Source organism: Ochotona curzoniae, unplaced genomic scaffold (assembly GCF_017591425.1).
Source record: "Ochotona curzoniae isolate NIBS_2020 unplaced genomic scaffold, NIBS_Ocur_1.0 contig_2688, whole genome shotgun sequence".
Taxonomy (NCBI): domain Eukaryota; kingdom Metazoa; phylum Chordata; class Mammalia; order Lagomorpha; family Ochotonidae; genus Ochotona; species Ochotona curzoniae.
Window position 1 is genome coordinate 15,780,119 of NW_024465553.1, and position 69,395 is coordinate 15,849,513.

A 69,395-nucleotide genomic window follows, 5' to 3' on the forward strand; every position below is an offset into this window, starting at 1 on the left:
AGAAGTTGGCTTCTACGACTCCCTACTTCCCCAGTCCCTAGTGCTTTGGATAATCATATTTTAAAATATTTGAGATATGTAAAGTTGGGAGAAAGAGAAACAGAGAGTGGGATCTCCTACCCACTGATAGATTCCCAGAAAGCCCACAATAACTCAGAGCCAGGCTGGGGCCAAAGCTGGGAGCTGGGAACTCAATCCAGGGCATTGCTAGGGGCAGCTGGAACCCAGCTCCTTGAAGCAGCCTGGCAAGGCTGCTCCTTGCGAGGCCCGGCAAGGTGCACATTAGCAGGAAGCTGGGCTCGAGGGAGGCGCTAGGACCTGATCCTAGGCAGTCTGTAAGGTGTTGCTATGTCTTAACCACTGGGCCCATTGGTTTGTTTGAAGTCTACAACTTCATCTGGAGAGCCTGGTGGGGAAACAACTAAAAGAGTATGTTAGCAGTAGCAATTCCATTCTTCGATTTGCTAAGTATACATTACTACACTAAAAAGAATTAGGGCTGCACAGGGAAAACATCTTTTCAGGCTAAGTGGGAGAGACCTTCTATAAACCAGCTGTTATTATCTGACTTGGCTTTCTTCCTCTCTTTAAAAGGATGTTATAGGGGAACCTGGCTCATTGGGTCAGGTTCTGAGAGCCACCCTCCCCTCCCCGACCATGGTGGTAGGAGGAGCCAGGGAGCAGGGCACAGTACCAACTCCTGCAGGTAGTAATTTTCATGTAGCATCTCCACCAGGCTCAAGATGCCCTCCCCCATGATGCAGTTATCTTCCAGTTCCAGCTTGATAATGCTCGTGTTGGACTGCAGCCACCACAATTGGAGGGAGAGAAAGAAACACGTGGTTGGTGAGCCGGTCAGTTCCTGCCCACCTGAGGCTAGAGCTTACCCACCCGGTTACACATAAGAGCCATGTGAGAGGGTGCCGTGATTTGGGTGTAGTCTGTGCCTCCCACCCAGGAGTGCACCTGTTGATAGCTTGGTTTCCAGGGTGATTAAGCAAGGGGCCTGCTACAGTATCGCCTCACTTTTAGCAGAGGCCCATTGTTCAGAATTGGCCTGTGTCTTACCCAGTATTCTCTTTTAATAGGAGGCTACTGGGGCCAGCATTTGCAGCACGGAGGGTTAAAGTGCTACTCTGTGATGTCGGTATCCCATAAAATGTCCATTTTAAAAAAAGATGTATTTTTATTGTACAGTCAGATATACAGAGAGGAGAAGAGACAGAGAGGAAGATCTTCCATCCAATGATTCACTCCCCAAGTGGCCGCAATGGCTGGAACTGAGCCAGTCTGAAGCAAGGAGCCCAGAGCTTCTTTCGGGTCTCCCACACAGGTACAGGGTCCTAAAGATTTGGGCTATCCTTGACTACTTTCTCAGACCACAAGCAGGGAGCTGGATGGGAAGTGGGGTTACTGGGATTAGAACTGGTGCCCATATGGGATCCTGGTGCATGTGAGGCAAGGGCTTTAGCCACTAGGCTATCACACTGGGCCCAAGAGTGTTCATTTTTAAAGTTCCGGCTGTTCCACTTCCAATCTAACTCCATGTTAATGTGCCTGGGGAAACAGTGCAAGCTGGGGTACTCAGGCTCACGGCACTCATGTGGGAGACCTGAATGGAGGTCCTGGCTCCTGGCTTCAGCCTGACCCAATCCCAACCATCCTCTCTGGGAGTAAAGTAGTGAACAGAAGATCTCTCTCTCTCTCTCCCTTTAAAATAAATGAATAAATCAGTACATAAATCTGCTTCTAAAATGTAGAGGGTTACCTCAGTGCTATTTGGGAGGACCTGGACATGAGTCTTCAAGAAATATCCACATCCAAGTGAGACTGCTCCTAATGAATACATGCTAAGGCATCCCTTAGGGGCGCTTGCTCCAGTCCTGGCTGCTCCACTTCCAATCCAGCTCCCTGCTACTGGATTTGGGAAAGCGGTGGAAGGCGGCCCAAATGCTGTGCTCATGTGGGAGACGTGGATGGAGTTCCTGGTTCCTGGCTTTGGTCTGGTCCAGGACTATTTGGACAGAGAACTTGAGGATGGAATCTCTCTCCCTCTCCTTTTCTCTCTCTGTAACCCTGATTCTAATAAATAAATGCATCCTAAGAAATGAAAAGAATTTTAGATGGAAGGGGAAGAGGAAAAAATAAATAAAACTCTGTGTCCCATGCCAACTGGGGGCTGGACTCTCTGACCGTATAGCATAAAACGTATGCCTTGAAGGATGGGTATTCTAATAAAGACTACATTATAGCAATGAACAATGACAGTATCTGAAAGATCTTCAGAAGCATCACCAACTCTAAAGTCTCCTGTTGCACAAGGCAGGCGCTGAACAGAATGATTCAGCTGTGATCCACTTACGCCGGGGTACTTAAAAAAAAAGCTAATGGGAAGATGGAATTATGGATGAGTTTATTTCCTTGCAAAAATATAAACATCCATGCATACAAGGACCTTTAAAAAGTTCATGGAAATGAATACAATAAAACTAGGCATAGGTTTCAAACTCCTCCACTACCACCCCAGTATAGCCGTCTAAATTAATTTTCATTAATTTTGCAGTTTTCTCATAGTGAGGGTGGGCTTTGGGATGGAGACTGGGCTGGTGTTTTAGCTAACACTCCTGAAAGAACTTGGGCCCAGTCCAGACCCACTCCCTGGGGGCTCCAGCCCACGTGCTTCTGCTTCCTAAATAGTCATGGACAGACTTCTAAGGCTCAGGCTTCTGGCCACCCCTTGCACGAGCAGTCCTTGCCTATTGGGGACATCAGCCAGTAACTGGGCAGAGCCCAGGTAGTATGAAGGTTGCTATGTGGGCCACCTGTGAAGGGCTTCCTGGGTCTCAGGCCTGCCACCCTGCCAACCCTCCATCTGCTTACCACTAGGGCTATGGCAATAGCCTTGGTGCCCTTGGGGCCCAGCCCATGGTGGTTGAGATTCATGTAGGGTTCTTCCATGTTCCGAAGGAAATAGGAGACAGGCACCACGCCCAACAGCTTGCAGGCCTCCAGATACAGCTCCCTTTGTCCGGTGGTGTAAAGCTTTTCATCATCTGCAGAGAAAGTCGGGAGGAAGTAAGGACCGTCTCCCACCTTCTGCCTCATCTTTCCTCTAACCCCAGGCAGGTGCCCTTAGCCTGCCTTCCATCTGCGTTGGATCTTTTTTTTTTTTTAAAGACATTTTTATTTTTATTGGAAATATTTTTTAAAGATGTATTTATTTTTATTGGAAAGATTTACAGAAAGGAGAGACAGAAAGAGCTTCCATCAACTAGTTCATTCTTCAAATGCTTGCAATGGGTTAGACCAAGCCAATCTGAAGCCAGGAGCCAAGAATCTATTCCAGATCTCCCAAATGGGTATGTGTGGTCCCAAGGCCCTGGATCATCCTCCACTGCTTCCCCAGGCTACACAAGGAGAGTTGGATGGGAAGTGGAGCATCCAGTGGACATGAACTGGCACCTATATATATGGGATGCCATGCGTGGAGGTGGAGAATTAGCCAGTTATTAATGTACCAGCCTCCTTGTGTTAAACCTTAAGGAACAGCTGAAGGCCCTGTCTCCTTGTCTGCTTTCGGGAAGCTCTGGAAGGCCAAGAGGGTAATTGACAGCTGATGACTTAATTTTTGTTGTTGTTGCTGTTAACTTTAAGATTGATAATAAAGGGAACATCTTCATCCACAATTTCACTCCTTAAATGCACACAGGGGCTGGGGCTGCATTGGGCTGAGGCCAAAGCTGGGAACTGCTTCAGCCAGTCTCTCCTTCTCTCTCCCTTTCTCTATAACTCTTTCAAATGAAAATTATTATTATTATTATTATTATTATTATTATTATTATTATTATGGAAAGGAGCTTCCAACTCAATCCAGCTCTCCCATGAAGCTGACTCCAAGAAGCTCTCAAACTCAGCTATGGAATGTGGGTCTCTTCCCCATCAAAGGCCCATCCTGATTACATATTAAAGGCAGCTTGTGATGGTGGTGTCAGCTGGGAGTGGGGGAAGAGGAAAAAGGAGACAGGAGCCCAAGTCACAGGCAGAATGCCTAGGGCTGCTCTTTGTCACCTCCTCTAGCCAAGTCAGGTCAGGTACTGAAAACAGCATTCATCCGTTACAGCCTTGATACAGGAAAAAGCCCAACAGGATGCAGGAGGAGGTCAGTGCCATAGACTGCAGTTGAATGCTGGTAGTCAAGAGGGGTCTGTGAGCTTGCTCTGTGGTGGCAAGGTTGGTTCCACAAACAACCTCCCCTCTCCTCTGTTCCCTGGACTCCCAGCCCACCCCGCTCCCTGGCTGTGAGAACATGGGAGAGGAAAGGTGCCTGGGCTAGCCTCAACTTGGGAAGTCTGAGGCTACTCCCTTCCAGTTGGATGATGTCATGCTCCCATTGCTTCACAAAGCTTCTGTGTGGTGTGCCACCTCTTTGGGGAAACTGGGAGGAAAGAGAGGGTGGAGGTGGTCTCTGTTCCAGCTCACCTGGCCTCTGAACCCCACGCAACTTGGAATTGTAAGGTGGTTGTGGGAGATGGTGGTGGGTGGGTTGGTGGGGAGAAGTGTTGTGGCATTGCTGGTGAAGCCACTGCCTGGGAAGCCAACATCTCTTTCTGATACTGTTTTGAGTCCTGGTTGTTCCACTTGTGATCCAGCTCCCTGTTCATGTGCCTGGAAAGGCAATAGATGATGGTTCAAGTATTTGGTTCCCTGTACCCATGTCAGGTCCGGGCTTTGGGCTTGAAGCCATTTGGGGAGTGATCCAGGGGATGGAAGAGTCCCCCCCCCCCTCCTTTTCAAATAAGCAAAATAAAATCTTTTTAAAGATTTATTTATTTATTGGAAAGTCAGATATACAGAGAGGAAGAGAGACAGAGAGAAAGATCTTCCATCTGATGATTCACTCCCCAAGTGAGTACAACGGCCGATGCTATGCCGATCCGAAGCCAGGATCCAGGAACCTCCTCCGGGTATCCCACATGGGTTCAGGGTCCCAAGGCCTTGGGCCATCCTCAACTGCCCTCCAAGGCTACAAGCAGGGAGCTGGATGGGAAGTGGAGCTGCCAGGATTAGAACTGGCACCCATATGGGATCCCGGCGCGTTCAAGGCAAGGACTGTAGCCGCTAGGCCCAAACAAAATAAATCTTACAAAAGGAAGAGTTAATGGGGAAAGTCACTGCAAGATGAGTCAGTTAGATGCTCCCAGACTATGGGATACAGAATACTGAGGGCAGATCATCAGGGCGATCCGAGAAGACACCAGCCAACATGATGGTCATGGGCAACTCTCACTGTCTCTTTAAGCTCCAGTTCCCTCCTCTGGAGACAGCAATGCTTACCTCCAGGACTAAAGACCAAACAGGACACCACAAGAGGGAGAACACTCAGAAACTCCTCTGGGTGGATTGATTCTGCCTCTAGCAAACTGATGCAGGGTGCTGCTCATGCCACAGGCCTCCAGCACAGCCCTGCACCTTTGCCCTCACCCACCTTGAGGATGATGAGGTGGCATGAAAGCCAGCTCAAATCTGTCTCAGTGTTTCTGCAGCATGCCTGCGTGGGCAGAGCTAGACTCCCCTGGCCTCCTCTCCCCACACCCCTCTCAGTGCCCACTCTCACCCTCAGTCTCCAGATCCGTTTCTGAATTCTCCCAGGCTGCCTTCTCCTTCTCCATAGTTGAGGGCGCATCAGCCTCACAGTAGAGTGCTTCATCACTGCTGTGCGGTACCAAGGCATTCTCTGTCTCTTCTGGGGTATGGGGAGGTGATGGATGCATTCCATTAATGTTGGAAATGAATGGGAATGAAACCTACCAAGCCCCACATCCCAGGGTCTGGCCACAACATCTCACCCCTCCCTCTAGCTCTCCAGATCCATGAGCTGCATGAGGTTCAAGGTAGCCTGTGCTGCCAGTGTGGCCTAATTCTACTATAAGGCACAGCTTCCAGATTGGAGCTGCCTAATTGGTGAATCCATGGGCTCATGTGTTAAAGATTAACTCAAATGGGCTATTCCCTCCTTGTTCCTAGTTGGGGGCTGGAGTAGGTATGGGTTCTTTGCTCTCATTTTTCCCTCATCTGGGTGAAGGAAAGAGTCCATTGTCTGGGCCATCCTCCTTGTCAAACACCAAAAGTGCTGGGAGAGGGGAGGGACACAGCAGGTGATAACTTGGGCTCAATGTAAAGGCAAACAGACCAGGAGCAGTTCTGAGGAACACAAGAGAGAAATTGATTCTAAGAATTAGATCTTCTCAACAAGAACTTCCATCCCAATACTGATCACTTTATGACCAGGGAGAGGAAGGGCTCAGAAATCATGCTTGGATTGAATTCACTGCTGTGAGAATGCTTTGTGCATCTAGTTGTTATAAGTTGCTGGAGACAGCACAGCTTCCCTTACACCAGTCCCATGCACCTGCTACTTGTGTTTTCCACCACTGGCTGCTTGTCTGGGTCCACTGTAAGACTACACGCATGATCCAGAGCTCGGTCTTGTGACATCAGCAGAGAAGTCACACTGTGCTTCTGGATCAGCCTGTTGGAATTTTGTCAGTCTGTTCTTGAGGTGGGCTGAGCATTGTGGCTGGGGCCCCAACTTTTGATCACTCAGATTCTCAGGTAATGGGATTCCCAAGGAGTCTGCACAAGGCTGTCTCTCTCTTCGTCTAAAGGCCCAGCATTTGTTTCCTAGCCTGTAAGATAAGGTCTGTGTGGTGCAGTACACAGGTAACAGTGACCTGGAAGTTGTGAGACACCTTGTTATTGAGAGGCCAAATGACTGGATGCTCTTAGAACAGGGATGAGGTCTGTCTTAGTTTCCTCATCAGACAATCATAGGATTCCATTTAAGCAGCAGAATATTGGTAAATATTTAACAGCTGCTCCCCTGGGGGGTGGGTGGGTGGGTACACCAGAAGCCTGATATATAATGTGAGCCAATTCCTACGGTGTAAATATGCCAACATGACTGAGTTCAGACTACGAGTAGGACATCAGCTAGCCCACCCAATGAAAAAGTTGATCAGGGCTGGTGGCAGATGGTGCCAGCACAGCTCTACATCCTATCCTCACTGTGTGCCAGACCCTGCGCCTAAGACCATATAACACAGTTAGTCCCAGAGGGTCCCAGGAAGCAGCAGAGTGGGCTTCTGGGTGGGTATGAGCTGTGCTGCTCAGCCTGAAAGGGCCCAGGTGGCGAGAGGTGCGAGGCTTTTCACCTTGTGTCTGGAGTTCAAGTTGTGAGTCACTGTCCATGGTGCCAGAACTCTCCTGAGGGTTGCCGTCAGCTTCTTGCCACCTTTTTCTTGCTTCCTTAAGAAGCAAGCCTGCTCATGTGCCTCTGTCTCAAACCTTGTGTATTATTCTCATCTAGGCCAGATCCCTCCAAGCAAGCCCTAGGGGGAGTGGGCTCTGGTGGCCCCTGGACATGCATGAATTGGACCCAATCTCAGCCCTGGGCTAGTCAGTCCCTTCCCCAGATCTTCAGGCAGAGTGGCCCAGCTCTATCCCTGACAGCCCTGGCCCACCCACTGGGACTTTGTGACTGAGGAGCTACTTTCATGTCATCTTCAACATTCCATGACCTCATGTACTCATTGTGATCCATGTGGGTGGACCTGGCAACGGCAGGCCTCCCACCCCCTTGGTGTCCCTGTCAGTCATCTTTTCATATGTCCACTGGGGCTAAGCCCAGGCTTGGCTGTGAGTACACAGGTGCTGTGGGGGGCCCTCTAGCCAGTTTTGTGTTTCTCTCTGAGTCAGGACCAAGCCCAAGCCCCCCCACCAGCAGGTGACTGTGAAGAGCTGCCACCATGTTCTTCTCTCAAGGTGGCTGTGCTTTGGGTACGAAGTATGTCAGTAATGGGTGAAGTCATTTTTCTTCCACCCAGTTCTTCCTTTTTGCTTCCCCCTCGGGGAGTGTCCTCAACCTTGGAGCAGAAGACCAAAAGCAAAGCACAACAAACATATGTTCTATCACTGCAGCTGGCTGCAGCCCAAGCATTGTTCAATCTGGACCACTGGGCCGTCTAACCTGAAGCCACTTGGTCATCACTTCTATGCTTGGCTGTTTTCATATGTCTTAGAGTTGAAGTCCAGTTGCAGTTTCCTGCCAACAGATTCTGGAGGCTGTTTATTCCTTCTTGGTACGCTGATAGCACTTCAACCGTCAGGTCAGTGACTGGAGGGCTTGGGGATGCAACAATCGCTCTAAGAATGACAAAGTTGTAAATTTTGTATAAAAAATTAACTGTGGCTCAAAAGATGCCTACACACTGGAGCTGCTATGGTTCTTCAGATGTTCATTCTAAATAGCACTTACTGAGCATCCAATAGGTACAAAAAACTGAGATTGGTGCTATTGTGGGGAGGGAATGCAAAGGAGATTGAGACAATGGCCTTCCAAGGCATGTGTAGTAATGATAGAAATGGATAGGGCCACTTGGGCTGTATTTTTGGGAGAATCCCTGTTCGTATAAACAAGTTGAGTCACCCAAAATCAGCAGGACAGCAGTATTTTGGTGGCCAAGGGGAGTGGTCAGCTCTTGGGGTGACCAGGTATACAGGATTCTCGGGGCATCTGACTGGGTCCATGCCAGGTAGTGAATCAGAAGTCATGAATAATCTGGCAAAGAGATCCCAGGGAGTGTGTGGGTCCTGGTCTAGGCTCTGGGTGCTCTATTTGGGCAGTACATCTAGGCCTGGGCTTTGCAGGATGAGTTAGAAAGTTTGGAGGCAGGAACTCTCCAGAGCCACTGCTCACCCATGGCTGTAGGAGCAGCACTGGCCAGTGGAAAGGGTGGTCAGTGGAATGCTCTGGAAGTTTGGGAGATGTTGAGGCTGCTTCACTCTGGGATACTTCCATGGACTCCAGGGGTAACTGGGAAAAAAGCATTTGTAGGAGTGCAGAGTGAAGGAGGACGTCAGTTATGGAAAGGTATGAGGAGTAAGAGGACTCGGTAGAGGTAGGGGCATCCAGGAGGACCAGGGCAATTTTCAGAGTAGATTTGAAGTAGTTTCAAGGGCAATTAAAAGGCAACTTGGGGATAGGTATTTGCCTTAGTGGTGAAGGTCCCTGTTTGGACATCTGAGTCCCATATGGGAATGCCAAAAGCCAAACACTCAATCTGGGTCTCCCATGTCAAGTACTTAATCCATCACCTATTGTCTTCCAGGATATATATTAGCAGGAAGCTGGAATATGGACAGAGACATTGTGATATGGGATGTGGATGTCTCGACTGACTTAAAAAAAAAGATTTATTTATTTTTATTGGAAAGTTAGATTTGAAGAGAGGAGAGACAGATCTTCCATCCACTGGTTCACTCACCCAGATGGCTGCAACGGCCAAAGCCAAGTCTATTCGAAGCCAGGAGTCAGGAGTTTCTTCCAGGTATCCTATGCAGGTGCAGGGTCCTCAGGCTTTGGGCCATTCTCTACAGCTATCCTAGACCATAAGCATGTAGCTATAAGGGAAATGGAGCAGCCGGGATATGAGTTGGCACCCACATGGGATCCCAGTGTATGCAATGAGAAAACTTTAGTGACTGGGTTACCACGCCTGGCCCATCTTCTCTTTTCTTCTCTTCTTCTCTTCTCTTCTTCTCTTTTTTCTTCTCTTCTCTTCTCTTTTCTTTTCTTTTTTCTTTTTTTCCCTTTCTTTTCTTTTTCTTTCCAGCTACAATGGCCAATCCGAACCCAGGAGTCAGGAGCTTATTTGAGGTCTCCCATGTGGATGCAGGGTCCCAAGGGTTTGGGTCATCCTCAACTGCTTTCCCAGGCCACAAGCAGGGAGCTGGATGGGAAGCGGTACTGCCGGGATTAGAACTGGCACCCATATGGAATCCCAGCATGTGCAAGGCGAGGACTTTAGCCACTAGGCTACTGTGCCCCTCTTTTTTTTTTTTTAAGACATTTATTATTGGAAAGTAAGATTTGCAAAGAGAAGAAGAGACAGAAATATCTTCTCTCTGCAGCCACTCCCCAAATGGTTGCAATGGCTGGAGCTGAACTGATCTGAAGCCAGGAACCTCTTCCGGTTCTCCCACATGGATGCATGGTCCCAAAGCATTGAGCCATCCTCCACTGCTTTCCCAGGTCATAATCTGGGAGCTGGATGCTAATGGGATCAGGCAGGATGCAAACGCTGGCATTTGAAGTGGGAAGATTAGCTAATTGAGCTATTGTGTTAGGCCTGTGACATCTTGACCCACTATGCCAAGGGTCTGTGCATAATCATGGCTTCAGATTCATAGTTAATTGTCTAATTCAAGTTCATACGGGTTTTCCCTATGTTTTACTATAGAAATGTTATGGTTTTAGCTATTACACCCAGAGCTATGATTCACTTAACAATGCTTTCTACTGCAGTAAAATACACATATGAAAAAATTAACTATTTATATTGTTATAAGTGTACAATTCAGTCTCATGAAGATATATTCACAATATTGTGCAGACATCACCACTTTCCCTAGAACTTTAAAAGATTTATCTGAAAGGCAGGGTGACAGCTTTGGCTGGAGTTGGATGAAAGAGAGATTCTAGTTCATTCTTCCAAATGGCTGCAACAGTCAGAGCTGGGTTAAATTGAAGCCAGGAGCCTGTAGCTCCTTCCAGCTCTCCCACATGGGTGGCAAGGGCCCAGGTACTATTGCTGTTTTCCACTTCCTTTGCGGGTAGTTCAGTAGGAGTTTGAAAACAGAATAGCTGTAACTCAAATTGGTGCTCTGATATGGGATGCCAGCATTGCAAGCAGTAGATTAATATGCTATACTATAACGTTGGCCCCTTCCAGAACTTTTCCTATGACCCATTTGAGGTTTTTTTTTTAAATATAAGGTATGATGCACAGGGTGAGATTCATTTGTTTTTGCATATAGACATCCAATTGCTTGAGCATTATTTGTTGAAAAAACGTTTTTAATTTCATCACCTTATCATCATCATAAAAAATCAGTTGAATTTGTGTCCTTTCAGTATTGCTGTGGAGCTAGCATTTCAGAAACCACATAACAGCTGTGTGTGTGTGTGTGTGTGTGTGTGTGTGTGTGTGTGTATCTCACCATCTGAAGAGAGTGCTCTGCTTGGAAACTTGGTGAGATAAGTGCTAGGAGGTGGTGAGAGATGACCTGAGTGTGGTTAATCCACTGGGCAGGGGCAAATGAGGCCAGGGGAGAGGGGGAACTGGGACTTGAAATGTGCCCCAGATAAGGTCACTTGGGATGGGGTCTGGATGGTGGGTACTAAGAAAATGACTGCAATCTTCCTTATCTCCAGTAGTCCAGGCTCAAGGCCGAGTGGACCCCTTACTAACCTGCCTCTTGTATCTACAGGTGCTGCTGGGTGGATTTTACATGTATGAATGCACTTAAGTTGCTCGGTAACTTTTCATACTATTATTATTCCCATTATAGAGATGAAGCAACTGAATGCAGGAAGATTAAGTACCCAGCCCAAGGTCACATAGCAGGCAGGTGGTAGTAAGTAGCAGAGCTTGGAGATAAGCATGAGCGGTGTGGCTATAAAGTCTGTGCCATCTCTCCCAGTTAGCCCCTGGCCATTCTTTGACCATCGTACTCCTCAGAGCAACTACTGCCCATGACTCAGGCGGGTTTGAGCTTAGCTGGTGTGTTACATGGCTTGTTGAGCCACAATCCAGTGGCCAAATCTGGTCCCTCGCTTGCTTTTATGAACTTCTGTTGTAACAGTTACGATCATTCATTCAGGTATTGCCCGTGAGAATACCTAAGCCACTGTTGCAAAGCCAAGGACAGCTTCAATGGTTCCTGAGAAAAAGTGATGGCTATTAACATAGGCGATTACTCAAGGTGCAAGTTCTTCAGGGGACAGAATGGAGAGAAAAGGATCAATGATGGCTGACAGGAGGCTGGCACTGTAGCACAGTGGTTAAGCTGGTGCTTGGGACACAAATACCCCATATGAGCGCAGGTTCAAATCCTGACTGCTCCACTGCTGACCCAGCTCCCTGCTAATGTGCCTGGGCAGCAACAGAAGAAGGCCTGAGTGCCCCTGTCATTCATGTGGGGGACCCAGATGGAATTCCAGGCTCCTGGCTTAGGTTTGATCCAGCCGTGGCCATTATAGCCACTTGGGGAGTGAACTAGCAGATGGAAAGGATCTCTCTCTCTAGTCTCCCTTCTTACTCTGTCTTTCCCTCTCTGCCTTTCTAATAATGATAATGATAATGATAATAATAATAATAAAATCTTAGAAAGGAAAGGGCTGGCTGGCATTGTGATGCAGTGTGTTAAGCTGCTATTTATAATGCCAGCATGCCATATGGGAGTGCCTGCTCAAGTCCCAGATGCTCCACTTCTGGTCTACCTTCCTGCTGATGCACCTGCTAAAGCAGCAGAATGTGGTCCAAGTGCTTCAGCTCCTGCTACTCAAGTGAGAGGCCGGAGTGGAGTTTCTAGCTCCTGGCTTTGGTTTGGCCAAACTCTGGCAGTTCCAGGCATTTGGGACATGAACCATTAGATAAAAGAGCTCTCTCAAACTGTGCCTCTCCCTCTCTCTTCCTCATTTTTGTAGCTCTGCCTTTCACATAAATAAATAAATGCATGAATTTTAGAACATGGAATTAAAAGGTAAGTTAACTTGGTGCAAAAACGTTTGAAATCCAAGCATAGATTTCACACATATGTATTTTCAATTAATGTTTTGAAGACTCACATGTATGGAGTTTGAAATTTTTTGTATCAAAATAAACTTTTTTAGTTTTACTTTTTATTATTATTACTATGTTTTTATGATACAGTTCCATAGGCCTTGAGATTTCCCTTAACCCCTCCCTAAGCTTCCTCCGCACCCCTCACTGAGTTCCCCTGTATTATTACTATAGCATAGTTCTTCATAAACAGTCATATGTCCATCATTGCTGGCATGGACAATGGCAAAGTGTCTAGCATCCTATGCCATCCTTTACTGCTTTGCAGCAACAAACAGGGAGCTGTATGGAAAATGGAGCAGCCGCGATAGGAACTGATGCATATATAGGATCCTGGCAGATGCAAGGCAAAAATTCAGCCCCTAGGCTATGGCACTGGTCCGATTTTCTGTAAACTCTTTGGAATAGTCTTTTACAAAGTCCCCACGACATGCTGAAGGATTCTCGAGTAGGCGGTAAGGGGCAGGATGTAATTCTTCCTGGGGGAAGATGGTGATGGAAAGAACATAATGAGTACTGGATGGGAAGGTAAATGGAGGCCCATCATGAGGGCCTTTGATGCTCTGTGTCAGAGTTTGAGTTGATTTTGCAGACAAGCAGGGGTTTATAAGGAGCAGTGGTGTGTCCTAACTGGAGGTTCATAGTAGAGAGATGGGACTGGTTGCACACAGTGTGGAAAATTGAGTCGAGGAGGATCAACACTTTTTAGGAGTGGCTGAAGAGATGAAGTGGGCTCCTGGAGTAAATATAAAGAAGGCCAAACCACTTGGGGGGTTGGGATAGATAGCATAGAGAGAGAGAAGAGGTTAATGGAGTGGAGAGTATTTCCCAAGAAAAGTTTGTAGAGTAAAAGGAGGAGAGAGGCCAAGGTGAACTCCCAGGCAGCATCAGTGGAGGAACGTGGTCAGGAGGACACAAGGGAGGGATGGGAGGACAGGAGGTCCACAAAGACAAAAGGAAAATGAGAATGTCACAGACACCAAGGGAAGAGAATCTTACAAGGAACAAGGAGGTGAGCAAAATGGCAAAATATTAAAAAAAAAAAAACAGTAAGAACAAGAGTATGTCTTTTTCTCACACCTCCCACTGTCACCAAAAGGAAGGTGTCAGCAACTTGGGGAGGGAATCCAGTGGAAGTGACAGTGGTGGAAGCTATGTTTAGGTGGAACGAGTGTGAATGAGTGACGATGAAGCAGAAAGAGCAGGTGCAGCCAACTCCTTCAGGATGCTGGCTGTGGAGAGGCTTAGAGAAAGAAGGGTGGCTGGAGGGGCCTGTGGGGCCAGGGGAGGGCCTTATAGTCCAGGGGTGGATGTGAGCACATTTCAGCATTGAGGGAAAGGAGTCAGTTCAGAAAGGGAGTGGGGAGTCGAAGGAGCAACTTGCTAACCTTTGTGCATTGATTCCTAATCTGGTTTTGGGGGACCTTTGGAGAGCTAGGACCTGAGGGTAGATCCAGGGGCTGCCAGAGCAGGTGCACAGTGTCCAGACCATCACTGACCATCTTCCTCCTTCCTCCTCCTAGCCTCTCCGTGTTACGATGTACCCAGCCGGTCCAGGATCTGGTGACTCTCCAGAGGGCTTCCCTGAACAACCAAGGCTTCAGCCACAAATCGGAAGTTGCACAGCACAGACATTGGGTACTGTGACTGGGTGGAATACTTATTCCTGGTGCAGAGGGATGGTGGGACAAGTCACTCAAAGAGGTTTGTGAGTGGCATGGAGATGCCCGGCTGACCTGCCTCGAGGGTTGGTGCAGCCAGCCAACCAGCCAGGTTGGGACGTGTGATAGACCACAAGGTAAACCAACCACCAATCAGACTTGCCCCTGACTTTGCCAAGAACACCCTTGTCTTCTGGATTAGGGAGTAAGGGTGGACTCCATTTGTGACCTAGGGGAGGGCAGTAGAAGCAGCAAAAGGGCCAAGAGCAAACTCCCATGGCGATGTGGCATGAGAAGGTCTGGAATATAGAAGTTTCGGTCAAGTATAGCCTTTGGTTTGGCGAGCTGATATGGTAGGCCCCCTCCCCGGGTGCACAAAAGTGAGAATAAACTGTGGCTTTTGAATGATACTATGAAGCTTCCGGTGAGGCCCTTCATGTGAAACCCAAGCGGTTGATGGGAGACCGGGAGCCAGGCAGCACGCACCTGTTGCCGTGGCAGCCGGTGCGTGTACTCGGGTACCCTGCGCACTCTCAATAAAGTTGTTGTTGAAGCTCGGGCGCAGGAAGCCCGCGGCGGCACCACGTGGCCGGCTGGGGGCGGGGCCTGGCGAGACGGGGCGGGGCCAAGGCCGGGGCGGACCGGGCGGACCGGGCGGGCGGCGGCGAGGAGAGCGGCGGGGCGGGCGCGCGTGGCTGGCCATGATCGCGTCTTGCCTGTGTTACCTGCTGCTGCCGGTCGCGCGCCTCTTCCGCGCCCTCTCAGGTACCGGCCCCGCGTCCTGACAGGCGGGAGCCCGGCCGGGGCCGAGGCTGTGCGGGGCTGCGGCCGGGTCTGTGCGGCAGTGGGCGACGCGCCGGGCTTGGGGCCCACTGTGCCCCCAACCCCGTCCCCGGGCAGTGCGGTCCCTGACCCGCGAGGCCCTCGTGGACGGCCCCCTCCTCACTCCGCTGTGGGCCGGTGACGTCGGGCCACGGTTAACCGGGAGTGGAGGCGGAGGAAGCGGCTCCCTTCCCTGGCCCTGGAGGTGCAGAGCCGGCCGAGGCCCGGGCTGCGGGGTCCGGGAGAGTTGTGTCAAGCGAGGCGGTGAGAGAGAGAGAGAGAGAGAGAGGCAGAGGCAGGGCGACCCTGTGGGGGCTGGAGGCCCGGACTGCACCTGCTTCACCTGGTGAACTTCACACTAGACGCTCCCCAGCTGCCTGTCAGAAATGGGAGACAGCTTCAGTGTCAGCCTGGGCCCCTTCTCGTGCCTGTGAAGCCGCCAGGCTTTTCTCCTGCGGCTTTGAGAGCAGGAGTGCGAAAGGGAGCCAGCTGTGCACTCTGTGTTTTCCTTTCTGACATTTTACATAGTGTGTGTATGTGTGTGTGCAATTGCTAGTCTGTATTTCAGGTAAAAAAAAAAAAAAAAGATGTCTTTAATCCCCGTTTTGCTGTTGTGCCTGCCGTTAGAGTACCAGCTCTGGCAGGGCAGGGCCGCGCCTGTTTTGTTCAGTGTGTCTCCAGTGCCAACACACTGCCTGGTGGTGAGTAGGTACCCAGTGAACTCGGAGCAGAATGGAAAACACTCCAGCAGTCCTGAATTACAGAGAACTAAGCCTGTTTTTTTTTTTTTCTTATTGTTTTAATTTGCTTCTCTTTTTTAAAAATTTGAGGCAGAGGTCTTCCATCAGCTGGTTTATCCCCCTCATAATACCATGACTGGGGTTGTCCCAGGGGGAGACTTGGGAGATTAAGGCTACAGCAGCAGCCCCAACCCTGTTCCTCTTGCTCTGCGGCTGCTGTTGGAGGGTGCTCAACCTGCGTGCCCCAGGGCAGGCTCAGTGAGCCAGAGGTTTCCAGATCCTGAGAGTTCTGGAGCTGCGCTTGTATTTTGCTTTTCCAGTTTTTAGGTAAGATTTTTCAAGAGGATTTATTTTTATTTGAAAAGCTGACTTGCAGAGAGAGACAGGATCTTCCATCCACTGGTTCATTCCCCAAATGACTGCAGCAGCTGGAACTGCGTGGAACCAGGAGCTTCCTCTGGGTCTCCCACATGGTGTGCAGAGTCCCAAGCATTTGGCCATCCTCCACTGCTTTCCCAGGCCACAGGCAGAGAGCTGGATGGGAAGTGGAGTGACTGGACATCGAACCAGCACCCATATGGGATGCTGGTGACTGCAGGTGGAGGGTTAACCAGCTGAGCCAATGTGCTGGCCCTGTAGATGATGATTCTTATGTTTTTAAATGAATGCATTCTTCTGAGAGACAAAGTACTAACACAAAAAAGCTGCTAACTTGTAGGAGCTGGTCACCTTGTGTCTATAAGCCCAGGAACCTCTGCCCTCTGTTGTACAGAGGGTTTCAAGGGGCAGGTTGTCAGCAGCCGCCCAACCTGGTTTTGGCACTGTGGTGAGTTGGGGCCTGATCCTTGGTTGTGGATGTTCAGCAGTGGCCCTGCCCTCTAGCCCTTGAGTACCTGTGCACTGCCCCAGTCGTGACCCTGGAGGGCAAAAGACCCCAGATGGAAAGCATTGGTGTAGCAAGACCTAAAAGCACACAGGCCATCAATAAGACATTTGAGTCATTGTTCCATATTCGAACCATTCTGATGCTCTTTTGCCTTTCAATCAAAATGCCAGGACTTATAAAACCAATCTCTAGCGATTGTGGGTCTGTGGTATGTGTGGCATTTACACTGTGCTGTGAGCGACTATGCGTGCCTTGCTGTCACCAACACCCTGTGCCTGGAGCCTGGGGACTCTAATTTTAGAGTTTTCCCGCCTGCTGCCTCGCTGGTTGGCTGTCGTGTGTGGCTGCTGTAGTGGAGAGGTGACAGCTGTCTCTTACAGTCCGTGCTTAGCACCTTCTGGTTTCCAATCTCTAGTGTGTGGTGGGATGAGAAAGCAGATAATGGCGTTTGTGAAGATTTCACAGGTGGAATAAATAGCTCTGGCAAGAAGCCTTGGGGTCTGCCTGCAGCAGAAATTGTGTGGATTTTGAGACTGCTTTTGGGCTTTAATTTTGCAGTGTGTTTGTAGATTCCGCGTTTAATAGAGCCTGCAAAACTCTTAGAGATGGTCTCGTCCCATTCTGTCTTGTTTCTATCTTAATGGTCAAGAGTAAGGCCATCGTCCCTGTAGGCTCGCTGTCTAGGGTCAGTTAATATCAGCGTTAGATTCCATAGCCTGCCGTTCTGATGTGTGGTTCCAATGTAATGTGATTCTCAGAACCAAAAAGTCGCTGTCTGGAATACTGTGTCATCCAGGTAAAAGGGCTATGCCACAGGAGGCCTGGCAGTGTCCTGGATTATGCAGGACAGTGGTTGTTTTCTTCTTGCCCTGCATGAAGGTGTATGTGTTTGCCATGTAAGTCAAGTAGGTAGTACTGGTGAAGAACTTAGGGTACATTGGGGCTGCACTTGGCTGTGATGGTGATGGGCCAGTGTTAAGGTCAGCTCACGTGTGGCTTCCATTCTCACTGAGAGAAGGTGGTGGGCTATGTAGTGCTGCCTTTAAATTGTTTTTAAAGATTTATTTATTTTTAGTGGAAAGGCAGATTTACAGAGAGAAGAAGCAAAGATCTTCAATCCACTGGTCCCCTCCCCATTGGCCAGAATGGCCAGAGTTGAGCTGATCTAAAACTGGGGGCCAGGTGCTTCTTCTTGATCTCTCACGTGGGTGCAGGGTCCCAAGGCCTTGGACAGTCTTCTGCTGTTTTCTCAGGCCATAAAAAGGGAGCTGGATCAGAAGTGGTACAGCCAGGACATGAACTGGCACCCACTGGGGTGGGGTGTGCTGATGCTTGGAGGTAGAAGATTAGCTTGCTGAGCTATTGTGCCAACCCCATGGTGCTGCCTTTTTCTAACCTGGTATTCTGCCTTTCCTCTTAGATGCTTTCTTCACATGTCGGAAAAATGCCCTCCTGGCAAAGAGCACATCCCCCCAGTTAGAGGGCGACTTTGCCATGGCCCCTCGGGGTGCCGAGCAGGAGGAGTGTGAAGGCCTGCTGCAGCAGTGGCGAGAAGAGGGGGCGAGCCAGGTGCTCTCAGCTGCGAGTGAGGGCCCCCTGGCTGACAAGGGGCTGGCGCAGAGCAGCCTGGCTCTGCTGATGGAGCCTCCTGGAGAACATGACACTGCTGCGGAGGACCAGTGGTCCAGCCGGCAGCTGAGCGACCTGCGGGCAGCCGAGAACCTGGAAGAGCCTTTTCAAACCGAGGGTCTGGGAGAAGAGCCGCTGCCCGAGGCCGAGGGCACCATGTGGGCAGCTGTCCCCATGCAGACAGGACCCCAGTATGTAGACTGTGCTGTCCTCCCAATGGGTGCACCCCCGGCTGCTGAGCAGTGGGAAGAGGACCCTGCTGTGGTGGCCTGGAGCATTGCCCCTGAGCCTCTGCCCCAGGAGGAGACCCCCATGTGGTCCTTTGATGGCTTGGGGCAATTACAGCCGCCTCCGATGGAAATACCATATCATGGTGAGTCAGGCCTCCAGAGGGCTGACGGGCCCTGGCAGAGGGCACCAGGTGTGGGAAGAGCCTCTGTGGAGGAGCAAATGCCTGGTCTGGAGCTGGGCTCCTGCTGGGCTCTGCTTTTCTCCTTTGGGCTTTCAGAGCAAATGGTGCTGGGAGGTGGTGGGGTCGTGGTGCAGTGCAGCCAGCTGTCCCAGGAGCGAGGACGAGGCCCTGGTTCTGCTCCCCACTCATGCTTCTCTGGAGGTGACTCCAGGGCTGGAGTGACTCCTGTTTTCTCTGGGGCACATGTTGGGTGGCCTTTAGTACTTGAAGCAAGGACTCAGTGGCTCACAGAGGTTTGAACTCCAGTCTGCTCCCCACATAACTAAGAAGGAGATGGGGTGGAGGTGTGCATTGTGGTCTCTGGCCCTGGTAGACTTTTTTTTAGAATTAGAGGTTTGTAAATACCCAAGGTTGAAATGACTCCAGGGATTGAACATCCAGCTGGTGCTACATCCTTGGGGAGGTGGTGCTGTGCTGATGGGCCAGGCTTCTCTTTGGTCCCAAGAATGTCCTTGGGGTCCATCCACAGAGATAGCCAGGGGTCAAGGAGACCTTTAGATATTACCAGCAGTGAGGCAGGAATGGTGCAGGAAGGGGGTGGGCTGGGCAGGGGCAGCTGTAGCACACAAGTGGCCGTGTTCTCAAACTCTAACCCACAACCCCTTTGCAGAAATCTTGTGGCGCGAATGGGAGGATTTCTCCGCGCAGCCGGACCCACAAGGCCTGGAGGCTGGGGATGGCCCTCAGTTCCAGTTCACCCTGATGTCCTATAACATCCTGGCCCAGGACCTGATGCAGCAGAGCTCTGAGCTCTACCTGCATTGCCATCCCGACATCCTCAGCTGGAGCTACCGCTTTGCTAACATCATGCAGGAGTTCCAGCACTGGGACCCGGATGTGAGTTCAGAGCGTCCTTAGCCAATGAGTCCCACCCCATGCCATGGTGGAACAGACAACAGGTGTGGGTTTGTTGGTTTGGGGCTGATGCCAGACAGAAATCTCCCGAGGAATGCACTTGCCATATCTTGATGCTTTGCAAGGGCTGTCAGGGACCAGGAGGCAGCACACATGTCTAGTCCCCTCAGCTTCAGCCTGTCCTTCCTTGCTGTGGTATCTGCAGCGGGGAGGGGAGAGTTGGTCCTGTGACCCCTCCCCCAGACCTGCAGCAGCCTCCCCCACCCCTAGGCTCAGGTCTGCTCCCAGAGGGTGCCAAGTGATCGTGGCTTTCTCTGTCTGCCTTCAGATCCTGTGTCTGCAGGAAGTCCAGGAAGATCACTACTGGGAGCAGCTAGAGCCTTCCTTGCGGATGATGGGTAAGGCAGTCCCCGGCACATGTGCCAGACATCCTGTAGGCCCCTCTGTCCCAGATTCACAGCCAGCTCCTCCCATGTGTGGGGAGTGAAGAAAGTAGAGGCTTACAGTTTTGTTTTTGAAGATTATTTATTCATTAAAAGAGTTGGGGTGGGGTGGCGTGGCGGGGAGAGACACACAGAGAGAGATATCTTCCATTTTCTGGTTCACTTCCCAGATGCTCGCAATGGCTGAGATTAGGCCAAACTAAAGCCAGGAGCCAGGACCTTCATCTGGGTCTCCTATGCGGGTGGCAGGGGCCCAAACACTTGCATCATCTTTCACTGCTTTTTCCAGGGTATTAGCAGGGAGCTGGTTTGGGACAGGAATTGGTGCCCATATGGGATGCTGGCATCACAGCAGGTAGCCTTACCTGCTATACCATAATGCAGGCCCCAACGTGTGCAGTTTTAAAGCAGTCCTGGTGTACATGGCCATTTCATCCTTGACGTACCAGCCTGGTGTGGCTGAGTGTTAATGCCCATTTGACAGGTGAAGTCAAGGTTCTAAAACTGTGTGGGCTCACAAGCACAAAGCTATAAAGACTAGTAGGAGTGGAACTGTATCTTTCTCCACATGCCCCCAATTTAATTAATTTACTTGAAAGGCAGAGTTAGAGAGGAGAGAGAGAAGGAGACATATACACACATGGAGAGTGGGGCAGGGAAGGAGGAGAGAGGTAGAGATTGAGAAATCTTGGGCTTGCTGGTTAACTCCCTAAATGGCTGCAATGGCCTGGGCTGAGTCAAGCCAAAGCCAAGAGCCAGGAACTTCTTCCGAACCTCCCACGTAGGTACAGGAGCCCAAGGACTTGGGCCATCTTCTGTTGCTTTCCCAGGCACTTTATTAGGGAGCTGGATTGGAAGTGGAACAACCAGGACAGGAATTGGTGCCAATATGGGATGCTGCCATCACAGGAGGTGGCTTTACCTGCTATACCATAATTCCTGCTTCTGGGACTCCACCTAATTGGACTGCAGAGTCCATGTTCCTCTGATAATACTATATGAATATTGCTTCATATCCTTCCTTCCCTCTTTCCCCGTCCAGCCCTCAGTTTCAGCCCTAAGGGAGCCTCTGCTGGACCTGGGAGGGTAACAAGGGCTAGGCTCCCTTACTGAGCCTAAGGTACACGGGTCTCTGCTGCCAGATAAAAAGAGCTCCAGCCTGCAGAACTCAGCATCTCCATGATAGGATTTCTTTGCAGGTTTTACCTGTTTCTATAAGAGGAGGACGGGGTGTAAAACGGATGGCTGTGCTGTGTGCTACAAGCCCACTAGATTCCGCCTGCTCTGCGCCAGCCCTGTGGAGTACTTCCGGCCGGGCCTGGAGCTCCTCAATCGGGACAACGTGGGCCTGGTGTTGCTGCTGCAGCCGCTGGTGCCAGAAGGCCTGGGGCCTGTCTCTGTGGCCCCACTATGTGTGGCAAATACCCACGTCCTATACAATCCACGCCGTGGTGATGTGAAGCTGGCCCAGATGGCCATTCTCTTGGCCGAAGTGGACAAGGTGGCCAGGTTGTCAGACGGCAGCCACTGCCCCATCATCTTGTGTGGGGACTTGAATTCTGTCCCCGATTCGCCTCTCTACAACTTCATCAGGGATGGAGAGCTCCAGTACCATGGGATGCCAGCCTGGAAGGTGAAGCGGGAGGGGCGCTGTGGGGGTGGGAACACGGGTTAGGGAGAGAGAAGCGACTGTTGCTGCCTCTGTGGTGGGGACACTGGGGACACCTGTTCTAGCTCCCACCTGCTTTTTCCTGTTAGGTGGAGTAGCTATGACCAAGCCTGGGAGGGAGGAACACTTGAGTGTCTTTGGAATTTTGCAGTCATTTCCGTTTTTGTATCATTATTTTTGGTTCACATGTAACGGATGTACTACCTTCTTATGAGAATCCAAATCTTTATGCGGCAGCACCTGCCCTGGGTAACCGGTGGTCCCTACCTTCTCCTTGTAGAGTCGAGGGGTGACTGTTCCAAGTTGGCTGGCCTTTGTCCAGTTTGCTTTTCTGCATTTACGGAGATATCCATGTTCTTGCGGTGTTGTAATCAAAATGTACATTTGTTAAGCTCTAACTGTGGATCTGCTGCTGTTTTAAGCCCTTTACTTGTCTTAATAACTTCCTCTAATGTTGTCATTGTTTCCACTTTGTGAGGAGGGAACTGGAGAAGCTAAGTCAGGTTCTGTGGCTAATGCAGCTGGTTTGTGGTGGAGTCAGAATTTTACAACCAGGTTGTCTGGCCCCAGGGATCTGACCTCTGCTGTGTTTGCTTGTGACAGCTGATATGTAACCTGTCAATGAGCTTTATAAACTTGATATACCTGGGAGGCTTGTCTGTAGCTTGTTTTCCTCTGGCTCAGCAATTTACATATGGATGGACCTCTATCTTTAACTAGTGAGTGCTGATATCATGGAGTTGTAATTGGCATGTACTTATTGTGTGTGTGTAGGTCATGGCCCTTTGTTTCCCTGTCTTGCTCTTACCAGTCCAACTTGTTGCTTAAGTTTTGGCTGGGAGAAAGGACACAGGGTGATGGGATTATGGTTCAGCACAATGGCCTTTGATTTTAATGTGGTTACTCAAGTGCCAGTGATGTCCTGGTTGCTGTGTGGATCAAAAAAGGCCTGGCCCTGCCCTAACACAGCCATAATCACTTCAGGAAAGAGACTTCACTGGATGCCTGCCTTGGGAGAGGTCCTGTTTGGCAAGGTCGAGGTTAGGCCCGACGACTCTCGGGGTGGGCACTGTCCGCCTCAGCTGTACCTCAGGGCCGTCATAAGACATGCTCTCATGGTTTTTCTTAGGGAGAGGGTGGTGTGTGGGTTAACTCGCATGGTAAGTGTTTTCCAGTGCCTGGCTCAGAGGAAACAGTCAATACTCAGTCATCGTGGTTAAGATTTTTAGCTGTGAATAGTGTTACTGTCCTGTTTGAAAGTGGAGGATATTGAACCTGAGAGGGTTAGCCAACTTGCCCACAGTCACACAGTTGGTGACAGGCAACATGCTCCAGGCTTTGGACACCGCTGAAAACACGCCCTCAACAGGCAGAGGGGTTGTGTCTGTCACTGCTCTCTGCCCAGCACGTAGCTAGTATCTTGCATGTGTTTGGCATTCAAGTGTTTGCTGCTGTTAAAGGAAGGAAGAGAATTCTATTCCATGTGCTGCAGGTGAGTGATGCAGTGAATGCCGTCCCCTTCCCGCCATGCACTGCGCACTTCCGGGCTGCTAGCAACCTAGATGTGATAAAGAGCTTTGGCGTTTGTGCCCGTTGCATTTGACCTGGTGGTCAAAGACCCCAGACCTTAGACTGTGCTCCAGAAGATACAAAGGTCAGGGTCCCTGTGTCCTGTCACAGGTAGAGACCCGGATGTTGATGCTCCCTGTGTAGCATGGGGTGTGTGTTTCTGAGATGAGGTTTCGCGGTTCACATGTTTGTGAAGATCTGTCCTCCTTGACACATGCCTCCCCGTCTTGCCCTTCATTCCTGTCTCATGGATATCTGAGCATTTCCAGTGAAAAGGTATTGGGTTTTAGCTAGCTCCTTTTTTTGTTTTTTTAAACTTTTCCCTGGGACTTACTGTGGCCTGCTGATACTTCATGTGTAGTGTATAATCACGCGTGAGGTTTACTGTGGCTTGTTCATATCTTATATGTGGTGTGTGATCACACATGAGGTTTGCCGTGACTTGCTGACACCTCGTATATAGTGTGTGATCACACATGGCTCATCTCTGTCCTTAGCATCTTCAGATTTGCTCCCTGCGTTGTCACCATCTCCTCCTTCCCACCTTCCTTTTCCCTGCAGGTGTCTGGGCAGGAAGACTTCTCCCACCAGTTTTACCAGAGGAAGCTGCAGGCCCCCCTGTGGCCCAGCTCCCTGGGCATCACAGATCGCTGTCAATATGTCACATCTTGCCATCCCAAGAGAGAAGGTGAGCGGGTGTCTCCGCTGGCTGTTTCCTGCCCACCCCCGGAGATAGCTGAAACACCTTGATGCCCAGAGCCAGGGAAGCCCCCATTCTCTCAGCAGCTCCCCTATGTCCCTCCCTGTCCCACTTCCCCATGGTCCCCAGGGAGTGGAGGACTCAGGCCTAGCTGTCAGGAGATCTGTGTCAGAGCCAGACTTCCTCCGGGTCGCTAAGCTGGAAGCTTCGTGGCAGGAAGTCCTGGCATGTGTGTGACTCCTTCCCCTTTTCTTCACTCTGTGGCTCTCCCTGGTTCACAGAAAGACGGAAGTACAGCCGAGACTTCCTGCTACGCTTCCGCTTCTGTGACATCGCCTGTCAGCGACCAGTTGGGCTAGTTTTCATGGAAGGAGTGACAGACACGAAGCCAGGTAACAGACCCAGCCATGTGCCTCACCTCTGCTGTTTGCGAGGGATGTGCTTTCTTAGTCTTGTCTTGTCTCTCTCCTTCCTTCCTTCTTTTCTTCTTCCCTCTTTCTTTTCTTTCTTTCCTCGTTTTTAAGATTTATTTTGCTTGAAAATCAGAATCAGAGAGAGAGAGAATGGTGGGAAGAGATTGTTCATCCATCCACTGGTCCACTGGTTCAGTCCCCCAAATGACCACTGTGACCAGAGCTGGGTTGGTCCAAAACTGGGAGCCAAGAGCTTCCTTCAAGTCTTGCACTTGGGTGCAAGGGCCCCAGAATTTGGGCCATCCTTTGCTGCTTTCTTCACAAGCAGGGAACTGGATCAAAAGTGGAGCAGCAGTATCTAGAACACCACCCATATGGGCTACTTACTGAGCTTCCAGCCTCTTTAGGCTGGGAGAAGTGAATGTGGACGGACCTGCACACTGCTGTGCGTGCTTCTGGGAGTGGATGCCTAGCCCTTTCCTTGGGTGAACTTCATACAAGTAGTGGTTGCAGAAAAAGCTCAGCATAAAAGGATCCTTACATAAAAGGATCAGTGTGGAATCTAGACTAAAATACTGTTTAAAAGTAGGAGGAAGGAATGGAAGACTAAAGAATCTTTAGCTTCAAAGATAAAAATGGTTCCATCGGAGCAAATGGAAATTTGATTATTTTTTTCTTACTGTTTTTTTTGCTTTTGTTTTTAAAACATTTATTTATTTTTATTGGGAAGGCAGATATATACAGAGGAGGAGAGACAGAGAGGAAGATCTTCCATCTGATGGTTCACTCCCCAAGCAACTGTAATGGCTGGAACCCGGAGCCTCTTCCGGGTCTCCCACACGGGAGCAGGGTCTCAAAGCTTTGGGCCATCCTCGACTGCTTTGCTAGGCCACAGACAGGGAGACTGATGGAAAGCAGGTCTGCTGGGATTAGAACCAGCGCCCTTATGGGATGCCAGCATGTTCAAGGTGAGGACTCTAGCCACTAGTATATTAAAAGGTGAATTATCAGCTGTAGAACTCAGAATGGGAATAAAAACAGAAAAACCTACATAAAGCGAAGAAAATGCGCCCTGCAGAACACAAGGTCAGGGTCATAAGCCAGCAAACTCACATCTAGACAGAAATCAAGCCAAACGAAAAGGAAGCTTAAAAAACCAAAAAGGAACTGGAGAGAGAACAGCAGCAGTGAAAGACAGAGGAACAGCAGTGCCGCACCAGGGCTCGTGGAGAAGAGCACCGGTTTCCTGGCAGTGAGGAATACTAGAAGATGTGATGCAAGCAAGATTCTTCCCAAAATGTATAGATTGTCTTATTAAAAGGTTGTCTTATTAAAAAAAAAATCAGGAAATTCACAGTTCCTGATGAAGTTACTAGAACTCAGAGATTTTAAAAAAAATTACACAAATTACGTTTAGTGTAAATAATCAGATTGGCTTCAGACTTTTTAAAAATTGATTTTCAGTTGACTTGAAAGGCAGAGAGAGAGAGAGAGCAAGATCTTTTAGCCATTGGTTCCCTCCTCAAATGCCTGCCACAGCTTCTGCCTAGACCAGGCCTAAAACAGGAGCCCAGAACTTAGGTCCAAGTGTCATATGTGGGTGCCAGGGACCTGTCCGTGAACCATCACCTGCTGCTCCTGGGATGTGCATTAACCCGAAACAGTCTGAAGAAGCAGATAGAGATCTTCCATCTTCTGGTTCACTTGCAAAGTGTCCATCATGGCTTCGGACTGGCTCAGCTCCGGCCATTGTGGCCGCTTGGGGACTGAATCAGCGCATGTAAAATCTTGCTCTCTGTCTCTCCTCCTCCATTATATCTGTCTTTCTAATAAAAATAATAATCTATAAACACATAAATAAATAATTGTTTAAAAAAAAAAACCAAACTTTTTCTCTCTGGTCCCTGACAGAGCGACCCGCTGGTTGGGCCGAGTCCGAGTCTATCCTTGAGGAAGACACACCTGACCTTGAGCCTGTCTTCCCCAGGTAACCTTCTCTCCATACTGCTTTTCCACCTTCAGCCCAGACCCTGCTGTTCTGTGAGAGTCCCATTGGCTGTCCTGAGATGAGAGAGCGTCTCATTGGCTGTCCTGAGACGAGAGCATCTCATTGACTGTCCTGAGACGAGAGCATCTCATTGGCTGTCCTGAGATGAGAGAGCATCTCATTGGCTGTCCTGAGACGAGAGCATCTCATTGGCTGTCTCGGGATGGTTCTGCAGGTTCAGTAGGTGCTGCTGATCCGTCTCTTCCCCTGATCCTTGCTAGGCTGATGGGGGGACATGTGGAAAGCCTGTGTGTGCCATCTTTCTCCGGGGGGAGAGCCTCACAGAAGGCCTGCTGGCTCCCAAGGAGGGTGCCCCAGGTAGCAGGACGATGGTGGGGACGAGTGTCAGGGAGTCTCGGTGTATCTGTTTTCAGGCTACTCCTAGCTGAATTCACCAGCTCTTCCCAGCAGGGGAAGATCTGCTTGGGGAACCATCCCTTAAAAAATACATACTTCCTGTCCCCCTCCAGGGACAGTGACCTGGGGAAAATGGAAGGGTTTCAGCTGACTGGCCTCTTCCTTTGCTGCCTGCTAGGACCACAGGCACCCTCCAGCACTGCCTGCACCTGAGCTCGGTGTACACCCATTTCCTGCCCCAGCACGGGCGTCCAGAAGTCACCACCATGCCCTTGGGGCTGGGAGCCACGGTGGATTACATCTTCTTCTCAGCGGAGTCCTGTGAGAATGGAAACAGAACTGGTGAGCGCAGCGCGTCCTGGGTGGGGAGGACAAAGGTGGCCTTGCCCTGGGTTGTCTGGGGTCTAAACAGCAAAGCAGTGGAACTTCCCAGCAGCCTGGGGCACTGCGCACGCTTTCCGTGCTTCCCACGGCCCACCTGGCTGCTGCAGCAGGACAGGGAGGGCATAGGATAGGCACTCTCCTACCCCTAATTTAGAGGAGGAGAGGAGACCCTGAGGAGGAGCCAGCTTCGTTCAGTTGGTGAGGGCCGAGGCTGTGCTGGAGTCCTCCCCGTGCCCAGGGGTCACGTGTACCAGCGCTGTAGCTGCATGACTCTTGGATAAAGCCAGGTGTATGAAGTGAGTAGCTTGTCTATGCTCACAAATCAGGCTTTCTAGACGACCTGGATTTCCTTCTCCTTGGCTCATCCAAGGGTGTCATGCTACTGGGGCTGGGCATGTGCTCCTATGCACTTGGCCCTCTCCTGCCTGTTTTCAGTCACTGAGGTTGTCATGGGCATCTCAGAGACCTCCTGCCCAGAGGGCACAGGAGAAGGAAGGGAGGCAAGGGGTAGGCTGCCGAGGGGGCATACAGCCCACCCACACGGAGTGCAACTCCCCGAACGCGGCCCTTGCTGGCCCTATGCCCTGTGTCCTTGCGGCTGCTCCACACTGGCGTCTGCTTTGTGCCCCAGATCCCAGGCTGTATCGAGATGGAACTCTCAAGCTCCTGGGCCGCCTCTCCCTCCTCTCGGAGGAGATCCTGTGGGCCGCCAACGGCTTACCCAACCCCTTCTGCTCTTCCGACCACCTCTGCCTGCTAGCCAGCTTCGGGATGGAAGTCACCGCCCCGTGATGGGCTCCCAGGGGACGAGCTCAGCGGATCAGAGACTTTGGAAAATACCCCATGCTTCTGGAAACTTCGTCCCCACGGCCCTCCCCTGCTGCTCCCTACCTCCCACGGTTAGGTTTTCTCCAGGACTACCCACGCTGTCTGCCTCTGGTCCCTCTCCCAACCTCTTCCTGATCCTGTGCCACACACTCAGTGCGTGGCCCTGGGAGAGGTAGAAGGGGGAGGGGGTCTCCCCCTTCCTTCTATGTATCCAGCACTCCGCCTTGATTTTTAATTACCAGGGTTGCGGGAGCTCTTGATCTCATTGGTTATTTGCTTTCAGGCTGTTTCTTGGTGGTACTTTCTGACCTGACCCCACTCCCTGCCTTCGGGAGCCGGGGCCGAGCCTCTTGGTCTGCATGCATATGTGAGCTGCCTGTGTCACATGCCCATCCTGTTGGCCTCTGCCTGGCCCACTTTGCATGCTAGAGCCATGGCCAGATCTGGGGGCACAGGATGACGGTGTGTGCGAGCGGCTGTGCACTGCTCGTGACAGCAAGGACACGGGGTCCTCCTTCCCCTCGTCCCCTGGTTATTCAGATCAGGCTCATTGGGGCTGTGAGGGTGAGGGTCCCAGAACATGGAGCAGCAGATTGAGGGATGCATTCCCACCGGGGATTAGCGGGTGGGGAGCCGATGTGATTTCCCCAGGGCACTGCTTCCCTAGGTGGCCCTGAACAAGGCAGAAGTTGAACCCCTGTGTGGAGTTCAGTGGGCTGGGGCAGCGACTGAGGTCTAAAACTCTTCAAGGATGAAGAGAAAGAACCTACATGAAACTGGTGCTTGCAGAGCACCCAGGAGGAGGAAGAGGGGTGGCCCTGCTGTGCCTCAGCCGAGGGGCTAGTCTCCTACACACCCCCCCCCACTCCCACACACACACTCCGGGGACACAGTTCCCGTTCCTCCCCTCCTACCCCTTAGCTGCCTCCTGCCTCTGCCACTCACCTTCATCTCCTCCCTTGAGGAGCCTGCCACTTAGCTCAGGTTAAATGGTCTCATGGAGAGGTGACCTGGAGTAGAACAGGTGCAAGACCTTGGGGACTCATTGTGCCTTGGGGGTTGCTCTGTGTGTCCCCTCCCCTAACCGGGAGCCATCTGGGACCTCTCCCACAGTGTCACATGCACGCCTTCTCCTGTCATTTCCTGGCGCGCCACCCCCTCATAGTAGGGGAGCGTGCGGGGTCCCTGTTGCCTTAACTTGCAGTTGCCTGCTCAACCCACAGCAAACGGAAGAGAATGGCCTTGGAGGCCCAAGTTAGGGACGGTGAGCCAGAATTTATCGCTCTTTCCTTGTTTTCTAAGCCAAAGACCCAGCTTGAATCCTCCTGCTGCGACCGTGGTTCTAAGTGTTCCATGTCTAGGTTCTGGGGAATTTCTCTGTGTATGTGTATCTTGCAAGTTTATTTCCAAGGTACTGGGCATGTGCCTGTCTGAGCCCCAGGCCTGTCTGTCCACACCCCGCCCTTCATTCTGTCCGTCCGTCCATCCCCAGCACCTTCCAAAATGGCTTCCCAACAGAGCCCTGTTGCCCCTAGGACCAGGGCCTGCCCCAGGTCCCTTCTGCCAGGAGATACAGGCTGCACGAGGCCAAAGATGGTAGAGGGCGAGCACTCGAGACATTCTGTTGTTTTTGTGTTTTGTTTTGAAATGAAATAGAGGTTTCAAATTTAAGCTCTGTTTATTGTTTATTTTTTTCCAAATAAATTTTTGCCTTTTTCCGTTTACTGTTGATCATTTTAGATGTCATGGAGTCTCCCGACAGGGCCAGTTGAATGAGGTGGGTACATGGGGAGGGAAACAGTTTGTGATCCTGGGGCGGGGGGTGCCAGGCCCTTGCTTGGGCCAAAGCCATCTGTTATGACGCTTCTCGCCACCACCCTGAGGTCTGATGGGGGCAGCTCCTCCTTGCCCCTTCCTTCCCCAGGATCACAGACTGCCCTGCACTGTGACTCCGCCTGCTGCCCCAGCACACATGCCAGCCGGAAGCGGGTATAACATCCTTCTCCGGTGGAAGCTGCAGCAGCCGTGGGAGGTGGAGCGCGGTGCAGCCGCCTCTTGCTGAGTCTATTTCTGATGATGTCTTTTGCGTTCTGGAGCCAAAGACGAGCCGTGGCCATCTGTTGCTCAGAACAGCTCCCGTCCTTCCTGTGTGGAATGTGGCTGGTTCTTGGGTGCCATGAGTGCTGCTGAGTTCTATAAACCTGCCTGAGCTGGAACCCACTTATTGGGCACAAAGAAAACTTAGCCCGGGATAAGAAGCTCGTCAGCTGGGCCTGGTTGGTTGCGGGTATTGGGTAAGTCAACCTGATTATGTTCACTTCATATCCCCTGTGAAATGGACATTAAAGTAATGGTTCCTTGACTTGTGAGCAGGTTTCAGACCCTAAACTGTATTGGGCTTTGGCAAGGAAAGGAATTCCAGAGAGACAGCAGTAGGAATGGAGGGTGTGTTAACTCTCCCTGGCCAGGAACTGGGAAGTCTTTGAAAGCTCAGGATCTTAATGTGGTAAATAAATTAGCATCATCGCTCCCGACTTTGAGGCATTTGAGTCGAATCAGCAGTGTGGAGTTAAGTCTTGGAAACTCAGGAATGACACAGCCACTACTTGGGAAAGCAGCACGTGGCAGCCTGGTCAGTGTCAGCCTTGAGGACAGGCATACCTGGCTTGGGTGTTTGCCAGGCAGAGCAGCCACATCTCACCCTTCTAGAAAATAGAGTCTGATCGCAGCCTTGCAGAGCTGCTGTGAGGGTTCAGTGTGAGCGTGCCGGGCAATGGAAGAGCAGTGTGTCCCCTGAACAGAGGGTGGCTGCTACTGGTGGTGGTGACAGTGATAGGAGCTCGGGAAGTCTGTAGAACTGCATGCATTAGAGGGCAAACCGGGGTGGGGTGGGGGGAAAGCGAGCTCTAGGCTTGGAGGCGAGGCCCTAGAAACCCCTCCCCTGGCCTGGAAGGGCAGGCTCCCTCATTGCCTGGGTCACTTACCTGTGCGTTGCACTGTTGCCAGCAGTGCACACAGCACCCCCATTTCCATTGTCAGAAACAACAGTGCCGCAAAGTGGGGGTCAGGCATTGTTCGTGGATTCCCACAGCTGAAGAAACACAAGTCCCCAATGCATACACTGACACTCCTGTGCCTTATTGTCACCCCACGTTCCTGGGAGTCCACTGCTTTGAGGGAGAGAAGTTACCTTTTAAGGTGGACAGTCATCCATGTGAGGCAGAGCCCAGGAGAGGGAGCGCAGAGACTGCTGCGAGCTGGCCTGGAGCGGGAAGGATGGTGGAGGTCCCCAGTGCACCAGTAGGTGTGCGATGAATAAAGTAGTTTTGGCTTCACTGTTCCCAGGAGGAGGATGGACCACTTCTACCTTCCACCAGGGGGCGCTGCCCTCCCTGTGCCGCCCAAACCTTGGGCGCACTCCCTCCCTCCCTTCACCCTCCTGAGCAAAAGTGTGGAACTGAGAGCATTTCTACCAGAATCAGGAAGACTGACTTTGCTGTTTGGAAGGGAACTGTGCTCTTCTGCCAAGCCCCTGTCACTCTGAGTAAGGCCTGGGCCCATAGCCAGCCGTGGAAGAGTAGTCTCCATGCTCAATTTAGTGTTTTCCCATGACCAAGTCCTTTCTGGCCAGGGGTCCGAAAGAATCTGTCCATCTGTGAGCACATTATCATCTGGTCTGAACCTCCAGCTGACCAGGGGCATCAGATGGTTCCCTCACCCCGACTGGCAAACACCAGGAGCGGCCAGGCAGCCTGTATCCAGGCCAGCCTTCCTGGACCTTGCTTATGCCCTGTACTTCCTTGTACTGCTGTGCTACCCAGTGGCAGTTAAAATGCTAGATCCCAACAGAGGGGTTGTGGCTAAGCTTCAACCTCCTCAACTTCAGAGCTTTTAAAAATGCTACCTGCATTCAGAGGTCCACATGCCTGAATTTGGCAGGCACCTGCTGTGAGCCCGAGTGACTACCCTGCCCCAGGAACTGTAACTCCCACCTTTCCCAGCCTCCATCTGTATGTGTGTGGGGAGGGGAAGGAGACTCCATGAAGCTTGGCCTCTCATTGCAACCACACACTTAGGACTCTGCACAGACAGCAGCCGGCCCAGGGAGCCTCAGCTCCTGAAAGGAGCCACATCTTAATCCATCAAGACACCTGCCCAGCAACACAGCTGGAGCTAGGGAGACTTTATTCATTTCTGGGCAGTAGTGAGAACAGGAATGAGACAAAGTGTCAGGGTGAAAGGGAGGGGCAATACTGATGCGAGGACAGGAAGTACAACATCAAGTACTCAACCGTGCGGCAACTGAACACAAGGCCTAAGGGAGGGGGCGGTCCGTTACCAGGTGCACCCAGGCTGTTGCTCTCCAGAAACCTGGGGCTTGAGAGCAGCAGTTGGGGATGGGAGGGCTGACAGTGACTCGCTTGCAGCTAGCACCACACAGCCCTGGGCGGGGAAGGCCCAGCGAGAGGCTATGGTCCCTGGGCCAAGGACGGTTCCTGCCTCTTACACCATTCCCGTGCCGGGCTCAGCAGGTGTCTCCCAGCATGAGGCTGGGGACTGGGTACAGAGGCACACTGCAGCTCAGGCAGGAAGAGCAGATGCATGTGGGCATTCCTGGGGAGCCCCTGGTCGCTCCACCAGCCAGATTTGGATCTACCCAGAGAACCAAGAAGTCAAGCCTTAAAGGGACAGATGTGCAGAGCCCATGTGCTGCCAGACATGGCTGTGAAGCAGATGTGGTCAATTTCTGGGCTCTCTCTGTTGTTCAGAACCAAGGCCCCAGCCTCATGCCTCTTGGCCATAGCAGGTAAGGTGGTAGTGGCTGGCACGGCGGGAAAGGGAAGTGTTGGCAGATGGGGTCACAGAGGATGGCTGGTGCTTAGGTGAACATAAATGCACTTTCAATCCTGCTTCCCAGATCCGAATCCTGGCCCTGCAGTCACTGCCTGCTCTGACTCACCTGCTCAGCTGGGTCTGATCTTACCCTGACCCCCTCCTTGGCTGGCAACCTTCCACCCACCAGGGACAGAGGAGCTGCCAGAAGCCCTGATCTCTGCAACCCCCTGCCCTGGGAACTGAGATGAGATGATGCCATGGATGGTGACTAAGGCCCTGAAATTCCTGCCGCTGCCTCCCCAGAAACCTGGCAGCCTGGCCAGCGCTGGGAGCAGAGCCCTGGACACATGCCCAGGAGACGGGGAGGAGCTGCTACATAGGAGGAACCCTTAGACCTACAGTAAGAAGCACCACTGAAGTCCGTAGTGGCTTCCACGGGCAAGGTCTCGGCTTGGGAGAGGAGTGTGGGGAGGGATGGGGGCCCTCCCTCACCAATAGATCAGGGGGCCAGGGCTGTGATCTGCTTCCTTCACTGGGACCCTGTGGGTCAGAGCAGCTACCTAGGGTCTTGGAGCCAGGGAGGAGCAACGTCCTCCCAGCTCCCTGACAGTCCTCCCCACATGTCATTGTTGCCTTGTGTCAATGTGACCTCCAACCCAGTGGGAACCCAGTGTGGCCTCAGGCCTGCCAAGAGAGCACATGGCAACACAGGCCTGCCCTCCCCACTGGCAGAAAGCTGGCCTGGGGCTCCTGGATCCTGCCCCTCTGATTGGTCTGGCCATGGTGGAGCCTGCAGAGGGGATGTTAGGTCCCGCTCCTCCACCCTATGTGGAACCTGGCCAGGCAGGCAAGGGACTGATCCAGCTGTGGAAGGGGATCTATCTGCCTCTGGTCTGTTGGGAAGCAGCAGGTTAACACCTCTGGTGGCTGCCTCCTGGTAGGGGAGCCTCAGGCCCACTTCTCCCTGCCCCTTCCTGCTTCCCTCCACAAAGCCCTCAGTGGACCTCTCCCTCTCCCAGCTTTCTCCAGAGTTTACAAACTGATCTCTTGCCCAGGCTAGGTTTGTCCACGTTTTGAATGGAATGACAATCTTTACAAAGCAGATTTCATAGCCTCTGGAAAAGCCACCTTTCCACATGGGGATGGCTGCCCCTTTGGGCAGGCAGGGTGGCGGGGGATATGCCCTTTAACTTGCTTCAGTCCCCACCCAGCCCTGCAGCCCTCCCTTTGAGCACACCTGAGTTCACACCTCTGAGCCTCCTTTACTCAGGCCCCAGCTACTCCATAACCTCACCTCCTACAACTGCCCCTGTTGGCAAATCCAACCTCACAGTCCAAAGAAACCATAATGCTACTCTCACCTGGCCGCCCTTTGGTAACCTGAACTCCCTTCAGCATCCTGACCAGCAGTCACGGACTCTTTGCTGTAGGGAACCCACAACTCGACAAGGCAGCCCCACCCCAAACTCTCCCACCCAATCCCTTTGTCACTTACACTCCCCAGTCCTTGCACTCCGCCCCTCTTCCAGAAACACAGAACACCCTTGCCCTACAGATAGATGCTTGAGCCTGCAGAGGTGCCCCCCAAATCTGCCAACCCCTTCACACGTGCTCTCACCCCTAGCTTTCTCATGTCTGGCAGGAGGTTGTAGACAGCTCTAGGTGCCAGGGCCTAGGGCACAGGCATCTCTGAGTTGGCCTGTTCACCCCAACAAGGGCTGAGCTGTGCCAGACAGGAGCAGCACAGCCTACTCCTAGCATGGCCAAGGGAAGGACTCATGCTTGAAGGGTCCCTGGCAGTCACCCCATGGCCAGCCATTGCTCCTGGATTGAAGCCAAGGTCTGCTTCATCCTCCTCAAGTCTTGCAGACCTTGATACAAAGCCCTCTGGCCTTCAGCAACAGGCAGAGCTGCGCCTGAGCAAACAGACCCAGTGTGGGGACCTGGGAATGCTGGGCCCATGCTTCTTTCCTGTTCCCCATTAATCCAGCCCCAGCATGGGGCAGTGCTGGCCACACTGCACCAGGGCCTGGGGGTCACCAGACCACAGGATTCCACTGTCAGCACAGAAGTAGCCGGTGCTGAGCTCCTGCTTTAGGGCCAAATGGACTTTTCTCAGATGGTTCCTACCCTGCTTCCCGAACCCTGGGTCAAGATTCTGCCAGTGTAGGCAGAATCAAAGCAACACTTCCCCACTCACACACCCCCCCACATCCCATAGTTAGGATCAGATGCCAGGGGCAGGGCCACCAGCAGCATTGGCAACCCAGCCTCAGCCAGCTCCTGCCTGCCAGCCTAGCAGCCATCAGCAGATCCATTTGATTCATTTTTCCCTAATACTTGAAGCTTCATTATAGAGTTCAAGATTCCAAATAAAATACTAACTGCCTCTTGGCCAGAAGTTAGGGGGCTGGGCTTATTAGGAGGGGAGCAACTTGGAGTAGTAGGGTGGGGCTGAGCTGGAGCCCACTCTTCCCGCAGCCCCTGACCCTGCCCCATTGTGAGCCCCTCCTTCCCCATGAGCGATGCTGGTTCCAGCAGGGAGACGCTGGTCTGCAGTAGCAGGGGAGGCCTGGGCTTCTGGCACCTGCCTCACACCCGGATCTGGTACCCGTTGAGGTCTGGCATGGCTTTGGGCTCCGAAGGCTTCTTCTCACCGGAGGGTCTGCAGGGAAGGGGAACAGAGCCAGGGTACGGGTGGTAAGTAAGTGGTCTCCTAGGCAGATGGAGGAGGAAACGGAAGTGGAAGCTGCTGCTGACATCCCTGCTCCATTCCCCAAGGCGCCAATCGCGGGGGTGGGGCTGGGGAGAATGGCCCTACAGTCCTGGCTAGCCTGTGACCTCCTGCAGGCAGGGGTCTCTGCTCTTACGTTCTGGGGATTAGCTCTTCTAGTGGCAGATGGTGGGAAACAGAATAAAGAAGTCTCCCTAGGGGACCCTGTTCATTGCAAAAACCTCCTAGATCAAAGTCAAGATGGATATTTTAGTGCTACTGCAAGCCTCACTGGAAAGAGGTGGCACCTGGGAGGTGATTGCATTTAAAGCAAGAGCCGGACTCACAAGATAGGAGAAAGGTCAGAGAGGAATACGATTTTTTTTTTATCATCATTTTTCTGCTATCTAGATTAAGACAAAAACTATAGATTTGGAGCCAGCACAATAGCCCAATCTGCTAATCCTCCACTTCCAAGTGCCAAATCCCATATGGGCACTGGTTTGTATCCTGGTTGTTCTACTTAACATCTAGCTCCTTGCTAATGGTCTGGGAAAGCCTTGGAGACCCAGAAGAAGCTCCTGGCTTCTGGCTTTGGATCAGCTCAGCGGCTGTTTGGGCAAGTGAGCCAGTGGATAAAAGATCTTTCTCTCCTTCTTTCTATAAATCTGATTTTCATATAAAATTAAATGGATCTTAAAAACAAACCAAAACACCCATAAGAACAATAAAATCAACTACAGATGCTTAGGGCCAAGGTCATGTTCAAAGCTATCTACCAAAGCTGCACTCAGCTAGTATCTGAAGTCAAACCCTTCCTTCCTTCAAGACCTTTTGTGCAGATGGAGTGTTTGGGGAGAATCGGGAGACTTTAGCACATAAACACCCACCCTCCACAACCCCAAATCTCTTTTAGAGCAGAAAAGAGAGGATGAGGGAGGGGTGAGGAAAACAGGGAGAAGAGGAGAGGAAAGGAGGATTTCTGGGCCCCCGCGCAGGTGGAAGCCCATCGCTCACCGTCTTTCACTGCGGCTGTTCCTGCGGTGGGGGCTGGACTGGCTCCGCTGTGGGGAGGAAACGTCCTTCTTCCGGTCCTTGGTGGGAGAGGGAGGGCCTGTCCCTTTGCCAATCTAGGTGGGGCAGAAAAACAACAAAAAAAACACATTACCCCAGGCTGCCCGACCTTCAGCCCAGCCACCCATGCATAGGGCCTGGGGAAACAGGTGGCATGAAGCAGAAGACCCGGGTCCATGGGAGACCTGGATAGAGTTCCAGGCTGCCGGCTTTAGCCCGGTCTGACCCTGGCCCTTGTGGCCATTTTGAAGACATGAACCAGCAGACAGAAGAGCTCCCCTAGACCTTCCCTTTTGCTCTGCTCCTCTGCCTTGCAAATAAATACACTTTAGAAAAATGACAGAAACAGATGAATCATCCTTTATGCAGTATAGTCAGCTGGAGCTTTCAAAATAGGATCCCGAGCACAACCATAGCCTGCCTAGCCACAGCTGGGGCTGGGCTGCTTGCAGGCAAGTGGAGGGACCATCAGCTCAGAAGAAAACAGCCTGCCCTGGGTGGGTGGGATTAGGGGCAGGAGGGAGGCAGGACAAGGGTAGTCCTGCGGATCCTTGCTAAAACCTTTCAGAAGCTTGGATTCCTAGCTAGTGAGCCAGCATCAGGACTTCCTGTGCTGTGAAGGTGGCTCCTGGGATTGTGGGTAAGAGTCATGGCATGACAATGCCCAGCTGGTGGCAGAGGCAGAGGCCCCAGCCTATACCCCAGGCACAGTGCAACAAGACCTGACTCAGTAGCTCAACATCTGGCAGGGGAGGGAGAGTGGGGGCTCCAAGGAGGTCACTGCCATACCAGGGAGAAGGCACAGTCCAGATGCTGGCAGGCTCTGGGGGCCATCTCTTCCACAGCTCTGCCCACCTGTTCTAGGTCCAAATAGGCTCCTTCTAAGTTCCTCCAGGACTCCGGCTCCTGGCATCATGATCGTTCAACAACTCCACAACCCCCAGGCAAAGCAAGCTCACCCATCCCCAGGCCCCACATCCCCTCCTTGCGCCTGACCTTGAGGCGCATGTCACGGGCATGACGCTCTAGCTCCTTGCGGAAGTCATCTCGGCCCAGCTTCTCCACGTCCAGGACCGAGTGCTTCCAGTCGATGCGCTCCACGCTGTGCGGGTCGTGGGACACACATTGGCCGAGCTTGACCTTGCGTAGCACGTGCCAGCAGCGGCTGTAAGCAGCCTCGTAGTCCAATACTAGCTCGCTGAGAGTGCGGAAGGCCGGCGGTTTATACATCAAGTCCTCGCGCCGACTCATGCCCAGCGCGCCGTAGCGGCCCCCAAAGTTCACTCCCAGCACAATGTGGCGGAAGTAATTCCCTGAGAAGTAGGTCTTGAAGCTGATGGGGAAGCGTTCCAGGGTGGGCATGCTGTTGGTGAGGTAACTGCCAGGCACCCCAGCTAAGGAAAGAACTAGGTGTGGCAGGTAGAAGGCTGGCCCCAGTTAGGGAGGGGGCGTCCCCTGCATAGCCCAGTTCCTAGTGCAGACCTGTAGCGCCCTTTCTGGCCAGCATACAGTAGGTATTTAATATCCAGAAGCTCCATAGGAACAGGACTGCCTGGAGTTCCTAGCTGCTGTGCCAATCAGGGCTCCCGAAATAATAATGATAATAATAGGAACTCAAAAGTTTCATGGGGAAATGGAATTAAAAGGTAAGTTTGTTTTGTTGCAAAAGATTTTGGCTTTCCAGCCATGGTTTTCCATAGGATGCTTTTCTACGCATTTATTGGAAGCCACTGCTTCTCCCAGATTGGCTCTTGGACACCAGCCTTTGTGAGATATATGCCCAGATCTGGGGCTTGGAGACCAGGGCCACTGTGTCCATGTGGCTCAAAACAGCTGCCCGCCCATTGCTTCTTGGATTTTTGGCTAAGGTCAAGTTTAAAATACCTGCCCAGCAAGTCTGGGGAAGGTAGGGGGGGTTCTGCCCCCCCACCCCAGGCTCCTCCACTTTGGGGAGGGCCGAGAGGATGACCCTGTGCAGGTGAGAGCTGGGAGAGCCCTGGCCATCCTTCAGCCCTCCCTATACAGGGCAGGAAGCCCAGCCCCAGGGAGGGCCCAGGCTGCAGGAAGGATACATTCCCAGGATCACAGCTTCCAGGCATTTGATTGGCAGAGCCTCTTTGGTCATTTCCTTGGCCAGGTCCATCAGCCTGTAGGAAAAGGACCCAGAGAGCTGTGAGGACAGCACCAGCCTGCAGTCTGTTCCGGTCGGGGAGGATCAGCAGGAGAGAGCAAGAAATGCTGGAAGGCCAGTGCCTTTCCATCTCCCAAGCTGCCTTCCTCTGGGGCATGAGGGGGATGGGGAGAGGCAGTTACTGGCTAACCGATGGAGGCCCACTCCTGCCCCTTCCCTCTCACTTTCCATTCTTGGCTGCAACTCCAGGACTTGTCAAAGGAGAACACAGTTTGGGGGCAGAACCTGGTCAGCCCTGGGCTGGGGCTTTCTGCTACAGCTGAGGAGAGATGCCCAGACGAGGGAATAGATTTTTCCCCATCAGAGCACAGTGCTCTGATGGCGTGGCCCCTCCCAAGATCTTAGTAATTGGCTGTGATGGTTCCCTTCAGGGGCCCAGGTGTGGCAGAGTGGTCTGGCAGCTCCCCTGGAAGCACTTGAACTTGGAATTCAAGCCATTTTAAGAGCCTGTGCCCAAGGCTTTTCACTGAATGCTATCCCAGGCCCGGGGTTAAGAATTAGCCTGGCCCCTGCCTTGGTCAGGAGCAGCTCCCAGCACACACAGCACTGCAGGGAGAATGAGAGCCAAGCTATAGGGTTAGGGACACCGAATTCTACCCCTTGGCTTAGAGCAGAGATAATGCAGGCATTTTGCTAATGAATCATTTAAAGCATTAAAACAAACAGAACAAAACAAAATAAGAAAGCAAACATGGCATTGCAAAATTCCTGTTAACTTTCGAACTCTGGGACTCTCAAGCCTGCGGCCTGGGCCCCCAGTCCTGGCTATGGCTTCCACTTCTCACTGTCCTCTGGTCAGTGCGTCTGGCCAAGGGTCTACCTGCATCTTTAATCCGTTTGGGATGATTCTCTGACACCGGCAGAGCAAGCTGGGCAAGGTTGACTGCCCCCACTCTCCTGGCTCAGAGGGGGTATCAGGCCTCTACTCAGTAAGGAAGCCCTGTCTGTGCACCTGCTGCTGGTATGTCTGAGTCCCAGAGTGGTAGCTGCCTCTGGAGCCTGATGGTTCTGGGAGTGTGCTTGTCAGCCTGCCCTGTGGGCTTCCACTCAAAGGCCCACCCTGGCCTGGCCTCTGCCATACTTACCCTGTCAGAGGCCTGCTCTTCTTAATTTCAAAGAACTGTGTCCCTGTGTGATTGTACCTGTGGTTGCTGGTTAAGGGCTTTCTGGTTTGGTCTGGAAAAGGTGTGGGGTCCAGCACTTCCAGGACTGCAGGCTGGGCAAGGACTCCCCCCCAAGTGCCTTAAGTTGTAGGCCCACTCAAGGCCTGGTTCTCCTGGAGGGAGAGGGGGGCTTGGCAAGGGCACTCCCTGCTTGAGTTCACCCCTGCTCTCCCCAAACTCCCTTTCTGGGTGCTGAAGGGCAGGGAAGAACAGGATTGGGAGCTAGGGTTGGGAGAGAGGCCTCAGCTGGTGAAGAGCTATGCCTCTCTGCAACACTTCATTTCTCATCCAGCTGCGAGGCAACAGGAACCCAGGGGAGACAGCTGGGGCTGAGACTTGGCTCTGAGGCATAGCCCTGTGGGTTGGAGGGGCTGATGGCAGGGACATCAGCTAGTCTGGACTCAGGGCAGAATCTGAAAAGGCTGGGCACACTAGCTCCTGATAGGCAAAAACCAGGAGAAGATTCCAGAATGTTAAGGTGACCTCCTGGGCCGTCAGCATCCTTTTTCTCCTTTATGCCTCTTCCCCTCCTTAAAACCAGGATTTTAATAGCCCCAAGGGAGTTCAGCCCTCTGCTGGGCTATGTGGATGCTGCAGAAGATCTAGGCTCACACTTCCTCCCAGCAGGAGGCTCTGGAGACATTTCTGGCTCTTTATCCCATCACATGGCAGGAGGAGGAAGCAGAGGATGGAGAGGCTGGAATGGGGCCGGCTCTCACCACACCAAACTCCTCTGACACCTGGGAGGGCGGGGGCGGGGCAAGCAGACGGCATGGGCTATGTCCCCCACAGTACCAGGGGACAGAATGATGTTACACGGATGGTACCTCTGGAGCCCTGTTGATCCCTCCCCAGCTCCACCTGGCTTTAGACGCACCGCACCGGCCAGACGGTGACCATGGCCCTAGACCAGAATGGATACTGCAGCTCCCTGATGTAGCGCTGCACGGCTTCCAGGCGTTCAGGGACAGGCGTAGACGGCTGGAAGGTAGGCACACTTGGTACAGGAATCTGGGAACAGAGAAAAGACTTGGGTCACTAGAGGCAGCCCAGTTTCCAGCCCACCTGCCCGTCAGCCTCCAGGGAAGCCGCATCTTGGGGAAGGGGCAGCTGCTGGGAACCTCTTTCTCTGGCAGCCCCACCTTCTGGAGACTCCTGGCAGCGCCCCCTCCCAACTCTTCCCTTCCAGCACAAGGCAGCATGTCTAATTTGGAACTCATGTTGACATTCCAATTTTATGTTTCTTCAATAATTTTAGAAAAACATAGGCTGATTCATAGACTGTTTTGAATTGTTAAGTATTCGTTAGCTTCAAGACCTAGCAAAAACGTCTGTTTTGGGCTAAGATCATTTGGGTTTAGGTTCTGCTGAGGTTTAGGTGCTAAATAGAAACTTCTTCAACAGGGTGTCCCACCCTCTCAGAGTGGCATCTCGGGTTAAGGGATTGGTCAGTGGCAGCAGGTTGTGGGGGGATGCAATGGGAGACAGGCCTTACTGTGCTGTATTTCTGGGTCCTTACTGTTTTTCTGGGGTCCCACAGAAAGCACGGGGGCCTCGGAGGTGGGGGGCTTCTTCAATTTCTCCCTCTGCCACCAGCTTCACATCTGAGCAGTACAAGGTACCTGGGCAACCAGACAGAAGGGCAACCAGCCCTTCTGATCAGCACAGTCTCTAGCACTGAGCCAAGGGAAGGAGCAGGTGGGTGTGTCAAGCAGGTCTCCTCACCTCCCCAGGTACCTGGGAGTTCCAGGTGTGGCTGCCAGGCTGCTGTAAGCCAGGTCAGGATCAGCAGGTGCCATGGCTGTCCATCACTTCCAGGCCACCTCTAAGGTGGGCCCCTTCTCCGGCAGGGAAAGCCCCATACCCTGGCAGCTTTGCTTGAGGCTGAAGGGTGCAGGAGATGTACTGACTAGGGAGTCTTCTGGGGACCCCAGTTCAGAACAGAATTCCTTGAGTGGAAGAACCAGACTTCCAAGGACAAGGCCCACTCCTGTGGGCTTCTTGCTCTGCTGCCCCAAGCACAGCTGGTCCCAGGCAGTCTCAGACTCCCACCTGAGAAGTCCTGCCCCATCTTCACCCCAAGGCCTCCACCTGATGGGCCAAGGCTACAGGGAGGCTGCTCACCTGGCAACAGAGTCTGAGCAGATAGGGGTGTGAGCTGAGGGGGTAGGCCGGGGCAGGGAGGAGCTGAGTGAGAGAACTGAGTCTTCTCCTCCAGTCCTTGTGGGTCACTTGGCCATAGTGGGGCAATGGGATGCGCCGCTTAGGTCATGTGGCCACAGCGGCAGGCAGGAAGTGATACTCAGTTTATCGTGGCACACTAGCGCCTGGGTTGTTGCTGACAGCAGGGGACATGGACAGTATCCACAGATGCTTCCTCACTCTAAAGGGCTGAGAGGCCAGAGGCAGGAGCCCCTGGCCTCCTGCTGACAGCTGCATGAACTTCCCCTCCTGGCTGCCCTCCCTCCTTCCTGGACAGCCAGCAGCTGACCTCAGTCTGGAGGAAGCCATTTCCCCTTCACATGTTCCTCCCCGCCTCCCTGAAAGGGTGCTGCCACTTAGGGCCCCCAGCAGGATAAAAGTCTGGGGTGGGAGCCCTCCACTTCCTAGCCAACCACCTTGCATACAGGAGGCTTTGCGTCTCTCACCGGCCAGTCCTGGCTTCCTCTAGGTTGGGGAGTTGGGAGATGGGGTTTTAGGGAGGAATTAGAGTGAGATTACTTAGTACTTTACTATATTCAGCACCACCGCATACCCATGTGGCACCTGATCCACTCAGGTGGCTGTCCCTGCAAGGCAGGATTGTCCCTACTTATTAGCTGGAGATCCAGTGGCTTCAAAGCAGAACTCCAGATTAAAGGTTGCAAGGGTACCCTCTGGTGAGAAACTCCTCATAAGCTAGGTTTGGTCCAGGTAGGACCCACACAGCAGCAGCAGCATCTGCCATCTGACAAGGGACCCAGGAATTGGCTGTCTCCAGAGCCGGAGGAGCCAGAAAAACCCTTGGCTCACCATAGCAAGCCCTTGCAAGTCCCCCTCACCGCAGTTAAGCCAGAAGTGGCTGATCACCCAGTGCCTGGCGTTGCGGGACTCCACTGTAGGCACTGCTACCTTCTTTTTTTTTTTTTTTTTTAAAGATTTATTTTTATTATTTTTTTTCATTGGAAAGGCGGATATACAGAGAGGAGAGACAGAGAGGAAGATCTTCCATCCGATGATTCACTCCCCAAGTGAGCGCAACGGGCCGATACTATGCCGATCCGAAGCCAGGAGCCTCTTCCGGGTCTCCCACGCGGGTGCAGGTTCCCAAAGCCCTGGGCCGTCCTCGACTGCCTTCCCAGGCCACAGGCAGGGAGCTGGAAGGGAAGCGGGGCTGCCGGGATTAGAACCGGCGCCCATATGGGATCCCGGGCGTGCAAAGCGAGGACTTAACCACTTGCGCCACCGCGCCGGGCCCCACTGCTACCTTCTTTATGAAAACTCATTGTCAGCCTAGACTCATTCACACAAGCACAATGAACAGAAGAGATTCTAAGGGCTGTGTTGTGGCGTAGTTATTGAAGCTACAGCCTGCCATGCTGGCAGCATCACATATGAACCCCAATTCTAGTCCTGGCTGCTCCATTTCTGATCCAGCTCTCAGCTAATGCACCTGGGAAAGCAGCAGAAGATGGCCTAATTGCTTGGACTCCTGCCCACCATACAGGAGACCCAGAGTTCCTGGCTCCTGCCTTCAGCCTTGCCCAGCCCAGTCCATTGCTGCCATTTGGGAGTCAACTAGCAAATGGAAAATCTATCACACTGCTTTTCAAATAAGTAAATCCATAAAAACAAATGATCAGGTCTATTTCAGGCATTTGCCCTCCAGTTATCACCTCTAAAACAGAAGCCAGAAAAACTTCCTCACTGTTGAGGTGTGGGTTTAGACAGGAATCCAATGGGGTCAAGTGACATCAGCTACTCAGATCTCCTTGGGACAGCTGCTTGTCCTGTGCAGACATCTATCCTGCAGGTGCCCCCTGGCCAAAAGCCAGCTGGCCCCAGTGGTAAGGGATTGTTACGCTTTCAATGGCGCTGACAGCTTGAAACATCAAGAAGAGATGTTTGCTGGGAAAGGGAAGCTGTGATGGATTGAAGATTCCTTTACAGACAGTTGTCCTTTAACATGCTAGTCACAGCCTTGGACATTCCTGCCGATGCCTCTCAGTATCCCTCTGCAGTGGGCATTGCTGTTACCCCCATTTTACAGCAGAGTCAACAGAGGCACAGAAGTTGCACACCTTGCTCACAGTGGTAGGTATGGAGGAAGGTGCATCTGACCCAAGACTACTTTCCTTTTGTAATGCCATCCTTCAGGTCCCGAGCTCACCCTATCTGCAGGGGCCAGGCCAGTGGTCAGAAAATGCATGCTGGGCAGGTAAATGGCAGGAGTTGTGCTAGACTGTGGGAGGGGAAGCACTCCCCAGTCCTGGCCACCAGCTGCCACGCGGGACTGCCATGTCTGTGTTCCCAGGTCTTTTCACACTCATGCCAGAAGTCTGGAAGCTTCATGGGAGAAATCTTCCAATTTTACATGTTAGCTCATGTGGCCTTTAGAAGCAGTGCGCAGTGCCAACAGAACACTTTCTGAGCACACCATGGTGACGTCCACGGAGTCTGTCTTGGTCCCAGCTGCAATGGCAGGGCCACTCTGGAGCCCGGGGTCGCCCACTCTGCAGCCACCAGGCCAACATCCTAACAGAGCGGCCCTCCTGCAAGGTCTCCGGGGCCTCCCAGTTCTAACTCTGCTTTGAGCGAAGTACAGGAAAACCCTCCCACAGACTATGTTTCTGAGATGATTGGGAAGTTTCAAATTTTCCTATACCTCTCACAAAAATCCCCTTCCCTTCCACACTGACAGGGGCCAAGGTGACTAATTAGTCCCCAGGAGTGGTGACTGCTGCCTACGAAACCATGCCCTCACTCCCATGGCCTGTTTTGGGCAGAAGTAAGAGGGCTGAAGTTCCAGCAGCTTCACCCTGGCTGGTTCAGTGGCAGAAGCATGGCTCTCAGGCCCAGCAGGCACAAAGGCTGTCAGTGAGACTTGACATCCCCTCGTGTTGAAGGACATGGAAGATGGTAACGGACAGCCAGTCCCCAGGGCTGGTTTGGGGTGCTGTACTCTTCCCCCACAATCAACCCATTAAGCAGATGACAAAGCTGTGGTTCATGTAGGTCCAAGACGTTTGCCTCAGGCTGGGTAGACTGGCAAACCACCCCAAAAGCAACATCACAGTTACTGCAACAGTTTCTCTTTCAGGAACTCACCCAGAGGAAATAGAGATGGACTCCAAAGTTCAAGTTTCAGAATATCCACCACAGGGTGAAAGATAAGATACTGGAAATAATGTCCAACCAGAGGGAAATAGCTGAATACACAGCAAGTCTGTCCTCAGGACAGTCAGCCAACCATTCAAAATCAATCTATTTTTTTGAGCAGTGCTTATAATTTGAGCTACATCTTTGAGCAATAGTAGCTCAAATTCCAAACTCTGACACTCACTGGAGATATCTGATTTATAGCTCTATTAAAAATCCAGCAAAAGCAAAACACAGCAGGCCATCCGTCCCCTGCCTCACCCACTCACTGCCACTCTCCCTCATCCCCATCCTCCCTGGGTTGGGCAGGCAAGACTCAGCACTGGGCTGTGCTTTGAGGGGATGGGATTTCAGGACTCTGCACTCGGGAGAACATTTCATTAGTCTTAATGTTTCTTAAAAAAAAAAAAAAATCCTGGGCATTTATTTCCACAAAGCACAGAAGTCTCCAACATCCTTTCACTGGGCAAACACACATAAGTGCCTGTTCAGTGCCAGGCACCCAGGAGACCTGGAGAAGACAAAGATGAATGAGACGCAGCCTCTGCCCTCGTGGGTGACACAACTGAAGGGCAGTGACTGTGGAAGAGCCCCAGGCCAACACAGAAAAATAATTTGACTTCATTCCCCATCCCTGACCCCAAATCTAGTGTCCGGCAGGGCAGAGAAGATATAGTTCAACCCCCTGGTCCGAGGACCTGGCTCTTCTACTTCCTAGAACTCCTATTTGAGTTATCAGCTTTCCCATCTGTAAAATGGACACTCCATTTGCACTGACTTACCAAGGCTGTTAGGAGAGCTGGCAGAGAAAAGGCATGGGAAAAAAATATATATTTTTTCCAACTTGGAAGCCCTGTATTCCCTCCCGAGTCATTGGTTCGCAGTTCTCCTGCCCAGCGTTATCAGGCCCAGAAGTGAAGGCACCGTGCTTGTTCATGCCTCTGCTGCCAGACACTCGAAACCAGCAAGGGTCAGGAGTCCCTCTCCACAGGTGTCTTTAACACCTTCCTCCAGCACCCCAGAGGACAGCGTGGTTCTGTGATCTCAGCCCCCCCCCCCCCCGTCCTGACACCCCTTCTATCCCTCACCCCCAGGCAACAAGCCTCACCTTGGGCAGGTCCGTGGCGCCACGGATGCGCTGCGCCACCTTCTCTCCATCGGGGTGGATCTTGGCCACGTGCTTCCACATCCTCTCCCAAGTGGCCTCGTCCAAGGGCAGCCCACCCCGGTTGACGAAGAAAAGGACGCCTCCATCTCGCAGGTCCTCTTCCCCCTCCTCCTCCAGGTCCTCATCTCTCTGGGCAGAGGCCCCTTCGCTGGTCTCCAAGCTTAGGGCTCCCACGGAAGAGGCCGCAGAGGCTGCAGCAGCGGCTGCAGGTGGGGCCGCGCCCCCACTACTGCTGCTGCCACCCCCGGCTGCTTTCTTCCCCCCGGGCATCCCTGAATCCTTGACAGGGGTGGGAGGAGACATGGGGAGGAGGCGGGAAAATCGGGTGGCTCACAGGAGACCTCCCACACACCGGCTGCGAGGACACCACATGGCCAGAGTGCAGGGCGCCTTTAAGAAGGCAGGGCGTGGCTCCTGTACAATGAAATACTACTGGAGAAGAAAAAGAAAAAAAAAAAAATCAGTGCCACAGCGTGAAGTGGGGCGTCGAGGGTGGGTTGTGGGGATCAGCCCAAGACGCTTTGTCTTGTTTGAAGGGAGGGATAATGTGAACAGCTCCCGACTTGGCGGTCTTCACAAAGCACCCCCATTTGGCAGGGATAACAATGCCGGCCAGCGCTCAGAGGGAAGCTGCGGCCACAAAGCTCAGACGACTCTAGACTGCACGGGGAGGCTCCGAGCGCTCCAGGCGCCCCGATGGCGCGGGGACCCGAGACCAGACCTGGAGCCAGACCTGGGGGCAGCGGGGAGGAGGCGCGCTCCGTGGCGCGCATTCCACGCCCCACGGCAACTCCCGGCACAAAGTGGGCTTTGTCTCGGCCCTGTCACCCCTCGCTCCTGGGGAAGCAGCAGCTGGAGCCCCTCGGCAGAGAGAAGGGCGCGGTGGGGAGGCGGAGGCAGGGAATTCCAAGGCCTTGCGGTCCCGAGTCAAGCGCGTCTCAGCGGGCGGACGGCAGGCACCGGGTGTCACGCTGCACCGGCTGAGCCATAGCCATGCGCGGGTCCCACACCGGGGCCCGGGGTTTGGCAGGAACCGCCGGGGCGGTGCGCAGGGGCCGAGCTGAGGTCACCGAACGGTGGACTCCGGCCGCGGGGTCGCTGTTCCCGACCGGCTGCAGCATGGGCGGTGGCGCGGGCGAAGGATGCTCCGTGGCTGTGCGCGCGGGCTCCCGCGGCCCGGTGAAGGGCTGGAGGAAGAATGACCGGGCGTGCGGGGCCAGCCCGCAGGCTTTGCGCGGTCACGGCAGATGGATGCAGCTGGCAGCGAGCGACAACGCCCGGGCGAACCCCGCGGCGCGGGCCCCGGGGGAGCAGCCCGCGATGGAGGCGCGCACGGGTAGATCGTGGCGCGCACCGGCCGATCGCCGCGCGCACCGGCCGATCGCCGCTCGGAGACGCTGCGGCCTTCCCGTCGCCACCCCAGGGCCCGGCCGCTGCCAGCCGAGTCCCCTGGCCGCCTGTAGCCCACCGGGCTCCACTCCGGCCCGCGCCGCCGCGCATGCGCCCGGTCCCCCCCTTAAAGGGCCAGCGCCTTCCCACCAGGTCCCGGTGCTCCCGCAGCCCTCCCGCCGCCCCAAGGGATCAACAGGGAGTGGGAGGCATTGGGTCCTTGCTTACCTCCGTTTGGGGGCGCGGCGGGGCAGAAGGAATCGTGTGGGATCGGACAAAGAGTAAACTCCAGGGAGCTTCCTGGCTGGAAGGGAATGCCTGTGGTCGGGACTTTCCGTGCAGGAGGTGGAGTCCCTCGCAGGGGTCCAGGGCTTGGGTGGAAGCGAGCACTGTGGCCCGGAAGACCCGGGTTTCGTTGTGGGAGGGTCAACCTATCACTTCCCTCCCGAAGGCAGCGGTGTCCCCTCTCGGCCGTAGAGGGGTCCCGCTGGGTGGCCGCGGAGCACCCCCAGGAGCTCACTGTTAGGGGAGGCGGTCCGGGGTGGGGAGGAGGAGGGAAGGGGGCGGGAGGAGGGTCACTACTCTGGGGCCCAAAGGGTTGACAGCACCCCGTGGCTCCGTGTGGCTGTTTTGGTGGAAGTTGGGTGTGAGGCTCCGGTTCCTAGTCTGCCTTGACCGGGAGGGGGGGCTCTGCGGGGTCGTAGGCGGCCTTCGCCAAGGGAGTGGGAGGCGACGGAGGGGAGCCCGGAGGACTTGGGGGAAGGGAAAGAAACTGTTGCGGACCTTGGGCTTTGTAGACTCAACTCTTCTGCCTCCCTCCCTCCCTTATTCAGTTATGGGAAAAGCGTGTAGCAGAAGCGAAGAACTTAATTAGAAATGGGAGTTAGCTGTGTGCTTGAAGATTCCTCCCCTCGGCCCTGCCAGGAGTTAGTGTGAAGAACAGCCTCCAGGGGAACGCAGACTCCTCGGGTCCCAGCGGGCACATTCCCGTTCCTTAGATTTGCCTACACGGTTCTGTTTTCTGTTGCTTGGAAAAATTTTGAAGATTCAGGCTTTCATACACACATGGGAATGGGAGGTGGGAATTGAGGGTAGGTGAGATTTATCTTCCATCTACTGGTTCGCTCCCCAAATGGCCCCAACAGCTGAACCTGGGCCGAGTTGGGAGCCTGGAAATTCATCCAAGTCTCTCCCGTGGACAGCAGGAACTGTAGTACCTGGTGCATTACCTGCTGGCTCCCAGGCGCAGGTGCCTTAGCAGGACCGGAAGTGCAGGAGCTGGAAGTGGAATGGGCTCTGGTATGGGATGCTGCTTCCGAAATCAGCAAAACCTTTCTTTCTTTCTTTCTTTCTTTCTTTCTTTCTTTCTTTCTTTCTTTCTTTCTTTCTTTCTTTCTTTCTTTCTTTCTTTCTTTCTTTCTTTCTTTCTTTCTTTCTTTCTTTCTTTCTTTCTTTCTTTCTTTCTTTCTTTCTTTCTTTCTTTCTTTCTTTCTTTCTTTCTTTCTTTCTTTCTTTCTTTCCTTCCTTCCTTCCTTCCTTCCTTCCTTCCTTCCTTCCCCTCTCTCTTTCTTCCTTTCTTTCAAGATTTATTTTTAAACATTTTTTGAAAGGCACACATACAGAGAAACAGATGGAGAAACACAGAAACATCTTCCATCAAGGCCCAGCATAGTGGCCTAGTGCCTAAAGTCCTTGCCTTGAATGCGCCAGGATCCCATGGGGCGCCACTTCTAATCCTGGCATCCCACTTCCCATCCAGCTCCCTGCTTGTGGCCTGGGAAAGCAGTCGAGGATGGCCCAAAAGCCTAGGAACGCTGCACCTGCATGGGAGACCTGGAAGAAGTTTCTGGATTCTGGCTTCAGATTGGCTCAGTTGCAGCCATCACGGTCACTTGGGGAGTAAATCATTGGACAGAACATCTTCCTCTCTGTCTATCTGACTTTGCAAATAAATAAATAAATAAATCTTCAAAAAAAAAAGGAAACATCTTCCATCCATTATTTTCCTTCCCAAATGGCTACAAAACTGGGACTGTTCCTAGGCCAGGTGGAAGCTTGGAGCCAGATGGACTCTCATGTGGGTGCAGGGGCGCAAGCACTTGGGCTGAGCTTGGCTGCTTTCCCGGGTACATTAGCAGGGAACCAGAGGGGAAGCAGAGCAGCCAGGACCAGCGCCCATTCGGGATGATGGCATCACAGGTGGCAGTTTTATCTGATATGGTGTAATGCCAGCGCCCTGTGTTTCTTGGCCAGCAGAGGTTTCCGGGCTGGGCCTGGAGGCATCTCCTGAGGTCCTCAGGGCCTCCCTGTATGTAAAGTTGTTTCTGACCTCTGGACTTTCTGGACCCAAAGTACACTAGCCGCCAGGGTGAGAAACCAAGGGAGCTCAGGGATGGGGAGGTTCTAGGAGTCAAGAAAGTGATGCAAGCTTCAATTCTGAAGCTCACCAAGGTGAAGAGAAACAGACCAGAGAAAGCCATCAGGTCTAGGGGCCAGCATTGTTGCTGCCTGGGATGTCACAGGCCACATGAACGCCAGTTCAAGTCCTGGCTCCTCCATTTCCAATCCAGCTCCCTGCTAATGCAGCTGGGACAGCAGCAGGTTACTGGAGCCCTCGGGCCGCGTGGGAAACCTGGGTGGAGTTTGAGGCCTTTGGTTTCAACCTGGTCTGTATGTACCCCGCTGTTGGAGCCACTTGAGGAGTGAACCAACAGGTGGAAGATCTCTTTTATCTGTCTCTCTCTGTAACCCTGTCTTTCAAATAATAAGTCTTTAAAAGACAAAAACTGCTAGGTCTCAGCGATTGCAACCTTCCTAGCATACACACAGGGAAGGGGAGTCTCTGCAAGGCCCCAGGCTCCCACAGCTGGTGTGGCGAGCAGCCAGGCCCACCCTTGGTTTTCACCTTGCATTTCATCTCTGGCGTTAGCCAGGTGGTGGTGATGGATTGAAAGCACACTTGCACATTCTCCCAGAGGAAGGAGTTATTCCCTTCCCATGAATATGGGCTGCACTTATGCCTTTGTTTCTGATGGGTAGCGGAAGCAAGGCAGCAAGGCTTCTAAGGTAACAGCATGGGGCAGGGGTGGGGACTTCCTCAGCTGCCACATGGGGAGGAAATGCAGGCCATGGGCAGTGGCTGCAGTGGGGGTGCTTGGCTGATGTCACCCAGGAAATGTCTGTCGATAGTTAGGCCCGAGCACCTGATGGGTGATGGCTGAGGCTACAGGTGACTCCAGCACCTCCTCTTTGACTTTGACATGGGGTGGGGAGCCCAGACACATGGGCCCAGACACATGGTGAGCCTCCTCAAGCTGAAGAGATGCGCTGCTGTTTTAAGTTGGTGAATTTCAGCATCACTCCTTCTGTGGCTTTTCAGAAATGATGAATCGTAAACTAGACTTAAGGTATTCACCCAGACGATGAACACTTCCTGAGCGCCCCCTCGTGTGTCGGGCTCTACTCCAGGTGCCAGGATAATGCAGTGAGGAAGAGGAGTCTTGGTCTTATGGGCTATTTGTTGAAGACCTTGGCTGCAGGTAAGAAGCAAGCAATACATCCAAGTTCACGGCCCTGCCCCGTGGGGGAAGGACAGGAAGGGAACCCAGACCCCTTCAAGGGGTGCCTTAATCCTTGTGCTCTGATGGCTCCCCAAGGATGTCCTGGGCCACTGGCCCTAAATATCCTTGTGCTATATTCATGGGGGAGTGCTGCACAGTAGCTGCTTCAGCTGGGTTGCGGGAGCTGGGGTTTGGTGGCAGAGAGGTTAGAATGCCCTTCCTGTCCCAGTTATGCCACGGAAAGGCTATGTTTCTGGTGGATCCTCCCCTGAAGGGATGGTTATCTGGCTAATGTGGCTGCCAACAGCCAGGAAGGGCTCCTGTGAAAGGGGCAGAGCCCACAGGACTAACATATTCCCCCCCAGCCTGGCACACTAGAGCTTGTGTTTGTGTACCTGCTGGCAGTGAGAAAACACCCTGTACCTGCAGTAGGTAGAGAGTAAATGCAGTGCTTGGGCTGGGGTCCTGAGATCCACGTTCCCTCTAACCTTAGCCCTGCTTTCTGGGGCCACTGCCCTTTGGGAAGCTTGAGGGATTTAACTCCCACAGGATCAGACCAGCAGGAATGAAGAGGGTCTAGATGACCCCGCCTCAAGGAAACGTTCCCAATGTGTGTGGCTCACAAAGGACCCTTGTTCACTCTCTTCTGGCTGTGGGAGAGACAGGGAGAGAATGAGGGAGAGACGGGGCTGCTGAACTGGTCCCTGGAGATGAGGGACAAGGGCAGCTGGCCTGTCCTCATCTATCACAGGCAGGCTATGCTTTGGGCCAAGGTTCCCACTGAGTCAGGATTAAAGCAGCATCTGGATGGTGACTGTGCCAAGGCGGGGCCTGTCCAGCTGGAGTCTGTATCAGAAGAAGGCGGGTAGGGAGAGGCTGAGCCCAGTTTCCAGAGGGTCCCGTGTGTAGGTGTAGATGAGGTCTGACAACCTGTTTTCCAGCAGATGCCCAGGTAAGGCTTCAGCCAGGCTCCACCTGGAGACTCAATGCTAAGCTATCATTTTCAGAATCATAAAATTACAGCTCTCATATAAAGTAGATGCACACAGAATATTTTAACTCCTTTAGAAAGTCATTAAAAATCACTTAAGGGGAACACTTAGTAACACTGAGATGAATCTGCCAATTGACATAAAACTGGTGGATATTCTATAGATTGAAATGGGGGGGTTATCTTTTCCAAAAATCCATGCACCTTTACTGGCCACAATTTATTTGCCTCTATGGACAAGGATAATTTGTTATGATTCATTTTTCTATAACTAGACTTCTAGTTGGTCCAGAGTTAAATAGCTTAGGCAGTAGAAAAACCTCAGTCAGTGTCTGCCGGGTGTTGCTGGGAGGACTTGTTAGAACATATACTGCTGGGTCCCCCACCAGCCCCAGCGTTGTTGATGCACTGCTCTCACAGGGATCCATGAGCCTGGGATGGAAGGATAGCAGAATCTTCTCCTTTCTGTGCTTTGTGAGGATCTTCATGTCCCCAGGACCTTGCCCTTAGCCTGTTTCTTCCTCAGACTAGTGGAAAAGGGGAAGGAAGTGACAAGCAGGCAGCGTGCAGAGTAGACCACAGGGCTGGCAGGGGCAGGTGGTGGCCAACTGGCGGCCAGCAGTGGCGCTGGCTCAGCGAGGACTGTGAGTCACTGTTCAGACAGCTGGGCTCCAATTCCAGAGGGAAGCCAGCTCTCCCTGTGATCTGCTCTGCAGCCGAGGCTGCCTGTGAAGAGAGGAGGGAGGCAAAGGGGCTCTCAGGGACGCAGCCCCACTGAGGGCCATGGGGGTTCGGGAAGATTTCCAGTGTGGGTTTCAGGAGGAACTCCTGGGTGGAAGGGGACAAGTCTCTGGTTTGGATGGAATCTTGTAGTGCTGTTTGAGACACCCCCTCCCCTGAGGCCATCTAGTGGCTGTTGGGTAAAATCAGACTTGGATTGAAAACCTTTTATTCCCCTCCAGTTTATTCCAGGCCAGCAATTCTCTTCTTGGCATCTGGCATCACTTTTGGGGTGGTGGTGGGGGGGCTATTCTGTTAGCACAGCAGTACATCTTGGTTAATCAATAGCTACTGGGAAGGAGGCCTTGAGTGTGTGTGTGTGTGTAGACTGGCTTTTCAAAATGAGCTGTGCCATGCTGTTGGTGAGAAAAATGATCTCAAATTTACTTAATGTTTTAGATTTTATAAAATACCCCATCTCCAGGTACTCAAATGAGTATCATTCGTGTTTGCCCATTACATTACTTTAAAAACACCATGCATCTAGGATTAAATCTTATAAAATGTATGCAAGACAACATCCCCGAAAATACCCTATCATTATTGAAAGAAATGAGAATCTACAAATACCCGAAGCTGGGCCATATTCATAGGAGGGATACTTAAGACTGTGAAGATGTCCACATTAATTAATCTTTACATTCAATGTAATCCTCATGGATGCAAAAGTTAATTTGATAGAAGCTGACAAGTTGATTTTCGAACTTCAGATGGAAATTCCAAGGACCAAGAACAGTCACAGTGGCATTGCAGAAGAACAAGTTGGAAGATGTGCCATGGAGGAGACAGGAGCGGCACGTTCATAGCCCCACGAAGGTGTCCCACCCCTCATCCCTGACTTTAAACTTGACCTGTTTGTGTGGTTCTGAAGGCCACAGTCTGGGAAGCTCTGAAGATTCCAGTGGATGGATCTGTTTTCCTCTTGCCTGTGTCTGGGCTGAAGTGTGTCTCATTGCAGGGTTCATGCACACGGTAGGCATTACATGGGATCCACTGGCCATGGTTCAGGATACTCAGTCAAAACACACATTTGCTTCCAGCTCTACATTGGTTTCCCATTGGAGGAAGGACATGACCCCAGCTCCTTGTCCAGGCTTCAGTAACCCTTTGCATTCGAGCTCTGCCTGCTTCTCCAGCTGTACTCTCAGCCACAGTCTCTAAAACTCTTGGACACTTACAGTTGCTTGAATGACTCAGGCCCTAGCCTTAGATTCTGAACATTGACACCTCCCCCCAGCCCAGAACATTGTTCTTTCTCCCCCTGCCCCATTTTGCTTGCTTGGCCAACTTCTACTAGCCTTTTGTATGTGAACTTGAACTTCTATTGTTTAGGAAGGCTGAGCTCCTTGGCTTCATTGACTGCCACTGTCCCCTTTGCCACACACTCTCAATGAACCCTTGGCTTTCCCTTTTCACACTTTGTATCATTACTCAGTGTCTCCCCTTCCAGCACGCTGAAGCCAGGAATCACTTCTCCTGGTCCTAAAATGGTGCCTGGCACAGAGTGGATGCCTCATTGATATTAATTAAGCATGTGAGTGAATGCCTACACCAGAAAGACAATTGTGCAAGGCTGCTTTTATAAAACCAAGCCTACAAAAAGATTGCCTAATTTCAGCTTGGCAAAGATCACCTGCCTATGGTACATTGGCTCCATAGGTGATGCGTAAAAGGAACTAATTTATGTCTTCCCATCATTCCCAGAGCCAATTTATTTATACAAATGCTTGTCAGACTGGGAGAGAGAAAGGGAAGTCAGAATGGCACCAGCTGTCTCCACCCGGGGAAACTAAGTCGCTGTGAGTTGGAGGTATCTTCTTTGTTTGTCAAGTAGCCAGAGCTACTGGATATGAACAGCAGAGGTTTCGTCCTATTGGTGGGTCCCAGCAGGGAGTCTTCTGACGGAAGGACCCAGAAGCACCCCAAACTGCCATCTGTGCCCCAAGAGGCTTTAGAGCCCCCAGAGGGTATGGTCCCAGAGGTGTACTGCCTGACAGTTTTAAGTGTTGGCCTGCATAAAATGGACCATATACAAAATACCAAGAAGTAGAATAGTGAACAGATATGGAACAAATAGGAGGACAATTAGAGTGTTCTGTGGCACAGAAGGGTGATGAGACTGTGGCAAGCTGGGATGTATTTTATAAGGAGCTCCAAGTCTCCAAATACAAGGCAATGGGGAGGAGAGGGAAATGTTGATTGGTCTGATTCAGTCAGCCAGCAGACATTGTACATCCGTACTGCAATATCACACAGAACCTTATTGTGTTCATCCAGAATAGCTTCTTTTCTAGACGAATAATTCTGAAATTTAATACTGAGGTGACTAAGAACATGACAGCCCAGGGTCTAGCATTCTGTGCATCAGGTTAAGCTGCCACTTGCTATGCATGTCTAAGCACCTGTTCCAGTTCCAGCTGCTTCACTTCTCATTTCTACTTCCTGCTAATGTTCTTAGGAAAGCAACAAAGAATTCCCCGAGTGTAAGTCCCTACCATCCATGTAGAAGACCTAGAAGAAATTCCTGGCAGGTTTGGTACAATGACTCAATTGGAAAATCCTCCACTTATAAGCACTGGGATCCCATATGGGCTCCAGTTCCCAGCTGCTCCATTTTCCATCCAGCTCCCTGCTTGTGGCCTGGAAAAGCAGTGGAGGATGGCACAAAGCCTTGGGACCCTGAACCCACATGGGAGACCTAGAAGAAGCTCATGACTCCTGGTTTAGGATTGGCTTAGCTCCGGCTGTTGCAGCCATTTGGGCAATGAGCCAGCAGATGAAAGATCTTTCTGTCTCTCCTCTCTGTAAATCTTCTTTTCCAATAAATCAATCTTTCAAGAAATAAAAAGGAAATTCCTGGCTCCTGGGCTGGCCTAGCCTTGGCTGTTTCAACCATTTGAGTAGCTAACCAATGGATAGAAGATCCCTCTTTGCATTTCAAATAAACAAATACATACATACATATTTAAAAAAGAATGTGTTGCCTCACAATACGCTACTCTGGCACATTTGACTAGTTGGAGTTAAAGGCACTTTGAAAACAGCAGGTATAAGATCCTCTTGTGTCTTAAAGCAGAAACTGAAATTTTGGGGTGAAACGAGCTTTTTTTGGAGCTGGCACCATGACACAGCAAGTTAATCCTCTACTTGTGACACTGGCATCCCATATGGGCACTGGTTTGGGTCTCAACTGCTCCACTTCTGATCCAGCTCCCTGCTGATATGCCTGGGAAAGCGGCATAGGATGGCCAAGTCCTTGGAGCCCTGCAGCCACTTGGGAGACATGGAAGAAGCTCCTGGCTCCTGGCTTCTGATTGGCCTAGCTGCAGCCACTGTAGCCATTTGTAGAGTGAACCAATGGATGGAAGATCTCTCTCTGTCTCTCCTTCTCTCCTTGAAACTCTGATTTTTCAAATAGAAATAAATCTTGAGAACAAAAAGATGCTTTTCCTCTACCGGAAGGAAAGGCATAGTCTTGTCAGCAAAAATGGGGAGCTGAGGTTGAGAGAATTCTGCACAGACCACATGGATTACACGAAGTTTCATCTTCCCAGACTGCCCTCCACTCAGACACTAGCCTACCCCTAACCCTGGTCACACTTTGATAACTCACTCTTTGTCTAGTTCAGTGTATGATTGTACCCCGTTGTGTCTTAGGAGCTTGGTTTCCTTGTGATAACTCCTGTACTGTGTGAACTTGCATTTAATAGTGTGTTTTTCTCCAATAGTCTTTTAGTTGTTGTTGTTGAGTCCCTTGACATCTCAGACCCAGCAGAAAAACTCCAGGAGGAGACGGGTAGAGTTCTGTCTGCCCTCCAATGCCTTGGACTTGGTTTCCCCATGGATGAGCCCATGTGCACCATGGGGCATTTGTGGCAATACTGGAAGGTAGCCTGGACCTCATCTTGTCATCTGCAGCACTGCAGTGGCCACTGGGAGTCTGAGGGCCCCTCGTGTCCTCAGTTCTGTCTCAGTGAGGGCACACAGTGGGAACTCAGTTGCTCTTTGGTAAATCAGAAAATGGATGAATGTAGGTTTGCTGTGAATGTTTAATTCACCAACCCAGGAGTTCCAGAATATAACTTCTGGTGCTTCCTAAGTGAACTGGGGTTGATTCCACATTGTACAGTTCTTCAAGTTCTTCTGGGACCCCCGTGTATCAGAGTGCACGGTTTCTTTGGGAACCTGGCTTCTGCTGTGTCTATGCCACATGTGGGGCAAGGAACTCGGAAAACAAGAAGCCACTGATGATCCCCACCTTTAGGTGCACCCAGCCCTCTGTCCCTTCAGACCTGACCACACAGAGACGCATGGCAGGGACTCAAGTGCTTGAGCCATCCTCCCAAGCTGCTCTAGATGCATTAGCAGGTAGCTAAGTTAGAAGCAGAGTAGGTGGGACTTGAACTCCTGGATGTGGGATGCTGGTGTTGCAAGTGAAGTTTTACCTGCTGTACCACAACTTTCCATTCCTGATGGTAGGAGTATGATCCTCTTTCTAGGATAAGACAGCATCTCTCATCTGGGCATTTCATCTGCTTTAAGAAGCAGCGCAAAGGGGCTGCCATATGGGAGCCAGTTCATATCCTGGCTACTCTACCTTTTTTTTTTTTTTTGCTGCTGCTCTACCTCTGACACAGCTCCCTGCTAATGGCCTGAAAAAGCAGTGGAGGAGTGCTCAAATGTTTGGATTCCTGTCACCCATGCGGGAGACCTGCATCAAGCTCCTGGCTTGTAGTTTTGGTTTGGTCCAACCCTGGCTGTTGTAGCCAACTGAGTAGTGAACCAGCAGATGGAAGATTCTCTCTGTGTCTGTCTTGCCTTTTCTCTTTATAACTGATTTTCAATAAACAAATACATGTTAAAGAAAGGAGAAACAGCACCTGCACCTGCTGTTTTCCAGCCTTTAGCCAAACAGTGACAGTGGCCTGTTGTGGGGAGGCACCACCTTCACTCCGTTTAGGGGTTGCGAGGCATTTGGAAGGAGTGCCCGGCTTTGAGAGGAAGCCCCCTGTCTTTGTTCTTGGTGGGCCATAAATGCACCTGCATTTCTTGCAGGGTCCTACAAAGGAACTTCCTTCTGAGGGTCAACTTATGTTGCTGAAGTCATTTGCAACCGGAGGGAAGTGTTTGAAAGCTGGGCCTTTTGTTAAAAGAACAATGTTTTATCTGGGATGAATGACAAGTCACATCCTTTGGGAAACTTTTGCTGTTGAAGCAAGCTTTGATTTTGGAAGCAAACATCTTTGGCCTGAAAGATGGCCTCTGAGGGCTGTGGCCTCTCCAAGTCCCTCTTCACTGCTGACTGCACTGCTACGACTGGTTTCTTGGGTTTGGACAAGAAAGCAACTTAGGGGAACAAGTTGCTTGCAAGCAGCCTGTCTGGATTTGCAATCCAGCACTTGTCCAAGGCAAATGGAATCTTGAACAAGTTAAATAACTGTTCCGGTCTCAGAACAACAATGCCAGGGGCCAGTGTTGGGGGTATAGTAGGCTAAGCTGCTGTCTGTGAAGTCGGCATCACATATGGGAGCTGATTGGAGCCCCAACTACCCTGCTTCTAGCTCAGCTCCATGTGAAGCTGCCTGGAAAAGCAGCAGAAAAATGGTTCAAGTGCTTGGGTCCCGTGAGGGAAACCGAGATGGAAATCCAGGTTCATGGTATTACGATGCATCAATCTGAGAAGTAAACCCTATGGATGGAAGGGTTCCTTTTTCTCTTCAGTCACTCTACCATTCAAATAAATAAATTTCTAAAAATGACACTGTGCTGTGTCTGGCATGGTAGCCGAGTGACCAAAGTCCTCACCTTGAACATGCTGGGATCCCATATGATCACCGGTTCTAATCCTGGCAGCCCTGCTCCCCATCCAGCTTCCTGCTTGTGGCCTGGGAAAGCAGTTGAGGATGGCCCAAATCCTTAGGACCCTGCACCGTGTGGGAGATTCAGAAGAAGCTTCTGGCTTCTAGCTTCGGATCAGCTCAGTTTCGGCCGTTCAGCCACTTGAGGAGTAAATGAGCGGAAACATTTTCTTTGTCTCTTCTCTGTATATCTGACTTTCCAATAAAAATAAATAAATCTTTAAAACAAGAAAAAATATATATAAAAGACACTGTGCTGTGCCATGCCAGCGCGGCCTTGCGGTTTTTGTTCTCAGCACATCTCTTGAGTGTATCATGAGTCTTTGGTGACCGAGTAACCGGCATCCTCTAGGCTTGGGCACAGATGGGCAGTGGTGCTCATATAGCAACAGCATCTCTCTGTGCCGCACTGTCCCATCATTGAGCAGCTCCTGGCTCCTGGCTTTAGATTAGCTCAGCTCTGGCCATTGTGGCCATTTGAAGAGTGAACCAATGGATGGAAGACCTCTCTCTGTCTCTCCTTCTCTCTCTATAAAATCTACCTTCCCCCAAAAAAAGAAAATAAATAAAACAAAATAAAAGCCAAAACTGCATGGCTATCAGCTAGATGAAGAGACAAGGGGGTGAGAAACGCTCTGGAAGTCTGTTTGCACACTCCTAAATTTGTTGCTATCTTTAGATGCCACCTCCTTGAGGCTCCGCCAACATCACATCAGGAGGGCCCCCACGGTCCTTGTCCTAAGGAGCTCCTGGAACTGGGCACATTTCTCTGTTTCTCCTGAGCCATTCTTAGTGCTGACCCCACTGCACAGGAGAGGAATCTTTCCTCTAGACCCATTTTGGGGTCCAATCCTGAGCTATCTGAGCTCTGAGGGTCTGAAGGCCCCTGGCTTTGTGTGGTCTCTGGGTCCTCATGGTGCTAAGTCTCTCAGGGTGCTGGAATTAGGTCCTACTTACTAAAGTCACAGGTCTCTTACAAGCTGTCCTTGGTCTTGGCCCAATTCCACCCCCTGCAGGAGTTTTAGGGAGTCACTGTCCTCCTTGGGGGCTTGCTGGAGGCATCCACAGACTTTGCCCCTAGAGCAGAATCCAGGCCCATCTTATCACTTTTGGGTTCTCATCCCGTCCTTTCCAATGCCAGCCCAGAAAAGTCTTTCCCGGGTCTCTGAGTCTTCATCTAGAACGTCCCTTACTCTTCTCAAGGGCTGAAGAATCCAGGACTGGCAGCTGGGAGTTCTCCCAAGCCAGCGCCACAGTCTGCTTCTCCACTCCCTTCTTCTGGCAATGAACGTGGAGCCTGAGTTCTGCTGAATGCAGCAAGAATGCAAGTCGGGGGTTAAGTAGAAAAAGACAAGGTCCCACTTCTGGTCACTGGCACGGGGCCCGGCATACCACAGATGACTCAAAAAAACAAACAAGGGAGAGAGAGAGAAGGAATGAATGCAGGACCCCTGGCTGGGAGCTGAGGCCTCACATTGAAGTCCCAGCCCTTCGACTGACCCCCCTCCAATGACCTCATCTGCCAAGGAACGGAAGGATGATGTCACTGCTGGGATCCTTCCAGCCCCGACACAGTAGAATTTGTATCCGTGCAGGAAGGAGAGGGAGTATTTATGTCATCAACCTGCTGAATCCCAGTGCGGAAGACCACCTCCCACGGGCCCTCTGCCAAGCTTGTGGCTGACCAAAGCCCAAGCCACCTGGGGATTCTGGTTGGGACTTTGGGTTTGGGTATAAGGTGACTCTTGGTTAGGACAGGTTAGGGTCATGGATTAATGTACTCAGCCAAAGTAGAACTTTCTAGCTCAGGGGTTCAGAGTGTGTGTGTGTGTATGGAGGGCGTGGTCAGTCCTCTGATGCTTTCTGCTTAAGATGTTGGGGTGTGTCTCTTGGAGCTCTTGGGGTGAATGGCAATGTCACTCATTCCCTTCGGCTGCCAGAAGCAGGGCGGAGCGCTTTGGATGGTGAGGCCCCACGGATGCATGCCGTAAGCTGTCTGTGATCTGACTGTCTACCGCAGCCTTGGTGGATGGTCTCGGGGAGGGATGGTCCCTTTCCCTGCTTGGTCCCTGGAGGCTGACACCTATGGGCTCCTCCACACTCTCGTGCCCTCCTTGGTCCAGCTGGTTTGGCCCACGACATGAGGGCAAAGAGTGAGGCTAGAGCCTGGGGCTCTGATCTCGCCTTTCTGGGCTGCGCAGGTCACGTCCTCCTGACTCATCCCCCTCGGTAGCCCCCTAGACTCTCCTTCTTGCACTGGGAGGGGGTGGGGGATAACACCCCTTCCACTTGCCCTTTCTGGCCAGAGGGACCCCAGCTACTGCCAGCCCTTGATGCTGTCTCCTTATTTCTTATTTCCAGGGAGTATGTGTTGCTTTTTTTTTTTTTTAAGAATATTTGTTTATTTTATTGGAAAGTCAAATATACAGAGAGGAAGAGACACAGAGAGGAAGATCTTCCATCTGTTGATTCACTCTCCAACTGGCTGCAACTGAGCCAAGCCGAAGCCAGGAACCTCTTCCAGGTCTCCCATGCGGGTGCAGAATCCCAAGACTTTGGGTCATTCTCGACTGCTTTCCCAGGCCACAAGCAGGAAGTTGGATGGGAAGGAGGACCGCTTGGGTTAGAACTGGTGATTGTATGGGATCCCAGCGCATGCAAGGCGAGGACTTTGGCCACTAGGCTACTGCACTGAGCCCTATGTGTTGCTTTTTAAAAGGCACCTCCAAAACACTGGATGTGTTTTTTGTCTTTTTAAAAAGCCCTATTTCATTTATTTGAAAGGCAGAGCTAGAGAGAGTGAGTGAGTTACGGAGAGGTAGAGATCTTCCATCTGCAGGCTCACTCCTCAGATGACTGCAATAGTCAGAGGTGTGCGGGTATTTACAAATGGAGTTCCACCATAAAGCTTTCCTTTTGGGAAAACAACAACAACAACATTTTTCTCAAAACAGCTGAAAGTCATCACCCCATGCCCAATAGCTGCAAGTTATAGAGAGAAAAATCAAGGCTCAGAGGAGAGATTGCCACGTCCCAGGGCCCAGAGCTGGCCGAAGGATCTCTGGTTGGGGACCACGGAGGTGTGTCTCTTCCTGGCTTTCCTGGGGGATGCCAAGGACTCTGCTTGGGGAGGGGCAAGCTTGGGGTGAGGGGCTGTCAGGTTGTTTTCATCTGTTGTGCTCTGGGAATCTGCTTCCATCTCTCTAATTGAGCACGGAGAGCTTCAAGCCACTGGCAAATTCAATCACGGCATTGTTCAGCTCTGTAATTACACCGTGGAGCTTGGCTTGCTTGCAGCTCAGAGGATGTTCATGAACCGTGTCGACAGGGACTCTGAGCATGTGTAAAATTTTCCGGTGTGAGTGGAAGTCCCCGGGTGGTTCTGGAGCAGTAAGGAAGCGGGTCTGCTCCCAGCTGAAGGCCGATGGAGCTCGGAGAGGGAGGCACGTGAGAGCTGTTTTTCTGTGGTCCCAGTTTGAATCTATAGCTTTCAGTCTCCACTTTCATTAGCAAGGGAGCTCTGGGGCTGAATTTTCCTGGGGACTCAGCTCCCCACATCAGTGATCTGTTCTGAGCAATGTGTAAACCTGCCCGGGTCCATCCTTGCTCTGGGTACCCCCAGACCTAGTTGCCCAAACCTCGTTTTTACCAGTGAAGCTCCTTTCAAGAGAAACAGGGTTCCATCTGGCCTGCTTCCCCCAGCATTTTGTGACCCCAAAGGGGAAAAAAAACCCACTCCCCATTCCCCAGCAGCCCCCTCCTCTGCTGTTTCATCAGCAGCCAGGAGCACAAGCCCTGCTCAGTCCCAGGGACTGGAAGGAGCTGCTCAGTGGGGAAATGGCTCCTCTTTCTTTCCAACCCCCCCAAGCTCTGCGCCCTGGGGCTGGGCCAAACCCTCACATCGGGCTGGGTTACTGCAAAAGTGGAGGCTAGGGTAGGAAAGTGGGGTAGTCTTGCCTTTATCAAAGAAGACTCTAGAAACAAAGCTATTCTTCATGCCAAGGAAGATGATAACTGTGCATTGTGACACGGGCTCTTCGCCCACCTCCCCTCCCCGCTCCCATTGTCAAGAAGCATCCTTGAGCGTTTGGCTGGGATCCTCTTCCTGAAGCCAGATTTCTCTCAAGAGGTTGGCCAGAGTTTCGTGTGCTTGGGAACCCATCTGGTTTTCTTCCAACCCTGTCCTTGCTCAGCTGCCACTGAAGAAAGAGGAAGACAGAATAAGATGGGAAAAGATTTCTGAACTTCAACAGTGAAATTTCAGCTGCCAGAAAGTCCCCAGTGACTGGCCACCCCTCTTATCAGCCCGGTCCTCTTCTACTTACAGGCTCTTCAGCCCTGATCCCTACAGGTAACTGGGGCCTTGCTCTCAGTACTCCTTCCTTCTGGGGAGGCCAACTTTTTGGCTATCTGTTGGCCACATTTTTCCATGGCAAAAATCTCTGAAACATGTACTTAAAAAGGGGTTGATTAACATTCCTAGGAAGTGAGCATAAATATTCCTGTGTGCACGCATGTATTTGTGTGTGTGCATGCACGCATGTGTACGTGTGTGCATGCATGCATTTGTGTGTATGTATGAGTGAATGTGTGTGTGTGTGTGTGTGTGTGTGTGTGTGTGTGTGTGTGTGTGTGAGTGTGTGTGCGCATGTGCTCCTTGGGGCAGCAGTTAGTGCAGTGGGGAGAGGTGCTGGAGAACTTGCTGATGAGGGGGAGAGATTGCTTCTGGGTGACAGACAGGCTGAAGGTTCCAACAGCCTCCTGGTGTTCACCCCTGCATGGCTGCAGCCAGCCAGGCCAGGGCGGTTGGGTTTAGGCAGAGCTGTAGCCTGCCAGGGTTGCTGCTGGAGGTCTCTGAGACAACGAGTCTTGTGGTTTGCAAGAGGAACCAAATCAGGAAGATTTTTTGGTTTGTGAAAGGGGAAAGGACAATGACCTAAGAGATCTGGCGGTGGGAGCCCCGAGTCCTGCCCCCGTCACAGAGGCAGGTGTTTGGTGGCAGTGGTCGCGATGCTGCTTGGGCCTCCTGTGTCTCATGTCAGGATGCCTGGACTCAGGTCATGGTTACGCCATTTCTGATGATGGCTGCCTGCTAATGCACACACGGGCAGATCACAGGTGACGATGGCGCCGGTCCCTGGGTTCCTATGGCTCACGTGGGAACGTGGGAGATGCAGATGGACTCTGAATACCTGGCTTTACGGCCTGGTCCTGCCATGGCTTTTGTGGCCATTTGGGGAGTGAATGAGCAAAGAAGGAAGATATCTGTCTTGCCTCTATTTTTCAAATAAATGAAAATGAATAAATAAAAGACTTTTAAAAATAGCTGCTAAAAATAAAGGGACATTAAAATAAAATTAGTGAACTAGTATTAGTTGCTAGATGCATGAAAGAAAACCAGCAGCTGAGACCTTGCTGTCCAGCCGTTATACAGTATTTGCGTAATGACTATTGGTGTTTTTATTTCTTTGTTAAGACTCCAGTCTCTGGGTCTGCAGTCAGTAGCAGCTATAGTTCAGTCTTCTCAGCCCAAAGTACACCCCACATCCCCGTGTTCCCTGACTAGATCATGGTACTTAGTTCAACAAGGCTAATGGAGCACATTGCTTAGTCCTGAAACTTCCCTGGCTGTCAGACTCTTGGGTTTGTCTCTCCTTCTCTTCTTTGCCATCGTACACACTACCAAGATTCACATCAAGAATACAAAACGTTCTGATTCTGAATAGTGAAAGATAAACAGCAGAGAGCTAAGAAAGGAAGAGATGAACTCTTAAAATAGTGGCTCTCCGGGGGCCCAGCACAATGGCTCAATTGGCTAATCCTCCACCTAAAAGCACAGGCATCTTATATGGGTGCTGGTTCATGTCTTGGCTGCTCCACTTCCCATCCAGCTCCCTGCTTATGGCCTAGAGAAGCAGCGGAGGTTGGTAGAAAGCCTTGGGACCTTGCCTCCACGTGGGAGACCATAAGAAGGTTCTGGCTTCTGGTTTTGGATAAGCTCAGCTCTGGCCATCGCAGCCATTTGGAGAGTAAATTCCCAGATGGAAGGTTTGTCTCTCTGCCTCTCCTTCTCTATGCAAAATATACCTTTTCCAATAAAAAATATAATAAACCCTTAGAAAAAAAACCCCAGTACCTGTAAGTCTTTTTGATCTCAGCACTCTTTAATAATTCTTACAAATGATTGAGAAACCCAAAGGATTTTTTGATTATAGGTTGATATTTGTTTCATCATATTAGAAATTGATAGAAAAATTGTAAATGTTATCAAGAAACTAAAATAACGTCAAACCCCTCACATGCTAACATACATTCCATATTTTTATAAACCATTTTCCGAAACAAAGATGGCATTGCCTTATATGTTTGCAAATCTCTCGAACCTTTGGTAGACCCTCAAATCCGCCTCTTCTTGTAATGTGCTTTTCTTACTGAGGCCAAGCGGGGGGCTGCTCCTTCCACAAGGCAGTCGGAGCGGGGAGATGGTGGCGGGGGCCTGCGGGTGGCCCGGGCACCCACCTTGAGAAATTATACATTACAGCACTCCTGGTGCTGTCCTAGACGCTGATCTTGTAGATTCCAGACTTGGAGATTCAGATGACAGTGTAGGTTCCACTTCTACTAAAAACAAAACAACAACAACAAACAAGCTCCTGGGAGGCAAGTTCCGTGGCTGATGTTGCCCTGCTGGCTTCAGGGTCTCCGCTTTGATGTACTGCCTCCCCTTTGGCAGTGTCATCTGTCTTTCTAGCAGGCAGGTGCAGGCTGGGGGGACAAGACTGAACAAGGAACCTCTGATGCCAGGATGCTCCGTAGCCAAGGCTGGCTAAGTTCCCCGAGACTCTACACAAGTACCCCACCCTGTGTGAGAATTAGTCTCTTCGCGTGTAAGCATCAATATACAGAGAAAAGCCAGGGTCTTGGGACTCCGCCTGGGTCTCCCATGTGAGTGCAGGGATACGTGCACTTGGGTCATTCTCTGCTGCTTTCCCAGGGGAATTAGCAGGGAGCTGGAATGGGACTTGAACCAGTGCCCTGATATGGCATGCTAGTGTTGCAAGCAGCCGCTGAATCTGCAGCAACACCTTGGGAGTCGCTGGTTTCTCTTTTTAAGGTGGTTTTGGGGGTGGCTTTTTAATCAAAAGATCAAAAAAGAGTGATAAAACTCTGGCTTTGAGAATTTCTGGTTTAGTGACTTGCTGTTCCGTGAACGTTAAGGTTTGATGAAAATGACAGACTCAGGAAGTTCCTGTTCACCTTTAATATTCTAGGAATATAAGTGTGTTTGGATGCTTTATGAGACTGGTTTGTTTGTCTTGCAATCATTTTTAGAAAAAAAAAATGAAAATAGGGTGAGCAAGGAAGTAAAGCAGGTAGCCTGCCACCTAGTGGTAAACATATATATTACTTTCCTCCCCATCAACCTTAAGGACTGGGTTTTAATCGGCCCACAGCTCTAGTACCTACTGCCTTTGCTGTGTTTTGATGAACAAAGAGAACACACGTGTGACTTGACTGACATACAGCCTCCTGTGTTCATAGTTAATTGCTTCAAAGCCCTGCTGCCTGTGGATTTGCCATGTGCTCAATGCACACGTGGGGATAAAATTATTATGTTTTTTCTGTTCTAACAGTCACTTCTTTTTTTTTTTTAAAGATTTATTTTATTTTTATTGGAAAGGCGGGCATACAGAGAGGAGAGACAGAGAGAAAGATCTTCCGTCCGATGATTCACTCCCCAAGTGAGCGCAACAGCCGATGCTATGCCGATCCTAAGCCAGGAGCCCCTTCCAGGTCTCCCATGCAGGTGCAGGGTCTCAAGACTTTGGGCTGTCTTCTACTGCTTTCCCGGGCCACAGGCAGGGAGCTGGCAGGGAGGTGGAGCAGCACGGACACGAACTGGTGTCCATATGTGATCCCACCGCTTGCAAGATGAAGATTTAGCCATTAAGCCATTGTGCCAGTCCACAGATAGTTATTATTTTTAAAAGACAGAGTTGTAGCGAGAGGAGGAGGGTCAGAGATTTTCATCTGCTGGTTCACTCCCCCATACACCTGTATTGGCTGGGGCTGTGTCAGACAGAAGCCAGGTACCTGGAACTCTGGGTCTCCCATGTGGGCGGCAGCACCCAAGGACTTGGGCTGTCTTTCCCTGCTTTCCCAGGCACATTAGCTAGCAATGAGATGGATGGAAAGTGGTGCAACTGGGACTCAAACCAGTGATTACATGGGATGCTGATGCTGCATCCAGGGTCTAACTGGATTTACCATGTTGCCAGCTCCAACAGGAAGATGGTGTTATACTGCAGACACTCCTTTCTCTGCATGTGTTGTGATGTGTTACATGGCCCGCTGGACATGTTGATTTGGCCCAGTGACACTGTGGTGGCCTCCAGAAGTGGGAGGGACGCATTTGTGTTGTGTTAAGCCCTCTGGCTTTAGAGGGATGTGTTTCATTTCCCACAAAAACCCAATAAAGGGAGCTTGGGTAGTGCTTTCGGGCAAGACACCTAAAATCCAGCGACTGCTCGCACAGTGCCTGACTGCTCTTCTTCTTGTTCTCCTGATGCTGCTGTCCCCTCTTACTCCAGATCAGCCTCGTGGGTAAGACGGGACGATGAAGCTGTGAATACCTGGGAAGGGCAGGTAGCGGGCAATCCCAGGCTTGTTCCTGCTTGTACCCACACGTGGATATGCAGGGAAAGGTTTTGATTGGCCTTTTTGGATTAGCCGTCCAAACCTCAAGCCAATCATGATTGCCAGGGGTGGGGCTTGGTGCCGTGATTGGCAGCCCCCTCAGAATCCCATGGAACGTGGGAAAGGTGGTGCCTGTACAGGAGCAGGGGAAAGGGATGTGTGGCGAGCCACAGGAACACAGCAAAAACATCTCTGTTCTACAAAGGCAACTCCATAGTCTTCCTCAGGCTTCATGAACTTTCCCAGACTCCCTCTGAGGTTTCAAACCGTAGTCAGGATCATGGGTTGTCAGAATTGGAAGCAACAGCAAAAACCCTCTGGTTCAATCACTTTGTTTTAAGCAGGAAATTGAGGCCCAGAGCAGGAGAGTACCTTTCCCAAAATCGCACAGCTGGCAAGCTGTAGTGTTGGGGGCAGGATCTCATTCTGATTCGTAGTCCAGAGGTCCATGCACTTCTGTCCCCACCAGCAGTTAGCACACTAGCTGCTCTCCAACACCTGCTTCCCCGCATCAGCCCAGGGCTTAGGAGGAGTAAGAGGAGGGCCTGCCTGAGAAGAACCCTGAGCAGTGTGGACCAAGCTTCCTCCTACTATGACCTGCTCCCGTCCAGGCCCCTGTACTGGAAGAGCTAGTTCTGCTTTCTCTGTCTCTCTCCCCACCTCCATATCTGGGAGGACAGCTGGGTTTCTGTGAAGCAGAACCAGGCATCTCTGCCCGACTGCATCACTCCAATGGATGATGTCACTCCCAGTTTACCTCGTCATTAGCTGTAAACTCCCTTGTCAGAAAGTGTTGTCACAAAGATTGGGTGGGATGTGTTTGAAACCCCCCATGACCAAGAACACAATAGGCCATGCATTTGTCAAGTGTGCAGTCACTGGCGATGGCTTTGCTCGGTTGCCTAATATCCCCTGTTTTGCAAGGCCTGAGCTTGTTCTTTGCTGCTTACCTGGTTTCAAGCCATCTGTCCTTTTGTCCTCTAACTCTATGTGTTAAGTATGCTTTTCTGCACTTTATCATTTTTTATATTGGTCAAGATTAAATCAGATCAAAATTTTATTAATTTTTTTCATATCCTGTGCTGTTCCCTTTCCCCCTGTCATGCTGACCCATCACTGCTAGGAAAACAGAATGTCACAGCCACTATGGAAGATACTTTCTTATTAAACTAAATGTATTCTTACCAAATAAGCTAAAAGTCACATTCCATGGTATTTGCCCAAATAAATAGAAGAATTCAAAGTGCATATAAAAATCTGCATGCTGATATTTATAATGGATTTACTCATGATTGCCAAAATTTGGAAACAACCAGGGTGACCTTCCATGGGTGAATGGATAAGTATAATGTGCTGCATTTATGCCTCTCCAACTGCCAACCACCATGGATCACGTGGACACCAAAAGACTACACTGCACCATCTTACTTACATAGGAAATCTAAGAAAAGGTGGAACT

General features: G+C 51.6%; 3 protein-coding genes across 3 annotated transcripts in view; 1 reads left to right on the top strand and 2 right to left on the bottom strand.

The window, feature by feature from the left end:
• Positions 1-7,426, bottom strand: part of LRRC74A (leucine rich repeat containing 74A) — a 19,891-nt gene extending 12,465 nt beyond the window's left edge. Inside the window, exons 1-4 of the mRNA XM_040975700.1 lie at positions 7,345-7,426; positions 5,615-5,743; positions 2,881-3,053; positions 695-802 (exon numbers count right to left, since the gene is read on the bottom strand). Of these exons, the coding sequence (XP_040831634.1) occupies positions 695-802; positions 2,881-3,053; positions 5,615-5,743; positions 7,345-7,426 (492 nt within the window). The remainder of the gene's footprint in view (positions 1-694; positions 803-2,880; positions 3,054-5,614; positions 5,744-7,344) is intronic.
• Positions 7,427-14,977: 7,551 nt separating this feature from the next.
• ANGEL1 (angel homolog 1) lies at positions 14,978-29,875 on the top strand. Its single transcript, XM_040975252.1, has 10 exons — positions 14,978-15,109; positions 18,213-18,794; positions 19,504-19,730; positions 20,077-20,146; positions 21,391-21,824; positions 23,991-24,117; positions 24,411-24,521; positions 26,454-26,529; positions 27,125-27,288; positions 27,962-29,875. Exons 1-10 carry the CDS (start codon positions 15,046-15,048, stop codon positions 28,120-28,122), a joined length of 2,016 nt encoding a protein of 671 aa, XP_040831186.1. The 5' UTR covers positions 14,978-15,045; the 3' UTR covers positions 28,123-29,875.
• Positions 29,876-33,949: 4,074 nt separating this feature from the next.
• VASH1 (vasohibin 1) lies at positions 33,950-46,931 on the bottom strand. Its single transcript, XM_040975253.1, has 7 exons — positions 46,602-46,931; positions 41,058-41,146; positions 40,058-40,114; positions 38,854-38,928; positions 37,778-38,159; positions 36,725-36,837; positions 33,950-35,659 (listed from the first exon to the last, which is right to left on the bottom strand). The coding sequence occupies exons 1-7, from the start codon at positions 46,929-46,931 to the stop codon at positions 35,587-35,589; spliced, it is 1,119 nt and encodes a 372-aa protein (XP_040831187.1). The 3' UTR covers positions 33,950-35,586.
• Between the last annotated feature and the right edge of the window lie 22,464 nt (positions 46,932-69,395).

Coding starts and splice junctions, on each gene's coding strand:
- ANGEL1 (XM_040975252.1), top strand. CDS start 15,046: ATGATCGCGTCTTGCCTGTGTTACCTGCTGCTGCCGGTCGCGCGCCTC. Junction 20,147..21,390: donor GCCTTCCTTGCGGATGATGG/GTAAGGCAGTCC, acceptor ATTTCTTTGCAG/GTTTTACCTGTTTCTATAAG. Junction 27,289..27,961: donor TGAGAATGGAAACAGAACTG/GTGAGCGCAGCG, acceptor TTTGTGCCCCAG/ATCCCAGGCTGTATCGAGAT.
- VASH1 (XM_040975253.1), bottom strand. CDS start 46,931: ATGCCCGGGGGGAAGAAAGCAGCCGGGGGTGGCAGCAGCAGTAGTGGG. Junction 41,147..46,601: donor GCGCCACGGACCTGCCCAAG/GTGAGGCTTGTT, acceptor CTCTGTTCCCAG/ATTCCTGTACCAAGTGTGCC. Junction 38,929..40,057: donor AAGAGCAGGCCTCTGACAGG/GTAAGTATGGCA, acceptor CTTTTCCTACAG/GCTGATGGACCTGGCCAAGG.